Source organism: Odontesthes bonariensis, chromosome 18 (assembly GCF_027942865.1).
Source record: "Odontesthes bonariensis isolate fOdoBon6 chromosome 18, fOdoBon6.hap1, whole genome shotgun sequence".
Classification (NCBI taxonomy): domain Eukaryota; kingdom Metazoa; phylum Chordata; class Actinopteri; order Atheriniformes; family Atherinopsidae; genus Odontesthes; species Odontesthes bonariensis.
In genome coordinates, this window is record NC_134523.1 from 13584264 (window position 1) to 13634937 (window position 50674).

A 50674-nucleotide genomic window follows, 5' to 3' on the forward strand; every position below is an offset into this window, starting at 1 on the left:
ATAAAGTTCTAGGAAATGTGATCACATTTTTTCACAGATGGACAAAAGCTACTTTAAACCAAGACAAAAACTTGGTTATTAGTGGTTACTTTGTTGATTACAGCCTTGTATATTTATGTTTATTGAGCTTTGTTTTAATTTTGAACATATTTCTAAGCTCTAAGACTGCGTAGCTTCGCTGTGTGCCATATCATGTAGCAGTTGATATCCATTAGGTTGGTGCGATATTCCTCGTGGTCAATCCAGACAGTTTGCCGGGCTGTTCTACTTTGAAGAAATGCTGACAGACAGCTGGTTCTAAGGGCAGAATGGAGGTCAGAGTCTGTGAAGACTGAACAGATCAAACACGAGTCACAGGGACAAACTGCCTTATCTTGCTTTGAATGTGTATCCCTATTAGCAGCAAGAATTCTTAGGCTTTTTTGAACACTTTCACAAGGTCACTCTTTACATACATTTACTAACAAAAATGTATCATAGGGAATCTATCATTTCTAATACATTTGTAGTTCATGTAGCTAAATCCATGTGTATGGCTACTTATACAACACATTCCTGGAAAAATGGACATAAGACTATTAATCGTACACTTAGTGAAAACATGGGAACAAAATATAATCAGGACACATCTAATTCAAAAGAATAAAGCAAATTTAGAAAAAAATATGCATATACAAATACATATATTGTACAGGGCAGTTGCATAATTGGTTATGGTGTTCTCGAATAAAAGTCAATCCATATGAAAGTCATTATAGTGATTATTATATAGGTTTATATTTAGAGACCACTTTTGTTGATTGTAACGTTGGGTATTTCCAGTTTGAGTTACAGCTGTATCTGTATGAGTGAGTGAAAAGTTTGGTTGGTAGCATACTGCTACAGATAATCCAAATATCAGCACAGATGCAGTCTTGCTCATTTTTGCTACTAGGACACGTTCCCTCACTCAGGTGTGTTGAACATTTATCATCTGAAAAATACCTGGATGCCACCAGAGCTGATGTGCTGCATCACACCAGACGATAAAGTCAGCTGAAGCCGTGTCTAAAACTTTTATGAAAAGCAGCAAATTAACTGTTACAGGGGGTTAGAATGAACTCTGTGAACTACAAAGATAGATTTAAAGACGCAAGTTAAGGAAGAAACACTTTAGGAATGCTGACTTAAAAAAAAAATCCCATGTGGCAGCTTTCATGGAACTTAAAAGAAAGTGAATCTCCAAGCGATAGTCGTGTGGTTTATCTCTAAAGGCAGCCATGGTCCAGGCCTCGAGGCTCCAGGGGAAATCTGTCAGTTTGTGTGTGTGTGTGTAAGTGTGCAAAGTCTGTGTCACAAAGTCATTGTCTGAAGTTTTCTTTTTCCTATCTCGAACGTGCTCTCTGTCTGTGCCTCTCTCTTGCTTCAATCAGACTAATCATTTTCCTTTTTTAATTGCTTCTTTACCCCTCAGAGCTGACTGAGGAGAGAATAGGTAGTACGAGCCGATGCATTCTGTGCTGCACCTGTTCCAATGTACCTTTTTATTTATTTTTTTTAATCCTGATATTTTATTCACATTTGATAGTACTTGATGCAAAATTCTGATCCCTGACCTGCTGCACATTAATTGCATGGCTCTTCTTGTATCCTGGCTATCTCACATTTGTGCACTTTGGATTGATAGTGTTATCAGTGACACATCGACAACTTCCATGTCATCATTGTCTTATATAATGTCTGGCAGCTTAAGTAAGAAACCTTACTAAAAATGACGTGCCTTTATTATGGAAATTTGTTATCTTACCCACTATTCAGCAATTTCTAAGTTCCCGTCATTACATCAATGTGATTTCTAATAATGCAGCTCACAAGTTCATGGTTTTGTCAAGCAAAAGTGTTGGTGTTTCATTTAATTTTAATAGTTTAAATGATATGGTATTCTCTGTCGTCACAGAGTTTTTGTTAAAGTATCATAAGTATCATCTCCAGTAGCTGTTTAAAAGAGATTTATTGATTTAACAGAAATCCAGAGAAATGCATTAGCTAATGCTCGGATGACTCAAGCCAAGAGCGGGTTATTATGAAAATTTAAATAACTTATGTCTAAAAGTCTGGAGAGTGCAGGGTGGTAGAAGCCAAAAATGAAAGCTCTGTGTGTGCAAGCTTGGGACGACCCCCTTCTCACTGCCATTTCAAGGACAAGTAGCATATATTCACTGTATGTTCATGCAGCATCGTGCAGGGACGAAACAAAAATGTATCTTGGCAAATGTCATATTTACACTTTTACCAATTTAGTTAAGAATGTTGGTTTAGGTATTGGATCAGTGTGAGTAGTCAGTTCACAATAATTAATTTCGGGATTAAACCCAGAAGCTTTCAGTCTTAGACCTTAAACCAAAGCATAATCATCCCTTTTCCCAGCAACAAGATCAGGATGCACACATCAGTATCGGCTCTGCCTTTTGGGAAGGAAGAAGGTGCTGAGATACACAAGAAAAAGTATAATGTGATGCTCTGCCCTGCAGCTAAACAAGACATCCCTGTCATATCTCACTCGTGTCATCTGTCATTCCTCTCTAGCCTCTTTTTTCATGCCCCAAGTACTCAAGTCTTCTGTCAGTCCCTACTTTTGTTGTATATGACCTTGTTCATAGATCTTTGGTGCACAGAATCAATTTAGGATAAGAGAGCTCTCGGCTGATGGGCATAAAAAAGATGGTCACTCGAGTATAGTTCAAAGCAGACAAGTTGAGTCTGAATACACATTAAAGCTTATTCAGTGCTTTCTACATCTGTGCCTTCGGAAAGAGAGTGAGAGCAGCAGAGAGGGAGTAATATTCATGAGTGGATGAGCATCAGGGGCGAGTGGAGCAGGAATAGAAATGTGTGATGGGGTAGTTCATAGCCAAGACACTCCTGTAAAATTGCCTTTTTTTTTTTGTTACTTTAAGGGATGAACATTAATGCAATTTTGTTGAACATCTTAATTTTTACGCATTTAAACCAGGAAACTGTCAACACAGTTTGAGCTGAAAGGCTTGTATTCGGAGCGTAATTTAGCACTGTGTTAATTCAAGGAAACACACTGTTGGTAATTATCACCCCTTTCCTCTTGACTGCTTGCAAAACCATGCGGCATATTTTTTTCCATTTACGTTAGTGTTGGATGGTTAAAAACAGCTTAATCTGTTAGCTGTGTCCATTAGGAACAACAGATTTTTCAATTTTCGAAAGGTCAGAATTACTGAGATGGTTTGAAATTGATTAACTGTGTAAATTTGTGAATCAAAGTCACCAAAGTGACTCACCACAACGAGTCAGTTAAAATACCTGATTAGTCCAACTGTTACTGTTGTAAATACTGGTTATGATTATTACGGGATGGTTTGGCCTAAAACAGAGATTCAATTTATTTAGTCTCCCTTTACCATGATGTCGTTTCTGCAGCTCTGTTTGACCTAGTTTGCTACAGTGTGTCTTGTCAGACTTGGCAGTAGTGGCACACAAAAATCACAAGACATGGATTTTTCCCAGCTGTGTCTCTGACTTTGTTTCCTGAAGAGACTCAAAGTAACACGTGCTAGTTTTAATAATCAGTGGAAAGAAAAATTCTGTTACAGGTTCTGGAGGAAATGAGGCTGCTGCATAGTGTTACATTTGTTGAGCCTAACTTTGAGCAGTTATTAAAGGACTGACGTGTATGAACATGAATTCCAGAAATTCTGGACGGATGCTCCAAGTCTACTAACTTCTGCCACCAGTCTTTCCACACGAAGCGTTGACGGCCGATTGAATATGTGTGACCAAATAACAACCCCAGTTATCATTTTGTTCCTTTACGCTTGTCTCGGCTCTCTCCAAAAAGAGTAAAATATCTGATATTGCTGGTTAGGAAAATTATTTGATGATGAATTACAGATCCTTTGTTTATATTCCACATTTCCCAGCAGACGGATTGATGATATATGTATGTAACAAGATGGTTAGTTTGTGTTTGGAAAATGGAACAGTACTATATTGTGTCTGTCTGAAGTATTGCGCTGGATCACTGCCAACCTGGAACACTGCCTGGTGACTGTGACAGCTGCCAGCATTGCTGCCCATAGGAATATGTGATATACAATGTGGACTTGAACAAAGCATAAGGCCTCATATCAATCTTTTCACTTTGTGTTAAAGTGCCAAAGCATATCTCCCTAATGGGTCACTATCGTTTGCCAATGCACGTCTACAAATTAAACTAGGGAGGTGTGCTTCTTTGCTGGCAATTGAAAAATGAATTGGATTAATATAATACAGTCAATGATGAACACTGTCAAATTTTTCAGACAGATGCTAGAATCTGAATCTGTGTTTAGACTTAACTGGCACATAGTTTCTAATTCAGTAAGTGGGGCGGGGGAACAGAAATCTTAACATTCATGCCATAAATACCAATTTTACAACAAAAGTAACGCATTTGAAAGTATTTTTTTAAAACTTGGGAACATCCTCGAAGACGAGCCGATTGAACTGTATTATTAGTGTGTTTACCCTGAATGATCTGAGAGCTACAACACAAAACTGGTAAAGTCATCATAACAGATCTGTAGAAAAAGATGAAAGGATGGCATAACCCCAGTATCTTAAAGGCAGTTGTAGACCACAATTTCTGATAAATATGTTTGTCTCATACAATAATACCAGTTTATTGTTTTTGGTTGGACTATGGAAGCTAGAAGGACTGAGAGTGAGCTGCCAGTTGTCTAGCAGACGGGTACAATCAATCAGTTTAATTTGTTTATTTGTCCTTCCAATCTTCCAGTTCTACGAGCACAACCACTTCATTTTAAGTTGGCGTTTGCATCCAAGCAACCGTTTCTCACTCCAAACTCATCACATGCGGATGCATGTCCTATGCTTGGAAGTTGGGTTACCATCCTCTTCTATCCCTCTGACCCTAATGTGACCCGTGTTTGCAGACACTATAGAATGTTTTTCTGCTGGCATTTACTATTAGGGGAGTTTACTCTTGGCTTCACTTACTGCCACAGGAGGATTATTGGGAATATTAAGCTATAGAGTTTCTCATCATGCACCATAAAGTGACAGTAAAGGCATCCCTGTGCACTGAAAACGAATGCCAGTATGTATGTGACAAGTCGGTAATGAGAAACCTGTTCTTCCCACCAATGCCAGTTGAAGCTGGGACAGGTTAACAGAAATCCAGAGAAATGCCGAGTCATTGGATGCAGGGGATGAATGCAGATGTCAATATGCAGCCTTCCCATTGGACAGTGACGCATATGTGTGATCATCTCAGATTTGCAAAAGTTACCAGTTTTCTCAACCATTTAATGCAAAATAATACATAAATGATATTCTTGCCAGTGATATCTGTGATTAATCATATATTTCATATCAATAGTAATCTTGAGAATTTTTGTGTTTTTTTTAAGAGTTTGTACATATTTGGCAAATGTCCTCTAACTTGTTGAAAAAATTCATAATCAGCAGTAACGGAGCAACCAGCTCGACCATCTGTGCTGACATTTCCATTCTCATTAAAAATTTATTTAGTGCAATGTTTTCTAAATTTGTCTTACAGTTACATAAATCTCTCTTTGAGCCAGCTGATGTTTTTTAAATTGTTTATCAATAAACAAAGTTTCCTTGAAAAATGTATTAAGGTGAAGCAGATGTCATTATTAACATCGAAGAACTGAGTAACCAGGCTTTCAACTGGAATTAAATTTAATTCATAAATATAATTATTAATTAATTGGCAATGTGATGATATTATATCAGGTGCAAAGGTTTAAAAAAAAAACTCAAAAGCAAGTGGGAGCAAAGACAGCAGTGACTACTTTTAACCTTTATTAAAGAAGCAACAGTAGTTCAAAACCTCTTCAGGCACTTCTTACAAAGTATACACTATAAGACAGCTGTCCCATGTACTGGACTTCTGCATTAACATCCTCATTATCTGTGTGTGTGTGTGTGTGAGCATTTCCAATCCTTGGTAATCTATTAGAGCAGGCAAACCTGCCCCACATTCCTCAGAGTGAATGCTAAACACAAGTCCTTTGTGACACATACGAAGTAAACTTCACTTTAGATCTGAGTTCATTGAGTCAGGAGGATGTTTCTGGGTCAGAGAAACCGACACGTAACTGTATGTGTGAGAGATGCACTTTGAGATTCCATCTCTCTCTGTGCTTTATTTAGCGGTTTTGAGTTGGCTCTCTAAAGCAATATTGTCCTTGTTTCATTTTAATCTATGATTAATGATTAAGCCATCATGTCATTTGTAAATGTTTAATACTATAAACGAGGAACATGTTATGTAGTTCATTTTTACCCTGAAAGAAGAATGAAAAGCTTAGGCTTAAAGACGCATGCCCTGCTGTGGTGGGACTATTTTTTTTTACATAAAATGCGGCAGTTTACGTTAGAGTTGATGCCACCTCGTAATTTTAAAAAGAAAAACCTATTACTGCTCTTCCCTTTTATGAAGTTCATGTGGGTGTTAAGTCGGCACAAGGGAACTGTAAGATGTAACACTTTTATGAGTATTAAATTATGAATTTGTTATCTTGGCTTTTTAAACATTTTTTATAACTGCATCACCACATATTCAGGACCCATAGATGGCTGTGTTATCTGCAAATGGTGAAAACACTAGTTTTACAACACTGAAGCATGTGGATAGCTTTTTTTCCCCTCTTTAATCTTTGTCACCCTCAAACCCATCAGCTTCTAAATATCAACTGGGTGAAACAAAACAGAGCAATAACGCTACAAAATACTAAGTGACTGAGAGATGAGCTGGGCTGATGGTGCCATTGACTAGTACTTTTTCTGGGCTATTCTGCCCTCTACTGGAGAGAAGTGTGAACTCTCAAAAAAGGTGGAGGGAATAAGTTCAAAATAGTTGATTTGATTGGAAGAGCATTCGAAAAGTTTTTTTTACAAGAAACCTTTAAGTAGACATTGCTTGCTGTAGAAGGTAGAAATGCTGTTATAATATATGCTATCGTCAGTGTTTTTATGTATTTGTATGTTGCCTCTGACATACCTCAGAGTTGGGAGTGTTGGCATCCAGGATTTGATCTCATTTTTTCTTTTTTATTTCAAATGTACTGTGGCTCTACATAGACATAAATACAACACACATTGTCATACATTTAGTTTGTTTTTCTGTACCCGAATGTAGATGGAAGCATTTAGGTGCCAGCTTGAAAAAACTTTACCAAAAATTATTTAATAGTATAGATTATTAAACTTTTTCTGCTAAAATCTTTCATTCTCCTACTACATCAAACCACTAGATGGAGACACTGTTCTTTTAAAATTTTGATCTAGATTCATTAAATACCAACTCTTCCCTGAGCAACACATAATCTGACTGCAGTGTCAGCAGAATTTGTTGGATTGTAAGACCTGACTGAGATAAGAGTAAATCTGAAAACCATTGCCAAAGGCGCTTATAAAAGTGACCTTGCAAATAACGTTCAAGAAAATTCTGCCTAGTTTCCTAGTCTGTGTTTTTAGGAATTGAAATGTATAAAATTAAGTTTCTATCTTTAAACTTAAACTTAAACTCCTATCGGACCTTCCAAATCATCATTTTTAGTTGAGACAAAAATCCAATTTAAATATAATTTACGTAGCCTAATAGCTGCTTGTAGTTGTGTTGTTGTACTCTTGTCTTTGAATGTTGCAGGGCAGTCTCAGTGGAGTATGCTGCAACAAAAGTTCACTGAAGGAAGAAAATCTGGGAAAGCCCGAGGGAGAGGTTTTCCCTCACTTTTATTCCACTCATTCTGTCTGCTGAAATCTGTTGCACAGCACATCTTCTCTTCTCCAAATATGAAAGCATGTACAAACACACACACACTTTTTCATATACTCTCCCGTCTTAAACGCAGAGATCATCCAGTTTGAGTAATCTCCATAAAGCCTCTCAAGCATTCATACAGTTCAGGTGTAGAAAACACTACACTTCCATATGAGCTTGCTACAAAACAGAGCGAAATGAATGAAGAAGATGCTGTATGTGGATGTAACGTACAATAAGCTAAAGACACAAATCTAACAATCTGTTTCCATCCTTTAGACATTACTGTAGCTTGCTTCATTTCTCTGTTCATGTCTTTAGTGTATTTATTTTTGCAAACTGTGTAAATACATTTATTTTCATGCAATGGTTTGGCAGTATTCCCACAGGTGGACTAAACTTCTTCGCTGGTCTCACACTAGGTCGTCCACACTCAAATACCATCTTCTGCTATTTATGTTCTATTGTATTAATATCATTCTCATTTGCCCAGATGTCGACACTAAATTTTAGGCATTGCAGGCTTAATCCTGACTGTTGAGCAATGTGTCTAACCGGCAGCATTTTATCATCAGATGTAATGCTTTATTCAGTTTCTCATCATATTTCACGCATAGAAATGTAGAAAAACAAAAGATGATTCTCACACACAGACATAATAATATGTCTTTATATTAAAACCGTCGGTAAATGAATATGAAAGTATTTGTAGAAGAGGAACAGCTGTGTTCCAACGACACAGAAAAGTTACTCCAACGCCAGGGAACCAGTAATTATCTAACCTAGCCATTGGCACTGAAGCTTGAAAGACGATGATGCATTTGAAAACAGCAGCAGAAAAAGCCAATCATTTGCTCTATTTTGTATTCAGGCCTCATATTACCACTATGGTCTCTCACTGTTTGCATCTTCTGCCAAGTGATGTTCTCCTCTTATCCCGTCAGCGTCACTTGTTCGATTTTGCCAGAACCTTTTTTTAATCTTGGAGCAAACTGATCTGTTTACCCTTTGGTACTAATGACCTTTCAGAAAATTTGCGATCTGTGAAGTGATTGATCAGAAATGTCTAAATGATGCTTCAAGGATACTAAAAATAGTTCCAGATATGAGTGACTTTACAGGTATACATAAAGACAGTATTTTACATATTTTTTTGTATTGAGACAAAATTTACTTTTAGAATATATTACTATATGGAAGTTCAAACAATCCAGAGAGGTTGCATTGCATTATTATTGTAATTATTATTACATCTATGCAGATGATTTTAGTTTGCATGACAAACTCATAATGTTTTTCACCATGATTCACTGTGTAAGCTGCAAATGGTTTTTGTTCATTTTGGTTTGATAATCACTTTGATGATTTGTGAACATTTTTGTCCAACTATGTTTTGGAGCCTATCCCAGCTGTCATTGGACGAGAGGCGGAGTACGTTTTGGACGGGTTGCCAGTCCATCACAGATATTGCTGAAGTTAAATGTTAAAAATGCTCTTTGACTAAGTTAAAATCCATATGTTAGAAGAGGTGAATGGAAGAGCACTCAGGAGCAAACACATCTCTGCTTGAGGTCACAGTTTTCTTTGGCTTGCTCAGCTTAAGCATCGGGTAGAACAAGTGAAGTATTTAGTAAAAAATAATCCTCACATTTTATACGTTTAAAGGAATCCTCAAATTAGCAGACTTGGAGGACTTTTTCTCATAGAGAGCAGTGAGAGGTATTTTATTTCTCTTATTTGTTGAAACCTATAATCTTTTTAAAGAGCAAATTCGATGATGTCACACAAGACTATTTGAATTTTGATATTTAGTTAGCCTACTCTGGTTTTATCAGCGGTTGGGATAAACAATCAAATTGATGTAATATTTTTCATAAAAGATGGTATTCTCTGGGACTAGAGATTCAATGTATGTTTAAAGTAAATTCAGAAACAGGATAAAAGCATTTTGTGTTGGATTCGGCATTACCTGAATGAATGCTGCAACATTGTCTTATTGGAATTTTAAAGTCATCATTTAAAGATTATTTACCAGGGCCATTGTGCTGATATAAGGTACTGTTGGCCCTTGAATAGCCTTTTAAAGGAAATTTCTGGTCAGGAGAGACATAATTCTTGTTTTGTAACATGTATATTGCACATACAGTCAGGGCCATTCACAGCGCTGGTTCTGATCTGAACAAATGTGTATATTATCTAGGAAATATGAAAAAGGAAAAATAAATCCCACTGGTAGCAGCATATTGTCATCCAGCATAATTATTCCCACCAAGATAGAAGAGTCTTTAGGAGAGCAGCCATTTACCCTCACAGCTGCCGGGCTGATTTTTAAAGGCATGTGAGATCGAAGAGAAGAAAAATCAAGTCAGATTACAAAGGCCGCTTTAGGTCTATATCAAAGAGGCTCCCTGTTGCATGAATTGGAGAAAATTTAAAGTGATACCATGGCTAGTAGCACAGGTCAGGTTACTGCCTCAAGCGGTTGTTGGTCAGTGGATCTAAGAGATGGGAGGTCACAGCTCTTTGAAAACATTAGAGGGAGAGACGAGATGGGTCAGGTTGAGTTGGATGGGGAGTCTTGTTAAATGACTCTACTTTACAAAGCATGAGTTACATAACCAACAAATGGAGCTAATGCGAAATAAAGTGAACCTTAGTTTTTTCAGTCATTGCTATATTTTCTTTTGGAGGGATATTATTTCAATGTAGCTGAGAGAGCTTTGATCCATTTATCAAAGGAAAAGACAAATATGCAAGTCCACTTCATAGGTGTTGAAAAGCAAATTCAGCGATTTGATTAAAAACTTTCAGTATCTTGGAAAATAATAGAAAATATAGATAAGTACAATGTTGTATTGAACTGTGGAGATAGATTCTATTTAAAGATTTTGTGTTCAACAATTTAATTTTTTTCTCCCTTTTTTATTCTATTTTTTGTTGAGCAAACAAGAAATGATGATGAACCAGGAATGTATGTAGCCCCCAACCTTCGAGGAAAGCCTCATGACACAGTTCCAGGAAACCACCCTCCTGTTTCTGAGCAGTCTATGCTGTGCAAGAGGTATTCACATCTAACTAGCTTACCTAACAATCTAGCTATGTATATGACATCCAGCTACAACTGCACATCTTGCCTCGATTCCACAGTCTGCAGAACAATTTGGGCTCATTATCAAAGTATAACTTGTTAAAGAGACATTCTGAAGAGCTGCACTGCTAATGATAGAGGGCTGCACATGCTCGGAGAATCTTTTGATATAACTTTGTTGCTTTTTTTGCTTTACTGTCCAAAACACTATTAGCACTCACTCACATCTAAATCTTCAGCCTTTCCCACTGTTATGATGATGGACCATAAAGTGTTGCTTTCTTAAACAGATTGTGAACAACAAACCATACCACCTCCCTGTCTCCCAGTGGATCATTTTCAATGGAAATGAGGAAGGCTGATGATTAACATGGGAGCCATGTTCCATCCTTAGTGATTCCTGAGTTTGTCTCCTCAAATTGGCAAATGCAAGAACAGATGGCCTCATGGGTAGAATTCAGGCAGACTCACTGTGGCTGTGACAACTTTGAAAAGTGTGTATATGAGTCAGCTGAAGACAGAACATTTGTGTGTGGACTTGCTCACAGCATGTGTTGCATATCTTTTCCAACATTTGCATCCTGCAGGCCATTTTTCAAAATAAGAATGCACTTTTAGTAAGCCACTGGGGTCGCTTAATATGAAAAAGCAGTGTGTTCACATGATGCAAGGACCTTTTTTCAGTTTATAATTTTTTTTCTCCACTGGTTCACCAGCTTATCTTGGCATACTAAAAAAAAATGGCTATGGAGTTTAACTCAGGCCTTGGGGATTTGTATACTTCCTGTCAGTATATATATGTCCACATTAAATACAACTGAACAAGAAGTGTGCTGTATCACTTTCTGCTTGTCTGCTCAGTCTGCCAGCTGTTCACCTCTGTTTGACTGAGCTGTGACTGACAGAAAAAGTTAGGCATGATGTGCAATGTGTCATTTTACACTCTGGCTCATGCCACACCACATAAGAAAGGGGAAACTCTGCATCACGAGAAATGCTAGAAAACTTGACACAACCTAAAATGTTTACATCTGAAAATACAACCCATTGCCTTCTACTGTACATGTATAAATTGAACACAAACATGCATTTTACATTCACTATGTACAGGACCTATATCACTTTACCTCACTTAAGATTAACCAGAAAATATGAATGATAATTCAAATATTTGTTTTTTGTGTGTGTGTGTGTGTGTGTGTGTGTGTGTGTGTGTGTGTGTGTGTGTGTCGTTCCTTTACGCTTATAGTAAAGTTCCTGATGTGATTTTACTCGCAGTCATTTTTATATTCAGATAGTGAATTTGTGACACTTTGAATCAGTGGCGGCTCCTGACATTTTTTTTAGGTAGTGCAATTTCCAGTCTGTGAAAGCTGCATCAGAGTGTGCTGTGCGAAGCTGAACCGGTTGCACCTAAGCAAACCTGTTATGTTCCCACGCAGGAAATAAAATGTCCAATCGTCCAGAAACTCCTTGTCTTCCTTAGATAAACACAACGCAGATTCAAGGGGTTATTTGGTCTGATAAATAACCAAAGTGACTCTGCAATTTCCCCCCGTTATGTCCATAAGTACCATAAAAGTCCATAGGACTGAGGTATATTTGTCTAGGTATCATAATTTATTGTAATAATTTTTAATAATTTTTTGTCATTTTTTGCATAATTTGCCAATCAGTTAATATCACACCTTAACCATTATTTATTTATTTTCTTCATATTGTTCCAGGATTCTATGAAATAAGTAAACACATAAGCTCTTAATGATAAGATTCATTCAATTCATTCTAAAGAATGTAATTAAAATGACAGCATATAAATCCAAGTCAAGTGTTTATTGAAGTTTTGGAAAATATGACTTAGAACATGGTTAAGTGCAGCTTACTTTTGTGAGATTTCTTTCTTTTTTAAATATAATACTGCACCATTAACAATGAATGTGTCATTATACATTCTGCTATTATTGTCAACATTATATAAAAGATTTAAATCATTACAAGTCAATGACCGAGCACAAAAGGTTAAGTTATTTAGCTACATCAAATACTACCTCGAAAAATAGCAGGGTTGGTGGAGCCCTGGGTTTCATCTTTACCTCGCCAGGCTAGCTCGAAAATCCCGCAAAATTCTTCCAAACTTCCTTCTCCACATTAGTACGACGACTAAAGTGTACTTCTGTCAGAAACACTACCGTATTGTTGCACTCGACACTCGCCATCTTCTTCGTAGAATGTTCATGGTCTTGCGCAACAGACATATGACGAAAGCACGTCGGTTGTGCGAGCACATAAACCCTAATAGAAAATGTATTGGGAGCATGATTTAAAAAAAAAACAAAAAACTGACGTACCATTCTTGTCAATGGGAGATTTCTGGTGCAAATTCGACCCTGACAGAAATCGCCCCAAATAGGCGTGGCAACACCAGGCGCGACCTTAATCTGATTGGACAATGACATATACAACCAGTTTGCCTACAGTAGATCAGTCCCGCCTTAGCAACTAGATTAAAAAAAAACAAAAAAAAAAAAACTCCGTGTTTGGTAGTGCATCGCCCCTATGAAGGAACCGCCGCTGCTTTGAATGGAGAAAGTTGCTGCGTTGAGAATGTCCCTGTGTATGGTTTCTTGTCTTAGAAGTGATGCTACTGGCTGTGAGAAGAGCTGTACTAACTGAAAGTTTCATGAGACTGATGACACTGATGATGAGTGGATGTGTCGTGGCTGAGCATGGCACCACCATGGCTCAATTTAACCCCATGTCATGTCAATGTAAATTCTCATATATCCCTTTTAAAACCAGAGGATGTTCTTTCCTTTTTTCTTTTTCTCTCTCTCACCTTAAACTTGTTTCCATTATCTGTTCCCCACTTACATTTTCCTGGATCAGTTCCCTAAAGTGCTTGCCAGTCTTCTGTCCTATCAATGACTCTTTGTTTGACTTCACAAACATTACTCTGATAGGCTACTATCAATTGCCTTATAACTGGTCTTATTTTGTGATGATGGTAAAGAAAGTGTGATCCAACTGGGGAATTAAAGAAAAACTGCCTGAGGTGTCAAGTTGCCTGGCAACCACTTTCCACTTTTATGAGTTGGCCTTCGTCACGTTGGAGTGAAAACATTTAGAAATACTCCAGCATAAAACTTGTCTCAGACACACTGGTGAGAGAAATGAGAAGAAGAAAATGAAAAAGGATCTGCAGAAGAGTTGCATATGAGATGGTGACCAACTGTGATGGTTGTTTCAGGGCATGCTGCACAAAGCTAGCAATCTCTACAACATCTTGTCAGCATATTTATATTACTGCTCTTTCCAGAATCATAGTGGGAAGACAAACTCTTCCCTTTGGCCTGTCCATGGGAGAGATTGAATTACTGCATTGGCGTTGAAGTTGATTCCTGTCAAGTGCTGTTAAAACTGATTAAGTCACAGCTAGTATGAGATTTTTCTACTAAAAGAATGTCCTTGGGTACAGACCAAATTTATCTTTAATTTGCCTTTCAGCAAATTATTTCCAAAAAGGGCTGGACTTTGTCCCTGACAAATTAAACATTTGCAGAGTGAGCTATGGGTGGACTTGGACTTATTCAAATCTCCTAGGGAGATTCTATTCATTCCATTTTAATATTCAGAACCGGTTTCAAAGAGAAAGGGAAGTTTTTCTTGCTCAAATATACTGGAAAAAGTCATCAATTACCATTTGGTGTACTTATTAATTCACATGACTATACGAGTAACTGTAGGTAGCCAGAGTATAATAGTAAAATAATTAATCACAGCAAAAGGATAAAAAAAAAAGATGTTGCCTATATAACATACCAGTGGGTTTTATCATATAGATATTCAATCAGATTACAATCTCCATACAATCGTATCTGTATCAGCTACATATCCTGTAACTACAAAGACACAATGCACCCTGTTTTCATTCTGTTACTTGATGTTAATATTCAGAAATTTTACTTTTCAGCACAATTGGATGGTATAAAGGGACCTACTGCTGGCATAAACTGTCTGATTCATTTCCCCTCAAATTATGGCTCTTTAAATAATGAAGGATGGTTGGTTCCATACAGCCCACCCAAACAAAGAGATGCAGAAAGCACTTATGAATGATCTGCCGGAAAATAAAGCAGGGTAGAGTTCATAGGAATAGAGTGAACATGATTGTTGTGATAAACACCTGGAGGTTATTTTAGCTTTCTAGGCAAATATTCTGTAAACTGACCTGTGAAAATGATAAGTCAATGATTGGCTAAATTGATTTCCTCCTCCCTAAATGTACATTTTTACATGACAGCTTTTATGCAAACATTCATAATGGAAGCTACATGTTACATATCATTTTGCTGTATAGATTTAGCAGCAAAAATCTTATTCATTTTAGTCAGGCTAATAACTTTCAACTTTTGATCAAATTTCAATTTATCTACCACAGAAATACTGGGATTTGCTATTCTGTGCACTGCTGGCTAAATTAACACTGAACAAATATAAAGCAACAGCATGAAGAAGAAAATGTATCTGCTAGAGTACTCCAGCCTGCCTGATAAGTCTCATAGAAATATAAAAATACTGTATTTATCCTGAAAGGGAAATTATATTGTTGTCGTACAAAATAAGCAAATAATAGTCATTAGTCATTCATCATTATAAACAGTTATTACTGTGGGCATGGGTGACCTTCTGTACTATTTCTTAGTTGCATCAGAGCTGGAAAAACATTTGACTGAGCACACTCTGTTTTCTATCAGTTCTTTGTTGTTTAATCATTTTGGGGTGTAGATGCTGTGTAGTGTTGTCCGCTATGCTTAGCAACAGGTGCAGCATTCCTCTTTGCACAATCAGCTCCAATTGCTCGAAAGCTGTCCCCAGCACAGAGTAAGTCTTGTTTATTCGTTTGTTCATTTTGATTTTCTAGATTATTACATCTGTCAGTATGTGAGTCCCTGTCGTAGAATAACTAGTGGGTACCATCAACAAGAAATATGGTTTTGCATCCCATTTCCAGTCATTAACTCATGTCGGGGTCATAGTAGCAATAAAGCTGAGAAGCCCAGTTGTCCTTTCCCACAGGGATTCCTGTTGGGGGGGGGGGTGTAGGTAAACCACATTGAGCTGTTCCTCTCAGTGTAGAAAAGAAGTGTCTTGACACAAATTTCCTCCCAGTGGAAGGACTTAAAATCCCCCTTGTATCTATAAGCTAAAATAAAGGTTACTTACATTTGAGGATTCATAAATGGAGTCAATTGATCTCTAAAATGTCACTTAAGCTGCTTTGAAGCTTAGCTTTCTCCTTCTCTATGGCCTGTAAGCAGCATTAATTACAAAGTGCTACAAATAAATGACACAACAAAAATGGCTTATTTGGCCGATTTACAGGAAATTTTGGAATTTTTATTGAATAGTCGCAATTTATAATATTTTACCTTAATATATGACTAAATATTCTTATTCAAATTGTTATTAAATTACATTTTGTGAATGCAGCATCAATTAACTTTATGGTACCAACAAAAATAATGGTGGTATAATATGCCGTGTGAGAGCATATTTTCTTTTTAAATTTCTTCTATATAACTGCTTAGCATGTACTACACTGTTTGGTGTGGAATGTGGATGCGCATTTTTACTCTCAGATGGAACTTGTTGCCTTAAAATATTTCAGCCACCTATTGCTACTTACAAATCATGTAAATGCTCTTCTGATGGTCTGTTATGTTGATGGAAAAAATGGTAAATTGAATAATAAACAGTGTTTCGGGGTCATTGAAATAACAAGTCCATTTACCAACTGATATCACAGGCTTGCATCAAGGTCAAACTCGAATCTTTTTCTTTACAACTTCTTTGTTCTTCAGTACATTGCATTTGCATAGGAACTTAAAATTCAACACCATTCAAGAGAACTGGTCTAACTAGTATAAGATCCTTTGTGAATATGACATCAGCATAAAAATTACAAATTGTTTGATACCTGTGAAGACTGCTTGAAATCACGTCCCAGTCGCTGCCTACAAAACATAAGTAATTTAAATTTTCTTTTTTTTTTCTTCTTTTTTTCCTATAACAACGGTAGGTTAGGTCAGCTCCTAAATAAACTATTCAGCAAAATAGTTCAGCACTTCTCCTCTCCCAAGTTTAATCAGGCTCCCACAAGAGTTGAAAAGTTTATGGGTAGCCTGGAGAATTTGGCATGTTTCTGCATAGATTACATAAAACTGGATGCAGAAAGTCTGTTTCCTAGGCAACTGTATTTTTTGTGCCTTTGCTTTCATTCTCATCTGTCATTTTGCTATGCTTGGTTTTTGTCACTGAAGCCTCTGTTATTGTAAGCTTTAGTCATGGTTGGCTACGATTCAAATGGAATATATGTTTAAAAAGACTGACTGTGCAAAAAGACATGGGGGTGGGGGGTTGAAATGCAGAAGACTTCTGTTTGTGTCCTGATATAAAGTGCTGATGTACAGACAGTGTTTTTATCTTCTTGCATACATCCTTTTCAATGCATGTTGAAGAAATAATCCTGATTTTGTTGTTATTGTGTATCGTGGCCAAATAACTGTAACCAGAAAGATGCAAAATGTCATCTGCCAGCTTTGCTCACTGCCCTCTAAATGTGTCTCACTAAATGGTAAAATTAAGCTTTTAAATTCATGTATATTCAAGTAATTTAGGCGGCTTATGTCTACTGCAAAATTACATTGCATCAATACTGTGAAGGCATAATGAGGCATTTCAGATGCTTTAGATGTGTAGGCAGTTGGAAGGAAGACATGAATATTAACATGTTTGTCTGGTGAATTAACACTATGATACATAATTTCCATTGCAATCAATTTAATTAGACTTTTTAACACATGCACGGTTAAGTAAAATATTCAAGTTTACAATGCAGTAAAGAACATTTTCCTCCTCTCATTTTCACATCATAATACATCACAAACATTTTAACCACTGAATTTTTACACATTCAGATGAAAAGTTGAAGAATTTTTGTACTTTTGACCCATTGCTTTGCAGGGTCATTTTTAGATCTTATGTATTTTTGTAAAGCATCGGCACAACTACTCAAAGTTCACAAGTAAAGAGTTTTTTTTTTCTTCCACTTCCCCAGTGTAATATTTCAGAAGATGCTAAAAAAAATGATGCTGGCATATTTCAGATAATGCCAAAACCAAACATGAAAGTTTATGATTCTGCTCCTAAATTAGCATCTGTTCCCCTTCATAATTGTCAGACACATTTAAAATGATTCATAGACTACAAAGTATAAAAAAATGTCTTCATTAGTAAATTCCTTTGTTATTGCTATTTGATTTGTCACCTTGCACTCGTTCTAATGAGATCACTTTCAATGAGTCTTGAGAAGGAATAGTGCTCTGAGGGCCCATCCCATTTTTGATGACTAGCACATTTTCCACCCACTCCCTTGCTGAAATATCATGGTTATGCACTAATGAACATTTTCATAGTCCTACCAAGGTATTAAGGCTGCTCAGTGCTTGAGATTGCTTCAGTAAAATGACTTGGATGTGGGCTGCTCTCAGGATTTGTAAAATAAAATGGTAAAAAGGGGTGCTGGAGCCTCTGTCTCATGCACTGAATTCAGACAATGAATGTGGACCATGTCGTGGTGAGAGCTAACTGGTTCTAGAGACTGGTAAAAACCTTCAGATGTTAAGTTAAGCCTATTTCCACTTATTTCCATATCTCATGTAGCTAAAGCAGTGCAGTATTAACCACGGATTCCAAAACCTCTGCAGAGTTTGTGACAATGCTAAAAACACAGTAAAATCCTTGAGTTGTGCCATTCTAAAGGTTTTGCTGGTAAGTCAAAGTAGCACCAACTCACTGTATAAGGACTTCTTAAACAGAAGCTAAAACAAAGTTGTTGCTAAGCAACCCATAATTGTGTAGTATTGCTGATTAGTGTTGTTATTTTTAAATTAACTGTCAAGTTCTAAATGAGATCTCCAAGTATCTCTTTAATAATGGCTCTCACCATTGTATGGTGTTACACTGCAGGGGCCTATCATCATGTCCAGCCGGTGCACTTTTCACCCCCCTTCAGCTCATTCTGTGGCACAGTTGTAATCACCCTTGGCTAATTATGACATTTCTGTTAAGTTTCCTGCAGCTGCATCCACAGCGACTGGTGGAGGCTGCTGGTATTTGTATCTTATTTTTTCTGTACGACTGCCTCCTTTGTGTTTAGGGCTATGACAGGTCCTGAAGATGATGGCGAGGATGGATTTAGGTTGTGTGTGTGTGTGTATGTTTGATCACTGGCTTTAATTTCTCTTCAAAATGACTCACTACACCTACATGACCTTTAAACCCCATTTATCCTTAAAAGTGCATTAATTTAGCCTATTTTGAGATAACAATTTTATGCTGCACCGATTTAGTATGTTTCCATGATGATACGACAAAGAGTCCCTCTTATTATGCGATTTTGATTTTAAAAAAAGTTTGTCAGTCTATTATGATATGATTATTGGCACTGGCACATTGGAGAAGACATACTTGCAAGAGATATCTCCTTAGTGGTTCCCATCAATTGCACTTGACAGAGGGGGAGGAGCACATGAGAGAAGGAGACACAGCTAGGTGGATTTGTGGTGCTCTTCACAGCGTCATGCTAATGAGGAGGATTATCATGTCCCCCTTAGGCAGTGGAGGCACACATAGCGGGTGTGTGCACAAGTGTATTTCTCTTATGATGTGGTTATTCATGTGTTAGTGTGTGTGTGTGTGAGAGACAAAAGCAAACCTAACCTTGTGAAAGAGATTGTAAAGTGTTTTGTTATATCCCAACAATGTATCCACTTTATTAGCCACTCATCCCAATTTTTGAAAATTGCTTGCTTCTCCAGCCACTGACTCATAAAAACAAAGCAGGTATGTAAAGTATGCAGGCGTGGTAAAGAGGCATCGTGTGTTTTAAAGGTCAGATCCAAATGTGTTCAGGACTTACAGAAATATGTGCTGCCACACTTATGCACAAACTCCTTATTTCTTTTCCTTCTCGTGTACACACCCTCTCCCACCTCCTCCCACCATCTCCTCTCTGCTCCAGCCTCCCTCCTCCCTCCCTCAGCAGCAGCCAGTGGTATGCTCCAATCGTCTTTGCTCCTCTCTCTCCCCTTTCAGCCTCAGCAGCCTGCACACTGGAACAGACACTGGTGCAGTGCCGATCCATACGTGCACGTGTGTGTTTTGTGGCTGCAAGCTTCTTGAGAAGGCTCAGTATTAGAGTACATAAGTGTGCGAGTTGATCCGCACGAGAATGTGCTTGTGAAGATTCGTGAAGCACCTTTTGTACTGAGGAGCATGTGCGCAGACTGAGAGGCAGTGTGAGGATGCATGGTGGACAAGTGCTGTCGTGATCGGTGGACTTTTTGGTGTTCTGCCCTTTTGCTGTCTGCCTTTCCGTCCCTCGTTTTGATTATCTTGTGAGGACAGAAAAAACATCCTGCTGGGATGTCCACCTCACCTAGTGCAAGAGACGGTAGCCAAAGGAACTCTTGTAAGTGACTTCTTCTTCCTTTGTAAATTTATATAGTTCACTGTAAATTGAATGTGTGTATGGCTTAGGTTTTGCTTTGATTTAACCATCTTTTTTATCCGTTCAAATAGAAGATCTTATTTTCAAGGGAGACCTGGCCAAGACGAAAGAAGGTCATGTAGTTCAAGCTAGTGTAATGAATATATACTAGTGAAATTAAAAAATGCGCTTCTTTTGGAACAGGACCATGGACTCTTTTGTGGGTATGAGAGTGTGTAACTGCAGACAGACAACAATTTTAGTGCATTGATTTAGGTTGATTATATGTAGAGTATAACTAAAGTGGTGTAAATGTGTGAAATATGCTCACATGATAGTGTTCAGAATAATGTGTAATGTGGGACTGTGTGTATGTGGGTGCACGCATATGTGTGTTTACACGTTCCCTGGAGTGCCTCCAGCTGTACATCTATTGGGAAGGTGCTTTGCATCAATTGACAACCAAGCCAGCTGTATCCTTTCAGACAGAAGAAAGAAGAAGATGGTATACTGGTGACATTCACTGCTGAGGAGTATTTAACCTTTATCCTGGAGACCGCACAGTTTGTGTTGGGTTTGATAGGCCAGGTTTTATTAGATATATAGATATATATATCTATCTATATATAGATGTGTGTGTGTATATATATATATATATATATATATATATATGGATTATAATACAAAAAATACTTTTATTGCAGTCTCAAGCAACATTATCACACACAGATATTTGTATGACTATCTTTTGTGGGCATGTTGCTTCCCCCTTGCTATAATTAACAATTCCTAGCGGCATTTATGTTTCATCTGCGTCACTCTTTCCCAATGCCAAGGGAAGAATTTGGGGTAATTCGTCATCCTCAAGAAGCTCATCACACATAGCCTTTGGATGATGCTACGTACCGGTCAAATGCTGATTGGCTGAAAGTTAGGTTGAGTCAGAATGGGAACAAAGACGACTGCTTTAATCACAAAGAGGACAAAGAGTGAAAGATGAGAAACCGCAGTGAAATATGAATGAAGGACAGGCATTAGCTACACTGAGCACTGAGCAATTGGTTATTTTTAATACTTGCTTTACATGAACACAAGTATTTTAACGAAGAGAAGAATTAAACAAAGTGTACAAGTGGAAAATACTTGGCTCATTATTTTCTACAGCACTTATCTTGAAAAATGAGTTTGATGTCATGTTGTCTGCTAAATAGTTTAGTGTTACCTTTTTGGACAGCACTGGCAGGTGATTTTACTGCAGTTGCCTTCACCTTAATGTGCAAGCCAAACAGCTTACTCAAACACGATTATCTTGTTATTCTGCAATAACAACCACAATCGGGTCTTATCGAAAACCGAAGATTTTTACTGCTGGTGTTTGATCATGTGGCAGTGATCTCATAGCCTGGGTGCCAGCCGAACTTAGCCCCGCCCATAAAAGTTTTGGTCGGGAAGTTCGGTCTGGCTCTGCTCAGTTGGGAAATCATTATGCCCGACCAAGAATCGGTCAACCCAATCAGATTGCCAGGGCGGGCTTTATACGATGATGGACAGATGATCAACAGGGACATCATCGACTACGTCACTAAAGAGCGCTTGGTTTGACTTCGTTTGAAACAAACATGGCTGCCGCTGGAGAGCAAGAGTGTGTAGATTCTGCCATCGAGTCTGTTCTACAGGATCTCCACATTGCATTCATTTTGAAAGACGAACAGAGGAACGCGATAAAGGCTTTTATCGATAGAAAATATGTTTTTGCCGTCCTTCCTACAACAAGTGTGTGTCGCTAAATCTACGTCACATACTACGTTGCTCTGATTGGTTGTAGCGAAGAGGCATTTTTTCTCCTGGTTCGGTTGAAACACGCCCCATACTCAAAACTCTATTGAGCGGTATCAGACTCACATTCTGACTAGAATCGTGAGTATGACGTAGTCAGGCTAGTGATCTCATACATGAAGTGTCAAATTGCTGTACTAAAATCTTTTAAAGTGGACATGACATGGTCATGGCCAGTCATTTAATTCTTAATCTTTGGTACCTCTAGATTAGCTTTGCACATTTAATAACTCCAAATAGTTTGTAATTATTTTAGATTGAGGGGGAGCTCTCTCATAGTGGAAGCTTCCTCTTGAGAGAATGAGAGGCCCTGGCTAGTGTCTTCTGATTGGTCAGATTCCTGGAGGTTTGTGCAGAGGTGAAGAAAGGGAAGGGCGGTGACTCATACATCCACTGTTTCAGTTGCCGACTAGTAGTGTACAAAACACATAAATGGAAAAAAAACATTGAGAAACATAATACGTTTTCAAGCAGTATACAACACACGAGATGCAATGGTGTAGTGTTCAAGCCAGAATCGGATCCAGAACATAAAAGTGAACTGCTCATCAGAACGAAGATTACAGCAGGACATCTCTGTTTGGTAAATATGCTCAGTACCTTCAATTGTGCATTTGCTTGTGTGAGTAACTCCGTGTTTCTGAGCAGTTGCAGAAGCAACACATTGATGCTCTGCTTTATATGAATTTGCTAACACAAAGCACCATTTCACTCAGTGTAACCAGAATTTCCCCATCATGGGATTAATAAAGTTTTATCTTAACTTAAGTTTGTATTAAAATGAATTTATTCCTCTACTGGCAACACAACACAAGCATTTGAGTTTTCTCTCACCACTTGCGGTTCAGACTTATGCCCTTTTAGGGTTGGAACAGCGTAGACTTTTAGCTTTTACCTTCAGTTTCCATGCAAAGTCAATGTTGTCTTGTTCATAAGTGCAATAAGAACAGTTGTAGCGCACTATGAGCACTCACTGCCTGGAAAATTTGACCATAAAAGAAATTCCTACATCTCACCCACTGTATAAAACCAGCTTCTTCAGCTTAAAAAAACCTTTTCTTTATAACTTTGGGTGATCTTTAAGGTGATAATACATCATTTAAACATTGCAGATAAGCCTGAAACTGCAGCCTTGCTGGCGTGTCCCATTACCAGTTGAACAGAGGGGAGATTGGCACAAAATCGGACGCGGCAGAAAAAACTCTTGAGTTTTTTAAAAAGAAAAATCTTCACTCTGCCTTCATTTTTTAGAATAATAAACAATTAGTGCAATTAGAGTTGACGATTAACTTAAAAATAAATTATTTATGCACTTGTCAAACGACCCATGCATTCAGGGCTTTAGTTTCAGTCCACTAAGGAGCAGTATACCATAACTATGACTGTAGCAGGCAAAGCTCAAGGATTTGTTTTAGCTTTCACATTTTTGAGACTGCAACAAGTGGCAGCAAAATGCTACAACATGTAGAAGTGTGTTTGCAAAGCAGCAACGCAGAGATGTTGCGGAACATAACAGTAAGCAGGTCCAACTAACCCAATATTAGCTTTAACCTTAAAAGCAAATCTTAAGCCTCAAAGCTATTTGAATGGATTGAAAATTCTTGGTCAGCAAAATGTCCTCACTTTCCAAAACTGCCTTCACTCCAATGGTCTTTTACTGCCACTAATCTTCACTAAGATAGTAAGATAAGCACTTACACACATGAATGCAAAAAAAAAAACAGAGGTTTGCTGTACTGTAAGTGGGTGATTGATAAAATGATGTGACTCATTTGGACTCACTTGACAGCTCAGTGGGTGAATATACACAGAAAATCTCTAAAATACATCCACGCACACGCTGATGCACACGTAGAGACTCACACTGACTGGTGTGACAAAGATCACAGCTGGGAAATGGGTCTACACTTTTATTGCTTTCATTATTATTGCACCATGCCCCCCTTCTTGCTTCCATTCCCTTTCTCCTCTCTGTTATTTTCATGGTGTTATTTACAGCCCAACCTTGCATTTAACTCACCCGGAAACCTATTCATGTCCGGGTGATGTGTTAATGATCACACAGTAAGACACCCACCCTCAATAGATAGATTGTTTTGTGTGTTTTTTTTTCTCTGGGCTTTATTTCTTATTATTGCACATCTATTTGTTGAGTGATTTGACTCAGTATTGCTGCTGCTCATTATTTTCTCCTATTTTACCCTCACATTATTTTTTCTCTCTTCTTGGTTACGTTGCATTGTACTTATGCCGTTTGTTACTTGTCAACAGGCATTCATCACATTATCTTCTTACTGAGCGATGTCTTCAAATGGAAATATCAAGTGGCTCCAAGCTACAATTACTGATATACAGACCGTAGTGTTACATAACAAAATTCTGCATCAGAGAAAACAAATCAATGCACCCGGCTAAAATACAGCTGTCAAGAAAGGAAAATTTGAAATCAATTCTTAACTGAATGAGGTTTACTCGGGTTTTAATCAAGCAAGGAAACAATTTATATTTGATCATATCAAATCCCAAGCTTTATAAAAACACTATTGATAAGAAATATCAAAGGAATATGCACAAAAAAATGTCAAATGGATTAAATAATTTGATATAACTCATTAATCCACCACATAATGAATTACACTATGTTTTATGTTGTGGCTGTTTTTTAAATATGTGAAATGAATAACATTTTTAATATTTCTGACCAGCCTGACTCAGTGTAGTATTTTCACATTGTGGCGCTCGTGCAGATCTCTCGTCCCCTATCCTCTGTAAAGGAGCAACAGCAGGCACCTGCCACAGAGATAGATGCGCTGTGTCATCATTTCCCCTGCCAAATGACGGCTTGCCTCTTCTCCCCGTCTCTTCTGCTCTTCTCACCACCTTCCATTCTTTTTTTTTGCTGCATAAATCTGCTTCTTTCTCTGCTGGTGTCTCATCTGTTCTTTAATCTGTTCTCCTCTTCAACCCACTTCTCTCCTGTCCTCCTCCTCCTCCTCCTACTCCACTCCCCTGTCTGCTTTATCTAAGTTCACATGAAACTTTAATTGCATGTAAATCAAAGCACTGCAGATATAATTAGTCTTTTGTGCTGCTTTAATAAGAGGGGTCTGGACTATTGAACTATGGTGGAATAACTGGTTCTTGCACCGTCTTAAAGAGCTAAAGCCACAGGGCAAATTCAACTTTTAGTGTTGGAAGAGAGGAAAAACACTGATTCTTTTCTAAATGGGATGTTTTTAATAATAATAATAAAAAAAAAGAAAAAATGTTGTGGTTCTTATTATGCTGACTTTAATGTTTTGTTAGTCTTTTTTTACTTTTTGAAACTCAGAAAAAAAATTATTTATTTTCTTTTTTTATTTAGTATGTTTTGATAGCATTTTAAAATGGTAATTAGCTATACATTCTTGTGAACTGGCACGTTTAAAAAAGGAAGCTGGAGTTTCTGGGATGTAACACCGAGCAGATGGAAGCACATAAGGTGCAGAAGCCTCTCATGTTCAGCCTAGTATTTGCCTTTGCTCAGAGGTTTAAACACTTTAAAGGGCACACAGATGCTATCTGAATCATGTGTTGACACAGTTGTTTTTTATAGTCCCTCTCTTCATGTTCCTCTGTGATACATAAAGAAATGAAAATGCAGGTAACTCGCTGACTGCCATACAAAGATTGCTGTAAACATGTTTTGTCAGTTCTTTTCAAAGAGGTCACACTCCCTCTAAAGAGGTTTTAAGCTCAGATCGATGGAGTTAATTGGTGGATCTTGCTTAATGGATGAAAGAATCTGCTGTCAACAACAGATCTTTCCTTGATTGCTTCATTTTCGTTTTTCATATTTAGCCTCTGCCTTCTCCGCTTTTGTTTGCTTGATGACGTAGATAGGATAGGAAATAGGGTTTCATATTTTCTTCTCTACTATGGCATGATTTTACTGAATATTATTGAAGGTATGCAAATGCATAGGTTTTTATTACACATGGCAATCTATTTGCATTTGTTATCCTCTTGTTTTTCAGAGTCAGGGTTGACAATTGGTCAGGGCCAAACAGTTTTTTAAGATGGACGTCATATTAACAATGTTTTCTCAAACTTAAAATTTGTTTCCTTCCTTCTTCTCACTCACTTGTTTCCATCTGTATTCTTTCCAAACCAAGTCCACCTGGAATAACAGGTGTTGGCAATCCATGAGCAGTTTTTCTCCCCTCACACTTATACTGTTTACTGTACTCGACTCGGGTATAATTCAGCATGTTAGAAAGACTTCCAAAGAGGAGACAATTGGAGACCAATTACTGATGATATACATTAAAAGGAGGAAATATAGGGAGAGGGAATATAAAGCTGAGTGGAAGAAGCAATAAACGATAAAAGGGAGAGATGAAATATGATAAGAAATGGCAAAACAAGAAGAAAATGGCGCAAGACAGTCGGCCGAAATGGGGAACAGGTAAAGAATAGTGAAGTGCTTGGAGAGAAAGATAATTACAATAACTTGTGAATAATAGAAAGAGAATAGAGTCAAAACCATATTTTAGAATGCTGAGCCAGTGAAGATGATGAAAAAGAATAATAAAAAGGTGAACAGTGAGGCAGGCCTCGACTTTATCTAAAAGTCTTCTAATTGGTGCTGGTTGTTATAGTGGTACTGAGGTTGCTCAGAGATCATACACTGGAAAAAGGGAGAATCTTTAGCCTCTTTTATTGGTAGAAAGGGTATTGCATTCTTTTATAAATGCCTCCAAATGTGCAGCTTCTTTTTTTTCTGTCTTGTTGGTTGGTAGGATAGGAAATATCTTTTGGAGCTCAAGGAGTATTGGTCATCCAGTCATCCAAATGGCCTCCAAAGCCCTGTTGAAGGTCCAGATGACTACAACTCAGTGTTTCTGAAGGAAAAAGGCAAACCTTACATCTACAAAATGGAGCAGACGGGCCAAGTGAGAAACTGGAACTGAGTCAGTGCTTCTTAAAAAGAGACACAAAATTGTTACACAAATGATGCAATCACTACAATATACAAAAGTGACTACAAAGCAGATGTAAAAATAAAGATACAAACTTACTACTTAGATAGAAATTACCACAGAGATATAATATGAGAAATGCACAAAAATAAAGAAAAAACAAAACTATGACGCAACCATTTTTAAGGAGATGCAAAAGTTATGTAGATGTGTAGCTAAGAGGGATGCAAACTATTCCCAAAGAGAACCAAAGCATCCTTTGCAATCATTTTTCTCTATTATCAGCCAGGAAATCTTGCACCCCATTGAGAGCCATTTACATGTTTGGTTGTGTCATAGTATATCTATGGGACTGTCAAAAATTAGCTCGCAAGATCTCTGCTCAGTCAATTTATTTAGATGCAAATCAAAGATGATGAATACACTTAAATTCAGTCTTCTACCTATTATTGTCTCCATAGTAATGAAAGTGAACTTGTACAGACATACATGGAGCATAATTACTGTAATTAAAGGAAAGCACTGACTGATGCATAATTTTACACTTACTGTTGTGGCAGTTTGGTTTTAAGAGTTACTTCAGTAGTGAAGTAAGAATAAGAGGATAGAATCTGTTCTGAAGCTGTCAGATGATTTCAAACACCCTCGCAGATGTGCCTTGAGATGATGTTAAATGGGGGGGAAGATGACAGGCTGCCCTGGATCACACTGTACACAATGATGTGCAAAATATTCTAGTAGTTTCTTGTATACATGTGCATACAAACACACAGATGAATGAACAAAGACCGCCAAGCACACTCACAAAGTAGCTATCAAATCCTAAAATCAATTTTCTCATCAAAACTTAATCTGATGTAATCAGTGTTTTTGTCTCAAATCTGGTCACAGATGGTTTGGAAATTGAATTTTGCGTCACTGCATGATATACCTCAGCAGGTGGGGTATCACATGCTTTTCTACTTTCCTCCCACTCCTCAAGGAAATGGAAAGAAAGTAAACCGGGAGAAGTGATGGCGTGATAAGACAGCTACAGATGCTCTAATTAGGTCCAAAGCTGAATGGCAGTGTTTGTAGGTGCAGACTGGCAGAATGTTGTGAAGTTCTTTTCAAGTGGGTTGAACGTTTTTACAACTACACACCTTTTTTGTGTTTGATTTTTCTCTCTTCATACTTTGTCTACTCGTGTGCATCTCCTTTCTATTGCTAAACAGTTGTGTTTTATAAGCTATTTGCTTAAATGCAACAGTGTGAGTTAAGTATTTTAATCTTAATATCTCTGTTCAACCCCAGTTCCAAAACAGGTGGGAAACTGTGTAAAATGTAAATATAGACAGAATACAACCATTTGCAAATTCCATAAGCCTATTTCTTCTTCACAACAGAGCAAAGAAAACGTACAAACTTTGTTAAGACATGCTGCTACCATCAATTTCGATGTGAGCTAGAATTTTTTATTAAATGGTAAAATGTCTCTCCTCCAAATTTTGTTTTTCCATGTTCTATTGAATAAAATATTGGTTTGTGAGATTTGCAAATGTTTTTATTCACATCTTACAAAGCATCTGGATGTTTTTGAAATTAGGGTTGTACATTTTCCAGCTCCAAACCATATAAACTTGAGAGCTTATTATGTGGAATCATTACCAGATGGTGTGTATTCTTATTCTTTATCTCGGATAAAATGGGCCAAATAAGAACTTTAACTCAAACTACAAAAAAGTTTCAAATGCATTTGGAAGAAAAAGTGAATATTAACTGCAGAAAGCTTGAGAAAAATGAAGCTAAAAAGTACTTTCAAAAGCCACTTTATTCAAGAACTACAACCTGTCTGGAAAAAGTGAAACAGTCATTGATAAGAGTTTAATGTTACTAATTTGTTGCCCTTTAGAAATTGAGAAAAATTGTTTGAGAACAATGATGAAGCTGATCCTGAGGAATAAAAATTTCTCAGTTCATCTTTTCCCCTCCTGTCAATTTCTCCTAAATTTTTCGTGAGTATTCTTTGACTTTGTATCTCTAAAAGGTTGAAAGTAAGGCGCTTGGCCATGTGCGCATCTGGATGGTTCTACATCTGCATGCTGTGCAGATTCAGAGAAGACACAGATATGAGTGAATGTCTGTTCCTGGTATTATCTAAAAGCTATTAATTTGTTATGAGAATGTATAGGTGTGTGTGTGTGTGTGAGTGCAACACGTAAATAAGGATGGGTTTGTGTGGGGGAGGAAAGGCTTTCATGCTGTTTATCAGGTAACTGTTAGGTTCCCGTCTAAAGGGTTGAAAACGCAAATGTGTGCTCTGAGCTGCTCACGCTGGGTATCCTCGCATACGCGTTGAGGTCATAACCATGTGCAGTACAGCCAAACAATAACAAACATGTCGGATTATTTCCATCAGTCAGACATTCAAGTTGTCTTAGCTGCTTTGATAGCCATTCACTTCTTCGCCATGTTTTGGTTTTCGACTGTGGGCTATTTCCTATTTCGCGCTACTACGGAGAGAAGTAGAAGGAAGTTTCAACGCATGCGCGCGCTCTTGGTGTTGTTGTATGGCAGTGCTTCACAGTACCACCTAGCCAACGGCATGCATACTACATCAAATTTCACACACTTTTGCGTCACTGTGTGCATGTAGATTTCCACCCAAAGACGCTCGTGTAAACGCGAAATAAAAAGTGGGAACGCAACGCCACTTTTGCGGATTGTGTTCAGAGCGTTGTCGTGTAAAGCTAGCCTAAAACACTACAGTGGCTCTGACATAAATTATGAAAACTTTCATAGTGCCATTTTTTTTAACTGAATGTAAATGAGTCATTTGTAATTCTTGATAACATCAGTTTGCCTTTGAACACTGGCTTCAGAAATAAGTCTATAATATCTTGCGTAAGATTTACATACAAAGATATACATTTTCAGGCAATAGAAGTGAACCGTATGATCACGATGTAGCAGCAGCACTCCAGGACATACATTAGTGAATATTACATTAGGCCTTGAGCAAAATGAAAGGAAATGGTAAAACAAACAAAGAAGGGAGCACAGTTTGGACTTAACCGTGCTCAAGGGTGTTTGTGTGTGAGCTTGTGCTTGTGTATAATGTTGTGTGAATCTTCATTGAAACCCTGTTTCCCCCAGCCAAGATTATGCTTTTGCAGTACTGCTCATGCTGGGGCTAACAGGTGGCAACACCGGGGCTGCAGATGAATGAGGGTGTGAAAGAAAGAAAGGAGCAGATGAAAAGGGAGAACAAGTGTTTGAGTGAAAAGCAGACTGTGTAAGAAATTAGGTAAACATGTTGCTGATAGTTGGTGATATTTCTTTGAAGACGTGAGAAAAATACCTTCTAAATGTTTTGTTCAAGACTTCGGTTCGCTTGAGAAGTAAACAAGCTCCCTGCTGAGTGTTTTCAGTTTCATATCATTGCTGTGACTTATTAATGTTTGTAACTGAGTAGTACGATGAAGCTACAGCAAAATACCACTGAATTCATTATTGGACAGAAGGGTACAGAATATTGCTTGTAAATGTTTTCTGCAGCGCCAGTAGGGTAAAGCACAATATTATCTTTAGTACAACATAAATGTAACTAGTTCTTGTCACCTACATCCTCATCAAGTTACTTCAGCAACACGTTTAATTTAATTTTGGACAATGGTGGATGTGGATGGTCCATCCATATTGACAGTGATGTGAATACTTACAATCTCAGTTGTATCAGTATATTCTAACTGTGTAGTTTTTTTTTTTTTTCATATCAGATCAACATGTAAAAAATTTGAATGCACTTTTTAAAACACTTATTTTTTTTTAAAGCTGTGCTGAGTCAGGGACCATGCAGTAAGGCAACAAAGACACAGGAGCTTTTGTTATTTACCCCAAAAAATGAAAAGTGTTGGCAAATCAAAAGATCTGATGACTATACTCAAACAGACTCAGAACTAAAGAAACTCAAACAAATGAATGAGCATAACACAACAAACTGACTTACCCACACAGACACATAAAGGGAACTTAAATACTGGTTCAGCTAAACCATGCAGAACAACAAAGGGGAAACAAAATGGCTGCCACATTATAATTAACAGAAGAAACACGCACACAAAAAAAAAAAACATCCCTTTGACCCTGCAGCAAATGGATCTGTCCAATAAGGCGGGCTGCAGCATATTAGAGTCCTCAGGCCTTGGTCAGGAGGCAGAAGCTTTATCACAGGTACTCAAAAGAAAGAAAAGAGTATTAATATAACCGAAACAGAATGTGACCTTCCAGTGCTGGCATGTGTGCACTCCATAACACCACTACAAGGTGAGAAAATAAACTAATTTGATTAAAAAAGATTATTTGTTAAGTAGTGTGTCTAAATGTTTCGAATAGTGACTAAAAAGTAAATTAAAGTGGAAATACACTGATGGTGAGGTGTGGATATCACAATAGAATCAAATTCACACAAACTCCCCAACACATGCACATATTATCTCTGTCACTGCCTCAAGTTTATTTTGTCATCACAGAGCAAAAGTAGAGCAGCTCTGGGTGATGAGACGGAATCCCATTTGTATAGAGTCGTACAATAGTTACATTATCCCACTTGGCTGCCTCTTGAAGTCTATGTGCACAAACCCCCACTACACTCTGTTCTCCATTGTTGTTAAGTTGTGTAAGTAGGATGTGACCTAGCTAAAAGCAAAGGTTTGGGATGGCACGAGTTCATAAGAGACTAAATCAATGTTTATTCTATGCAAGCAGGGAAAACACAGATAAATATTTTACTAGTAGATGGAAAGCTAAAATAATACATTTACTACTACTACTTTAAAAGTAGAATTGAATTGACAAAGTGATTTAGACGATTTTCTTTAGGGTCCAATTGAAATGAAATGCGAAACATTCTTTGAAATGTTTGACTCAGTATTGAGTGGGCACTCTTTTGGATTCAGAAAGTTTACAGAAGCAGCTTGAGTGCGCAGCCAAAATAACAAATTCCTATAAGGTTTAGATGTATAATTACAGTAAAAGCGGAAACCATGTGTTTAATCCACATCCAACTTCAGTTAAATGTTGGATTTGCTGTATCTACAGGCTCATGTAAGGTTGTTTGCCTCTGCCATGTCACTCGGACCACAAGCAAATACACCACACTGTAAATACAGATTGCATCAATTCCTACATTTGCTAAACAACCTTCCTCATTAGATTAATTTTAAATGATAAAACAACCATGTTGCACATATGTCGGAACATCTGCTTGAGATTCTTACTCAGCCAGTCACCTTATGTTTAAAGTAATTTATCATTTATCAGCTACTCTGAATGAAGAGGCCCGCCCTTGTGTAACCCATTCTGGCACTAACTCTGACAAGTGTACTGATGAAAAATTAATCACAGGGAACATATGTGTGGGCCTCTTGCGCAAAAAAAAGTGGAAACTGTGTTATGTGTAAAATGCGTCTTGGGATAATACCATGTATGTGCACAAGGTGACTGAAAAGTCTGCAATGCCTAGGATCTTCCTGTCAAGTTGTTTTAGCTGTAGACAGGTAACATTGTACTTTGTCAAGGTTATAAGACAGTATGCAGTGGTATCCACTTGAGACCTGGCACATCTCTTTCCAAGGAGATTTTTTACATTTCTATGTGCATATCATCCCACAATGTGCATCCCCTTCACTGGTCTTGTGCTGTTTGATGCTGTCTTTGCTAAGCTTGTGCAACTCTGCACAGTACCAGTGTTTTTCCTTTGCTTGTTGTAACACTGGTGTTGCATTAGTTCATGATATAATGGGTTTTTATCTTAGGTAATACTAACAGTGATGTGCTAGGAACAGTTTAATATGTGCAGCAGAGCTTTGGTATTATTTTCTCGTGTACTGACTGATTACTTGTCAAGTCTGCTCTTTGTTTTCTAGCAGTCAGGATACTGTACTGCAAGACTGGCTGTCAGCCTCAGTTGCATGTCACCTCGTATCTGTTTCCTTTTTGTTTCTTCATTTTTCTCTTCTTGCCATGAAAAAAGGGGAATGGGAAAGGTAAATTGGCCTTTCTTGAGTTGCCAGGTGCTGTTTTGCTGATATACAGAAAAGCTTTATTTAGTAGTACAGAGACAAGGCTTATATAATGCTTCAAAATCTAGATGAATTGTGTCAATCTACAACTCAAAATACTCAATTCTTATTCCCTAAAAACATGAGGTTTTTTTGCACATTTGATGTGAATATCTACTTTGTGTGCATGTAGATCTTTATTTTTAAGCATTGTGTTTATCTAAAAATAAGCTACAAAACTTGAAGCTATCCAAACTCAACCCAGCTTCAGAGCAACTGTTCTATTCTAGCTGTTGCCTGCCCACCTTGTCCAAAGTGGTACACAATGCCAGAGGGTATTTGTGCACACAATGTTTTGTCGTGCATTTCAACACTTTTGGTCTTATTTTGAATGTCTCTCCTTGTTGTGAGGAACAGACCATCCAGATTTCCATTTAGTCATTGCATTGCTGCCCTTCATTAAAAGATAGAAATTACCCTTAATAGTGTAAGTAAAGCTTCCTTTTAGGCAAGCAATTAACCTGTTTGAATCTGTTCCTTATCCTCAGTTTTCGTTCTCTTTTCACCAGCTCCGTGAGGAATCCATTTCTGTGATGTGAGCATTTTTAATTGCCTCCTGAGGGGCAGGATCATCTCTTGTTATCTGCCTTGAATATTATTTCATGACATTGCTGTATGTGTATATAGGTAAAGTCTTTAAGAAGGTAATAATTTGTATCCGGGTACTCCATTGACTGATTTATGCAGAAGTCCCTTTCTCTCGTATTTATCTCTCAACACAGAGAAGAATGTGTGAAATGTAATTCTTTATCATTCATTAAGACATATTTAATCTCTGCATATAAGGATATGTGCAGCTGCATTTGAATAGCAAATGAAGCAAGACTGGAACTGAAAAACCTTGATTAGCTTAAGAATTAAATTTACACATTTTGTATATTGGCATTTAGCTTTTTTTTTTTTTAAAGTTATTTATTTATTTATTATTTAGCATGCCTCACACATAAGTTACACTGGGTTCTCAGTATGTAAGTGTAGCATATGAAGTGTCCTTGTAGAAATCACCAAGTGCAGCCGGATGCAGTCGTCAGTGAACATGAAGGGTTTATGTGAGCAGTACTCGATTGGTTGGCAAACAACTAAATTGTCTCTGAACAGGTTTGACACATTTGTACAGCTGGACGACTTATGAAAGGATGCAGAGCTCTTTCCTCCCCTCTCCTCTCTCCTTGATGGATGGTCCCTCTGTTTGACAGTGTGCTGTCTGTCGTTGTCAGATGAAACAACCTTCTCTCCATGGTTCCTACTCCCTTTCCTGTCATCAGTGTACAGAACTGGTTTATGGCCACACGACCATAAAATACATCACTTGTTGAGCTGTTCACTTGGAAATGAGGGTGACAAGTATGTTAAACCATGTGACCATCAATATAAACATGCCTTTTGTCTTTAGTCCCTTACCTTCATGCAGATATCCATCCGTCCATCCATTTTCTATACCCACTTAGTTCAATTCAGGATCGCGGGAGGCCTGAAGCCTATCCCAGCTGCCATTCGGCCTGAGGCGGGGTACACCCTCGACAGTTGCCATCTTAGCAGATACATTGAGACATTGAGCTGTGACATTTGAAAGGACTGTGATTGCGACATACAGGGAAACTGAATGCCAAATTCCCTCCATTGTCGCCCAAGAGTCTACTTAGTGAAAGGAACTGGATTCCCGTACTTGGGAGAACAAGAGAGTGATGTAGTTAATTATATATTTTCATCATATTTAAAGCTGACAACACATCTCTATTCAATCATACGATTATTTTTCAATAATTATAAATATTTGCATTACATATACCAACAAACTGATTTTACTTTTATACAGCAAATCTAAGCAGCTGGACCCATTCATCTGAAAGTATGTGATCTGATTTAAAATGTTCTTAAGCATATATTGAGTGTTCTGAGGCCATTTTAGGATGCACGTTGATGCCAAAACATCCTTTTTCAGGGGTAAAGTAGCCATTATAGCACTATTGGTTTGTGATGTCCAACTTCAAACACAAAGGAACCGCTTTGCAATGTCTTGCAGATGCTGCAGCCATCCCTTGACTGTCTCTGCTTGCAGTCCCTATTGATATTTCAGACAAGCTTTGGTTTGGGATCTCAGATCATTAAAATGTTAACCGCTACTTTTAAATAAAAAAAAAACACTTTCAGCATCTTGATCATTTCATGTCTGATTTATTTGTTTTTTGTTTAACACATGTAATAAAAAATTATTTCTTGTATTGCATTGTATTGAGTGTTACTGTGTATAACCTGTAAATGACCTCGCTGCAAGATACCACCATGTCCAGTTTTCTTAAATCCCTCTTCTCCGTTGTGTGCTTGTTATAATGATAAAGCTGCACTTTAGGGGGGACAGGGATGAAGCTGGTATTAACGACTGTGTCTTGGTAACTTCAACTGTGTTGGGGAGAAAAGGTAGACGAGATAAGAACGATCAACTATACCCAAGGAGCGATGACGTGACGATGGGTAATATAACTGAAGTCTCTTTGCCTCAGTGGTCAGAGCAACTCTGTATTTTGTACTGTGTTGTTCTCTCTTACAAGATATTATTATAAAAGCCTCTTATCTCCTCAGAAGAAACACACAGTAAGACAATCTATCCAAACTTCAGTATTCATATGCATTGAGTGGATATTCTCTTCCTCCCTGCTGACCCAACCATCTGGTCCCTGTTGGTGTAATAATGCCGCCTTTCTGCTGCATGACTGTACACTAACATACAGAATTAGTACTGAATATACACATTTCAAAAGGCCAAATTCCTTGAAGCAATGAAAATGTTTTGTAAATGTCAGCTGGAGGAGGGATGAATAATGTTAAATAAAATATTCACGTTAAGTCTACTGAGGTATATTTGCTTATATCCACTGCTGCTACCAACAAATTCCTCATAGATTCATAAAACAAAACAAACAGGCAGATATATTTAAAAAAAACTTTGGTTGCTCACAGTGTGTCAACAGGTTAATTTAAAATCACCCTATTACCATAAGGTTTATGTGTCAAATAACTCAAAAGCCCACCACAATTTCTTTAGCTTCCCAGCTTCACTGTAATATGTACTTTTTTTTTTTTACATTTAAAGATGGTTTGTCAGTTAGATCATACTTGTTAAGAGAGGAGGCAGGCAGATATGTACAAGCAGTTCATGTTATGTAACTGGTTGTTGTGTTTTGAAATGGTATCTCTTCATTTTGATCTAGTTGAGGTTCAGTTTTTAGAATCTTCGATTGTCAGAGAAATGTTTGTTCTATGAAATCTTTAATCAGAGACGTTTATACAATCACATGTGATATTTTAAATGAAATAACCTCTTCCCCACCACTGTGTAATGTTAAAATCATATATACAGACTTGACCTTCACTAGTTCGCATGCAATTGGTACATTCCTAAGTCCAGCGTGCAGCCTTGTGCTGTAAATGTTTGGACTGCAACAGTGGCTGACAAATATGATTTGCTGCAAGGCCACGTCATGACCTGCTCACTCTGTCTATTAAAGTGTGTGAATGTTTTTGTGGGTATCTGCACACATTTCAGCCTGTCGAAGCAATTTATGTCTCTCGATCCATCATCTTTTTATTTATCTATTTATTTTGGGGGGGAGGGTTGGTTTGACACAGACATTGACTGTGTGTGCCTGTGTGAGAGTAATTGACAGACAGTAAACCACATAAATGATGATGGCAGCTTGGTGTTTTGCCACATTAGTTGGATGTGTTCTTATGGCAAATAAGTCGAGGGGAATTAATCAAATCACTCAGTGTTGTGTAATGGACTAAGACATTTTGTGTAGAGTCCCTCGAGCTGTATGGTATCCTTGGACAGTTAGTAATTCATGATTTGTGACTTTCTGTTGGTATTCTTACAGTCAGTGACTAAGCAGGATTCAAGAAGCCCTCCTACAGAGCTTTGTGTTCCATGTTGGCGTGCAGTTAGTTGGTTTAATGAGCTTTCACTCTCATTCAGTGTAGATAACAGTACTGACAGAAAAAGAAAAGAACCTTGATGCTTGCCGTCATAAATCATTTGGACAAATAAATGCAAATATTTAAGATGTTGGCAGAAAGGAGAAGAGTCAGGGCCATAATATCCTCCAAACGCAGCTTCAAGCTTAAAAAGTTTGTGCCAAGTGCAGTTAAATGTCAACACTCACAATAATTCCAGAGAGGGAAATTTCTCATTTGTCTGTTAATATTCAGTCAGTGCAGAAATAACAGAAAACATAAATGCAACATGTCTCTGTAGTGTTTTATTGTATTCATTTCCCCTCAGTGAGACCATTAATAGATTTCCATCATTGCCATCATAGCAAACACTAATTTTATTACAAAACAGTGCAAATGAGTTTCTGCATGCTTGCCTGCTGTAATATTTGCTAAATAAAGCAGTAATTGTGTTTGTATAGCACTACAGTGTCATAAAGTGGAAAAAAGGTGATAGACTGTCAAAAACTGGAAACAAAACCTTTGCTCATAATTTAACAGATTGGTAGAAGGAAGAAGTGTTGCAAATCTGAAAACTGTTGAACCAATTTTCTTTTATGAATTGCAGATATACTTTAATTTGCCACAAGAATTAACACGGCACTCACTCTGATTCAATTTGAATAAAGCACCTCCAATTAAGTATTTATGTAGTCGGCATCATTTACATTTTTAAAATGTTAACGTATTGGTTCTGAGGCTGTTTCCTGGTGCTGAGTAGTTGAGAGAATAAGACCAACAAACCACCAGCTAAACCATTTGCCCTTGGCTGTTGTGAGACCACAAGAAGCATGAAAACTATGTGGTAAACTCCCACACTACATGTAGGCATGTAGTAGCCTACACAGCCCTCTGCTGTAGTCTCAGTGCTGCTGCTTCTGACAAAACTGGGAAACAGAAAAATAATTATTTGCACATATGTGTAATCCAACATATGCTGACATAATCATGTTCTGGTCTAGCTTGATTTACCGGAGTGATTATTGGTTGGGCAGCTATGGTTATCAGATTTGTTTTGGTTTCATCTAAAACTCATAGGATAAGTTCAGACAACCTAACCCTAACCCGAGAAAATGGTAAATTATAACAAAATAAAGCCAGCAGCTGATATGGAACAACTTTTCAATACCAAATTAAGTTATTTAAAAGTTTGTTTGAAATTATTTTGAAATTGAAATACTTTTGAAATACAAACACTAATAGTTTGAATGTGTTTTTATTGCTGAAAAAACTAGAGGCTGAGGTAGGCAGTCACGTAATGATAGTTTTTATTGAAAAGGAGATGACATAGTGTTTTGTTTTTAAATCAACAGTGCAAAAGACGAAACATTCTCCCATCTTCACAGGGATTAATAGATTAGTGAGTACATGAACTCAGCTGGTGATGTGTTCAAGCCTGCAACGACGAGACAGAAACCTCATGATGCTGCTGTGGTAGAACAGAGTGACAGCAGCCTGGTGTTACTGACAGGAAGACATACACCTGTAGAAACTGAAGCATCTTTCTGGATAGTTGGAGCACTAAAAGGGCTGTGTTTGTTTTGAGGATTGAAGAAGTCATTGTAAGGCCTACATGTAGCATATCTTCACACAGCATGTGTGGCCTATCCAACAAAATAACTTCAACTATCATTGGCCAGTTAGGTTATCGCATAATAACACAGTAGGGTCACACTTCAGCTACAACAGTGGAGTTAATTCAGTCCTTCTGGAATGCACAGTTTTCTTTACCATACATGTTTGACCAATAGCTTGCAAGTCATTTGAATGGGTGTGTGAGTGCACAGAAAAGAGAGCGACTTGATTGTGTGTGTTATTTACGGCATGGGGGCTGCCTTTGGCAGAAACCTGAGCACTTGAGAGATACAGCGAGGCGGACAGAATCTATAAATACCACGGCCGAGTGAGCAGAGCTTAAGAAGTAGCAGTGGCTGTCTGTCTGTACAGTCAGTCGTGTTGTTTGGTCTTCAGGTTGTGCGTTGCTGTCTTAGAATGAAATATTGGGCCTCCATAAGTAAACGGAAACAAATCCATCTGAGACCAGACAGCTAATTTAAAGTGACGGATAGGGGGGGTTATCTCAGATATTGAATGTTTGATCTGTTAAGAGTCAGTGTGATGTAAAGTGTATGAAATGGCTCTAATGAGGCTGTGTAGGAATTGTCTGATATCTTTAGAGCTCATAAGAATGGGAAATATAGTTCCATCCATACTTGAAAAATACCATAAACCCCTTTGACTAATTATAAATAAATAGGTTTTTGTTTGTGTTGTGTTGTATTTCAGAGCAAATTCACTTGGGACATGTTCAGAGTTTGATGCCACAGTGTCAGAATTTGTTGCAACCACAGCACTGATGTCACAAACACCCTCTGGCTTGTTCTCCTGTCATGTCTTTTTCTAAAGGCTTAAACTCAACATACATTCTGCATCTCACTTAGTACAGTGCTATGTCTTTCTCTCCCACATTTCTAAATATACAAGCTTCAGAGGAATCGCACAGGTTCACAGGCAGGTGGTTCTAGGCCCAACTCTTTTGGCTAGAATTAAAGGCAAACAGCCCAGCAAGTCCACTGACACTTTCATCGATTTATCCATCCATCCGTTTGTCATCCCACACTCCACTGGCAGAGCTTATGCTAGCACTATCTCTTGATATGTGAAGTGCACTACAAAGTGTAGATGAGTGGCTCAGCACTAGCTTGAATTGGCTGCTGATGACTTGACAAAAGAGATAAAGAAGATGGAGAAAACTACTTAATTTAGTCAAATCTAAAGCTTTAGTTGACTCCTAACAACATGTATTGTCCTTAATGCAGTGTTTCCAATTAATTTTTTTATTTGCAAAGTTAGAGAGGTGTGTAGTCCGTATAGAAAACACCTTTATTAGTTGTATGAAATAACACTCATAGGTGCAACATGAAAATATCACACCCTTGCAAACTGAAAGCAAATTAAATGGAGACATGTTTATGAGAGTGAGTGAAAGGCAAAATTCATTCAATTATAAATGGGATTTTAACCTGTTTATTGTCAATAAAGTAGGTACATAAAAACAGGTGCACAAGATGGCTTATGCTGCCATATCGAGATACACACATGCATGTGGTCACACGTATATACACCCCCCTTTCCTGTGAGTTCAGCTTCCTGCATTTGTAGAGCTCAGAGCAGATGTTTCTCTTCTGCTGAAAACCAGATGAATAGATTCACGTCTTTGTGATCGGTCAGCAAAAAATAGCCTTCTGAGGAAGAAGAGGAAGACCGTTGATGTCATTGTGATTTCTTTGGGGTTTTGGGTGGCACGCTCGAGAGGTGAGAAAAAAAACAGACTAACCTTATATTACTGTTGTCTGCTTCTTCTGGGTGGGAGCATGGTGATGGCAGGAAGAGACGCACCATTTAATACGGCAAGCACAGACTCAGGTAGTACAGCAACTTTTTCTGAATCTTTCAAATTTTTCTTCAAGAAGTAAATTCCTCTTTGTGTTTATTTCACAAGAAGATATCCGTTTTAGATTATACCCATTATTAGCTTTTCTACTTTAGGGCTATTTAAAAATCCTCTCTCTCTTAAATCAAAATGATTTCATTCGACAGGATCTGCTGTGACAAACATAATGAGGTTGGTTTAGCTATTATGAATCATCACCAGATGTGTATTCTTTTGGAGCACACGGTCACCATTGTGTATATGAGTCGTGTCATATGAGTGTGTAACAGACTGTTGTTGTGTCGCTTTATGAGCATTTCGAAGATGATACAACTCTTCATGTGCATTAATGTAAATCTGAAGTTGTTCTTAAAGCCACATCAAACAACGCAGCAAAGCTTGTAAGGGTAGGACTTGTTGAACTTAATGATTTGAGCTCTTTTAGATTCATCAGCACAAACTAATCCTTTGGGCTAAATGACTGAAAGCTAAAAATAACCCCTGCAGCTACAGCACAATGCGTAGGAGGATATGGTTGTCTGGTATGTGATAATGATGAAAAGAAAGAGGAAGAAAAGAGACTGGGAAGAAAAACTGAGCAAAAGAGGCTAAACCATTAGTCTCATTTAAGTATATATTTTACTATTTATTTATGCAGTGAACAAGTTAATACTTCATTTGTACATTAAAATATAAATATTTAGAAAACTTGTGATAGAAAATATAATAGTGCTAATACTGTCTGTTAATTGAGAGGAACAACAGTTGTGGTTTCCAGTAATCCCCCCCAACTGTTCAAATGTCTCAGTTTTGCGGTAGCAACTAGAGGATTGGAAATGAGTCTGTCTCCAGCAACTTCCTCCTGAAGGATTCTTGTCTGCTCCTGGGCAAGCTGGGATGTAGAATCCCCAACTGGTTGTTGATGGTACATGTAAAACCCTCAAGCTCCCTGGCCTCTGGTAGAGCACCTAAGCTTAAAAGGGTACCTGCCCACAAGAGGAGTTAGTGTGGAGGTTATAAATATTAGATATAAATGCTATTCTGAATTCTTTTACAAACTGGTATGTTGAATTTATCGTGTGATTTATTGAACATTTCATTTCTAAAAAAAAAAGGGGGGGGGGGTTATTCCCTTTTTATTTCTGCTTCACGAAGAGCTTTGAACCATTCAGGTTTCAGTTGTGCAAATTTATGAAAAAAAGCACATTTTGGGAGAAAAAAAGTGATATTTAAGGAAAAATTTAATTTTTTTGCTTATGAATTTTTTGGTATATAACAGTATTTATTTGTATTTGTCTGCATCTGAAACAACCAGGTTTTCTTTTATAAATAAAGGAACATCTGGATTAGACTGACAGATAAATGGATTGATCCATTCATTCAGCAGGTACAAAGATGATGGAAATAAATAGTCAGTGCAGCCTAATCATGGATTGGGAATTAGATTAGACACAAAGAGATAAAGAACAGGATCCAGCTATATTGTTAATAATGTCTGTCCGCAAGCCCTAATTATAACTAACCACATTGCCCTCTTTCTCCATTACTCCCTGTCCCTGCTACTACTACCCTACACAATGCTTGACAGTCTCAACAAAGCTTCCCCAAGGCACCTAATCTAATAGAGCAGTCTCTACAAGACACACACACACATACACACACAGAAACACACTTTCACACCAGCGAGCAGCAAAGAAAGGATGGAGTCTGAGGAAAAGATGAGGGACAAAGATAAGACATCAGATAAATGAGATAAATTGGACACTGGGTGAGGAATGACAGGGAGAAAGAATACTATTCTTTTCTAAGTCTCCAAGGGTTGTTGGCTTGTGTAAGCTCTGGTGGGATCTCATTATCCTTTTGTGTGTGTGTGTGTCCATCTGCTGCCACAGCCTACCTTTTATCAGGAGTCTTGCTTGTGTGAGGGTGTCCAATCCCCAATTATACCATGGACAGAGAAGAGATTAGATCATTGTTAAACCTTTTAAATGTTTACAGTAAACCACAAATTAAATGTAATATAAATGTCAAATATATATCAAATAGCTTTCATTTGAGAGCACTGCAACTCTTAAATCTATCGCTCCTCAAAATTGAGTGCTTTTGTCCATATTAAACCAAAAACAAAGATACGATCACATCAGTCATTTCATATACATTGACATGGCTTTTGCCACAGTAGTTAGTGGGTGGGCTTATATAATGCTTGTATATGAAGAGAGGTGAGAAAACCAAAGAGACAGCGAGTCTGAGACTCCAGGCAGCAGTAGTACCAACACACACTTACACACACCCATAGTCATGCTTCCATCATGTCAAGAACATTACTTTAACTTACATTTATTTCTTGAGGACATACTACTGCCAACCCCTGAATTTCCCTAACTTTTACCCTATCCCTATGCTAGTCTGAAAAAATACATGCAAGCGAGCAGAGACCAGGACAGGGATGAGTGTGCTGTACAAGCACAAGGTCTGCAACAAAGTCCTGTCCTTCACCACTCACCAATCCAAGTATTCAGAATGACTGACCCTTTATATCTGAAGGCTGATATAAGTCAGACTTGATTAAGCCAACATAGCAGTCAGTTGTTCTTCTTGAATAATGATAGATTATCATCTCAAACCTTCCTTTTGATGCCACATTGCCTCTGAGGATACAGACATCAGGAGAGGAGTCTTGGTTTACCAATGTGTTGGCAGCACTGAAGGTTACTTGTGTGAGACTTCAGTGAGTCTCATGCAGCCCACAGGAGATGGAGTATCGAGTTCAGCGACGAGGGTAAATTGGGGAATATGCTTCATAGCACCAAGCTTACAATTATTCTGCTTCAGTAAAGACTGACCTCAGCTTGTCAGGGAAAAGTATAACTTTCTCCTTCCTTCTGCCAGACAAGCCAGACAGAAGGTAGATCTTCACAGAGAGAGAAAGAAAATGTTCTTGACGTTCGTTTTTAGACATTATTCCAAATTTAGAGTTTATCTTTTTAAATTAATTCTGGTGTAAGCTAACTTAAGATTCAGTTTTGCTGTATAAAATACCAGGTTATGGTTATGTGACAGACTGTTTCTCGCCTCCTGCTGTGTTTTCACTGCGTTTATCTAGGATAAAGCTAACGTTGAAAAGTTACCTTTTCTCACTTTCGTTTTTTGTGTTTCTAGTGGAGCTGGATGCGGAGCATGCACAGAGAGTCCCTGGGGCTGAACAAGGAGGGGTCCCACCCCCCCAGGTGAAGCTTAAAGAGAGGCAGAAGTTCTTTGAGGAGGCCTTTCAGCAAGATATGGAGCAGTACCTGTCCAGCGGCTACCTGCAGATTGCTGAGAGAAGAGGTGAGGATCCTGTTCCTCACAGATATCATAGTTCTGTGCTTTTACAGTTCAAGCCGCTTTAAGCTATTTAAGTGCCGACACAGGGAAAAGGAGATTGTTGAGAAGTTGAGGTTAAGCTAGTGGTGTGTGTAACTTATTCAGGGGCGAATGCAAAGCCAGCTAGCATTTAACTGAATTATTTTCTTGATACTATCAGCTGAAACCTTCACACTTCAGCAGCATATCACAAGATTGCGCTGCAATTTCTTTCTCTAGTGAGGCCCCTCACTTCAAGCTGCTGTCACTTAACACCAAGCTATTGCTTTGAAAAATGCAATCATGCCATATAAATGCACTCTTCCACGAGGATTTTAATAGAATCTATCTGTGGTTTACCCCATATGTTGCAGCTAAAAGTGCTAAAATACCTAAAGAATAAGCTGAAATACCCCCCACTGAAACATGTTACTGACTCTACCAGGATTCAGAATGGGATTTTTCTTCCTCTTTTACCCATATATCCTCCTCCCCTAATCCTCTGGAACTGGCTTATGAGAGAAGATTGTGAAGCAGTGAGGAAGGAGAAAGGTGGAGTAGGAGAAAAGTGACTTAAGGATTGGAGAGGGAGAGAAAGTGTGGGGCTTATGTTTTCACTGTCAATCAAAACATTCTTTATTTACGAAGTGACCACATTTTTTTTGTTAAATATATAAAGCTAAGAAACAAAAACAGGCACCGGAGCTGAAACCCAGGGAGTGAAACATTCAGAGCTCCTCATCACCTGAAGATTAGTTTGAATAATGTGTAGACTCTCTTTATTCATGGTAGACTTTCCTACAACACATTTCAAAATAAGTTTGTGAAGTGGCTGTAAATCTTCAGGGCAGGGCGACGCAACTGAAGAAGAATGATAGAACTTGAGAAACAGGAGGGGGATACTGAGAATAAACCAAAAGGGCATCGGAAAAAGAAGAAGCTGCAGATTTCACAAGTGCCTGAGCCTCCAAATGCTAGTCTCAAGGGTCTTACACTGTTTGTTTTTTTCCTCACACACACATTTACTATGTGCAATTTCACTACGGGCAAAAACAGTTCCTCCCAGCAGGGTAACCTTTTAGGCAAGGTCACAGTGAGGTTAAAGGAGGAGCATGTCAGAGGCAGTCATGTGGAAATGATGTTCTCAGCATTATGACTTTCACCACATAACCACAGTGTTGGTGTATATTTGTTTATTCATGTTCAAGTGCTAAAAACAGTTCCATGTTGAGCTGAAAACTTTATCAGCATCCTCCATAGCATGATTTATGTGGTCATTGATGATGTGTAGTGGTGATTGTGTAGATGACAAGAAAGATATGGAAATGCATGTGACAGGAGGCTGCTTACTGAGGATTCATTAGAGAGAATTAGACCTGAATTCCTCTAAAGGTGTCACAGGAAGAACCACAGTCGTCTTCACTGAGACAGACTGTAAAGGAGGAAAACACGCTCGAGTGGTTTTTGTAAAAGGCTGAAAAATTCCCTTGTGACACCCCACTGTGTTTGCGCATGATCTCTTTGTGTTTGCGTTACAATTCAAAAGGTAGGGAGACTAGAGCAGCCTCCGTGGGAAATAACACTCCCCTTCTGTCTCTCTTTCTTGACTCTTTATTCCGCTCTTCCTCCCTATGCTGCCCTCTTCTGCTCTCCCCATTTCCTTGAGGTACGGTTGCAAATGGCATCTTTTTCACTGCTTTATAACAACCAATCATGTTGCTTCTTCGTCATGTATTCGCAACTATGCCCCCCCCCCTCTCATTGCAAACCCCAACTCCCATCCCCTCAGTGCTCTAACTGGCTGTCTGTGACGCATGCAGAACATCATTATAGCAATTTTGGAGGAGGGGGGGCTCCACACCTGCAAGGCGGTGAATCCAGGAGTATGTTAGCAGATGAGAAAAAGGTGTTTATGTTTTACATAACTTCTAATGCAGTTATATTATAATATCCAATAAGATCCAGAGCTCCTTTGTAGAAATGGGAGCAGCTTTCTGAATCATCAATGCAGCACTTCACCAGTCAAAACTTTATGATATCGTGGCCATACTCTCTGGAAAAAGCCACATGACTGTATGTTGGAAGTTTACAAAAAGCCATTTGTGTGACTGACCACGAGAGGCGATATCCTTTTATTGACGAAACAAAGGATGAACTAATTGGCACCAATTCCAAATGGTGTGTGTGTTGGAAACCATGCACTGACTATCACCTCAGTAATACCATTCCCTCAGTAACTATGGTTACTGACCATACAGGTGCAGGTGCTGAAGCCTGATGTTGTTGCCTCTGGTGTGAGCAGTGCCAGGTTAGCTGTTTACCCTGTTTTTAATCATTGTTCTCTTAAAGTTACTGCTTGTTTTCTTCATATTCAGCTTCCCATAAATACTGATTCCTGCCAATCCATTAATTGTGATGCCACTGCTTTGGACTATGAGGCAAACAAAAAGTTTTTTTGTATGAATCATACACACGCTTCCCCATTTATTATGCCATCCAGCTTGAATGTGCCCATTTGCTTCTGCTTTGTATTTGGAGAGCAAAAAAACAAAAAGTGTCTCTCTTCCTGGACTCAACCCCTTGCTGCCAGACTCTGCATGCTACAATGGTTAGGCGATATCTCACTATCTTGTGTTGTTCCTAGAGCCAATAGGCAGCATGTCTTCCATGGAGGTGAACGTGGATATGCTGGAGCAGATGGATCTAATGGACATGTCAGACCACGAAGCTTTAGATGTGTTTCTACACTCTGGGGGAGAAGATAACAGTGTGGCCTCGCCTGTCGCAGGTAGTGTGCCATGCAAACACAAAATAAACATAACATTTATAAAAATTTAAAAAAAACACTAAAACTACAATACAACACTGAACTCTGATATCATGTCAAAGCTAATTCATGTCAAATTCACTGAGGTAGATATTCCTGCCCGAAACTGACGAGCACTTTAATGAAACATGATGTATGCTTGGGAAATGTTGAGTGCCACAGTTAACAATGCAGCATCTTACTAAAACTTCCTCTGCGTCTGATACAAGTAAATCTGCATTATTGGGTTGTGGATGACTGAGCTTGATTATTCAGTTCGCTGCCATTTTCTTTAGATAACAAATAAATGTTGAATGATCATGAATAATAGAAATGTAAGGATTCTTTTAAAAGAAAGGGGTACGGTTGCTCATCAACACACAAACACCACAACTTGGAAGTGGTACCTCTGCAGTATTTATTTATTTTCTGTCCATGTTCAGCTGTTCCACCCCAGTCTGTCTACTATACCTCAGGTCCAGATGTTGAATCCTTCACCACAGAGATTAGCCTCCAGGTTCCAACCCAGGCTGAGCTCCGACACAAGCTTTCATCCCTGTCATCCACCTGTACTGATTCAGCCAGCCAGGACACAGAGGGCGGGGAGGAGGATGAGGACGAAGAGGAAGAAGAGACTGAGCAAGGAGGAGGTGGAGTAGGAGGATCAGGAGGAAGAGGAAGGAGAAGGCCCCCTCTGGTAGTGACCCTGGATGAAAAAGAGGTGCACCCTGACACAGTGCTGGTGGACAGGGTGGAGAAAGAGAATCAGAAAAGCAAAGACTGTGAGGAGAGCAAGTAGCAGGTTTGAGTTGGACAGTCGGACTGCATTTAAACACAAAACACCCACAGCTGCCAAATCAAACTCAAATATATAACAATTGGAATTTCTTCCTATATATCTTTCATATTCAAGACAAACGAGAGAAATTACTTTGAGGTTGCACTAACTGCCACATATCCTTGCCTTAATGGACAAATGATGTAAGTTTTTCAATTCTAATTGAATCCTATAATAGAAGAATCCGCTTTAGCATAAAGGCACTGAATGGCTCAACATGCACATTGACAGTTTGATATTTTTCAGAAAATAACCGCTATTCTTTTTCCATGCTTGTGCATGTTGACACTGTGCCTGACAAAGGAAGTGAACAGGACGCACCCGTCACCCATCATCTGGCCCTATGAGATAGTCATCTTTTATGCTCCAGTCTAATACCGAAGCCTTTACAATGCTTACAGACTGCAGCTGTTATGTGTTATATGTTCTACACAACATGATAGTGGTTTTAGCGTGACTACCATTTGCTTGCCAAAATAAATAGGAAATCACCAGCTCTATCAGGAGGATCACATTTCTTCCGGTCAAATACATTTTTAGGGGTGCTCCAAAAAAGATTCCTGGGGCCGACCACCGTTGCTTGGAAGAGGATCAGCCAACACCAATACCGATCACATGATGTATTTGAAGTCCTTATGTGCACGTTTTTGACAGCAGCTAATTATATCCTTTAGCAACATGTGCATCATATCACTTTTTCAAACCACAGCAGCCTATTATTGGTACCAGCTTTGAGCTTAAAAAAGGTTTTCTTGAGGTGTAAAATTAAAAGATTTTATTAAATATAACTTTTAAAAAAAGCTAAATGAGAAAAACACACCAAGTTAACAATGATTTATACTGAAGCAATAAAATATAACATCTCAATGTGGCCTACAAATTTTTTTCATTTGGTTTTGATTTAGTTGTGTAGGCCAGGAGTCCCTAACCACATCATTCATTACCGAGCGTATGTGCTCCAGCAAATAAGACAGATAACAATAATTGCTCCGTAATGACTTTGAACGCAGCACTGTCCCCAGTTTGAGTGGAACACGGTGCTGTGATGCTATTTCTTGTCATCTCTTGATGGTACCGTGTCCCAATGATTCAGGGATATTGGCGAGTTTCAGTTTTGTTTGTTCATTAGATTGTTCAGAAGCGACTGAAGTAATGTTGCCTGTATCTATATGCTGATTGGTCATGTGCTAATTATGTTAGCTGGAAGAACTGTCCTGAGATTGACGTTTTACATTTAAAAAATAACTAAAAGAAAGAAAAACAACACCAGGCTGCGGTAGATGTAGGCTCCAGTTCTGCCCAATGCACATTTTGAACAGATTAATACTCCTTTGGAAATGCTTGAACCTATGGTAAGACATGGACTTAAAGTCATCTCCAATGAAGTTATTTTCGCTTTACATCTGCCTGTGTGGTGCTGACACGCTCAGGTGAGTATAAGATTTTTTTGTGTGTCTCAAAAAAACCAAAAAAAACCCCATAGCTATTCAATTTGATTTGAAATGTGATTCATTTACATTACTTGATAATTAATACTTAACTCCAGTCTTTAGTATTGGTGTTGCCCTCTAACAGGCTTTGCTTGAGATGATAACAATTCAGTTATTTAAGTAGAATATCGCCCGATAATAATTTGATCTCGATCGATCGGAGCACCCTTACAAGTTTGGGAACTTTTTTCTATCATTATTCAAATCTCATAAGTTTCCTCTTTTGCTTACCCTGCAGATGGTTTTGCTTAATTTGCCAAAGTTTTTGAGACGGTTGTGATGCTTCTCCGTTGATATGGGAGAGAAAGGAACACCATATTGGTGACCTATCTCTGTAGGAAGAGTGTCCTGATTGTGTTGAATAATTCACAGACCTCATTGTTAGGTGTGGAAAAACAGTTCCTCTGATAATATCTAAACTTGAGCAGGTAAAATTGATTTAAATTTTTCTTTTTTTCTCTCAATTATCTGGGTGACTTGACTGGTTGATATGGCAAATTTTTAACAACTGGCACTTCCAAATTGTCTGCAGAAGTCACGAAAGATAGAATTTCCATCACTGATAAACTGAACAACTCTCACCAATTTCTACAATATTTGAAATATAAAGTGCAGTTTAGAAATGGCAGTGACAAACCTGTCGCACTAGGTGGCAGCCAACACCAGCTGGCAGTGGGTTGTATAACACAGTCCTTTATATCTGGTACAGGTGAAGTTCAGGTACAGTTATTTTGATGATTTAACAAACGCACACAGAGAGGAAAGGAGAGCTACCCTTATCCAGTCCTCTGACCATTAATATTTTAGTGAACTTCTCCTTCTGAATAAGGACCAAATCCCTGTTGTGGACTGTGCACTTTGTATTGAACAACGGCCAGAAGGTTTAAGTGTATTCATACCTTTTTTTTTTTGTTGTCACAAACTGTCGACATTTGTGCAGTGTAACTCCTTCCATCTTTCCTTTGTCCCCGCCCACTCCTTCTGACTTGTTGGGAATAAATATTTCTGCCCCTGAACTGTTTAATTTTCTTCTAAGAATTTTGAGCAGGATTAAAGGTTTAAGTTAACAGACCCTGAGTGCTTACTCTTGAATTGTGGTCCTGCCCGAGCACTTACGGGAATGTATCGATGGAACAAGCATCCTGCAGGTGGGGGAAGGGGTGGGAAATTCTCCTCTATTTTTACCATGTTTGTGTTCAGTATTATATTTTAATAATTTTCTTTAAATTAAGGAAAGCAATACCATAGCTACACTAAGAGTTAATGGCTTATCGAGGCTGAAAGTGGATGCATGGGTTTATTCCTAGCACTAGTAAATAGCTGGTGTTGATGCATGACAGTCATTCCAGTGCACTTTAATTAAAGTTCTGAAGAGCTACAGGGGCAGCCTGCACACACTGTGCGTGAATACAGTTTGTATTTATTGGGCATG

The 50674-nt window shown here is 38.2% G+C and overlaps 1 protein-coding gene across 3 annotated transcripts; it reads left to right on the plus strand.

The window, feature by feature from the left end:
* The first annotated feature begins 20053 nt into the window (after positions 1-20053).
* Positions 20054-50258, plus strand: dtnbp1b (dystrobrevin binding protein 1b). 3 transcript variants are annotated; one of them, XM_075449992.1, is made up of 4 exons: positions 20054-20424; positions 43926-44093; positions 46753-46896; positions 47391-50258. In XM_075449992.1, the coding sequence occupies exons 1-4, from the start codon at positions 20379-20381 to the stop codon at positions 47711-47713; spliced, it is 681 nt and encodes a 226-aa protein (XP_075306107.1). In that variant the 5' UTR covers positions 20054-20378; the 3' UTR covers positions 47714-50258. The 3 variants fall into 3 exon arrangements, with proteins under 3 accessions (XP_075306107.1, XP_075306106.1, XP_075306108.1); XM_075449991.1 differs by lacking the exon at positions 20054-20424 and adding an exon at positions 40657-40756; XM_075449993.1 differs by lacking the exon at positions 20054-20424 and adding an exon at positions 40657-40756 and having other exon boundaries at positions 46762-46896.
* Positions 50259-50674: the final 416 nt, after the last annotated feature.

Bases quoted from the DNA above. Each gene is read 5' to 3' on its own strand.
- dtnbp1b (XM_075449991.1), top strand. From the start codon at position 40,705: ATGGTGATGGCAGGAAGAGACGCACCATTTAATACGGCAAGCACAGAC. The intron at 40,757-43,925 runs GTAGTACAGCAA...TTGTGTTTCTAG, and splicing joins TACGGCAAGCACAGACTCAG to TGGAGCTGGATGCGGAGCAT. The intron at 46,897-47,390 runs GTAGTGTGCCAT...ACTATACCTCAG, and splicing joins TGTGGCCTCGCCTGTCGCAG to GTCCAGATGTTGAATCCTTC.